The sequence below is a fragment of the Peromyscus maniculatus genome, chromosome 8 (assembly GCF_049852395.1).
Source record: "Peromyscus maniculatus bairdii isolate BWxNUB_F1_BW_parent chromosome 8, HU_Pman_BW_mat_3.1, whole genome shotgun sequence".
Classification (NCBI taxonomy): domain Eukaryota; kingdom Metazoa; phylum Chordata; class Mammalia; order Rodentia; family Cricetidae; genus Peromyscus; species Peromyscus maniculatus.
The window spans coordinates 87,172,437-87,240,368 of record NC_134859.1 but is presented as its reverse complement, the minus strand read 5'-3'; the positions used below and the strand labels follow the sequence as shown (position 1 = coordinate 87,240,368).

Sequence of the window (67,932 nt, the reverse complement as noted above, 5' to 3'; positions counted from 1 at the left end):
CATATGTTCAGGGATGTATACTACGTCATTTTGTGCAAACAAAAAAACCACTGGAGTCCAGGGAAGGAGAGGGAAGAACCCTTCAGAGATCCTGTTCCGTGAGAGACAGGCCTTGAGAGATGGATAGCGTTTCCTCTGGAATTAAGTTAATTAATTCCTGAGGACTTAAAACCCGTAAGGCCTGGGGATGTAGTAGACTGCTTGTCAGCATGGATGAAGCTCTGGGTTTGATTCCCAGCACCATATGAACCAGTGCCCGTAATCCCAGCACTGGGAAGGCAGGAGGGTCACAAGTTCAAGGCTGTCTCTGTACATAGGAAGTTTGAAGCCAGCCTGGGCTCTATGAGAACCTGCCTTTAATAAATGTCCACGCCCATAGACATATCAAGAATAAGAAAAGTCTGGGAACACGGCTAAGTAGGGGAATGCATGCTTAGTATGCACCAGGCTCTGGGTTTGGTTGCCAAGCTTGCAGGTAAGCAGGCAAGCAGGTGTGTGAACAAATGAATGAACAAGCCCAAACACAGCAATGCCTGGATGCAATCTAAGCATCCCTTCCTTGTGGGCTCCTTCTCAGCCTTTGCTCCAGGGACTTCTCACATGCTCTGTGGGCCCAGAGATTCCCCACAGGGATTCCAGGAAGCTCTTCCTGGAAGTAGCCCGTGTCCAAGGGAAGAAGCCTGGGAACACGTCTCGACGTAGGGTCTCCTATACGGTCACGTCTGCGGAGAAAGCGAACCAGAGCTGTCAGCAGATGCTGCCTTGCCTGACCCAGCAGACTGTGGATGCTGGTTCTCAGGCTTGACCCCACCCTTGGCACCACCCCACAACCCCAAGGCAGTGGTTCTCAACCTGTGGGTCTCCACTCCTTTGGGGGTTGCATATCAGGTATCCTGCATATCAGATATTTTCATGGCGATTCATAACAGTAGTAGAATTACAGTTATGAAGGAACAGTGAAATAATTTCATGGTTGGGGGTCACCGCCACATGAGGAGCTGTGTTAGAGGGTCGCACCGTTAGGAAGGTTGAGAACCACTGCTCTAGGGCACCAGGATTCTGGCCCCCATCTGGTGGCTCGGCCTGACTTTTCCCTTCTTGGGCCATCTTCCTGCTCTCTGAAGAGGAGTCCAACCCAAGGGCCTTTGCATCTGGAATGTTCTTCCCTGTGCCTAGCTGGCTTCTTTCCCAGCTCCCCTTAGCTGTGGAAGAGGGCGTCCTCGGCCTTGGAGAACACACCATTCTCTGGTCTGTTGGTCACCCAACCTTTCCACCAGACTGATTGCTCCATTAGGATAGAGAAGCTGTCTTTTACGTCACGACCGTATTCCCAGCATCAGGGACAGCACCCAGTGCCGAGCATGAGCTTAGCCAATAGAAGACAAGCTGTGTCTCCTAATCAGCTCCGTTCCCCAGAACTCTGGTTGCATCATTCTGAGATGCTGATCCAGCTTCCGGCCTTCCGGTATTCCCCCAACACACAGGGCATGTCCCCACCTCTCCCTGGCTCATTGCTTCGGCCCTGGCTTTGAAACCCAGCCTCTCAGTCCCTCCCTCAGAAACTGCTCGGTGCCTCAGAATGAGTGACTGGCTCCTTCCTCATCCTGCCAAGGTGCTTGTCCACACATACCTTTGTCAGGGCACAGAGCTATTGTGCTCCGATGAAATGCGCGTCTGTCTCTCGCTCTCTGCTGGCTCTCGTGAAGGGCAGGGCTGGGCTGACTCAGGATTGCGTTCTGAGCACCCAGCCCACTTGTCTGCCACACAATGAGCGCAGTGAATGGGTGCTGACTGAAGTCTAACTTGGGGCTCTCACTGCCCATATCCATTCAGCTCCCAGGTCAGCACCAGCTGGGCACTTGCCGTGTGCAGCGTGCCGAGTTAGACGGTGGGCCTGGAAGCCATGTTTTGGCTGTAAAGGATTACCGGTGTTGAAGAGGGATAGATCTCCTTAACAAGTCTAGAACCAGTGAGAATGGTTAGAAGGACTAGAATGGGCTTAAGGAGTGTATTAGCTTCTTTTTGCTGCTAAGACAAGCAATCACCTCAGGAGCTTAAAGACACGCTATTGCTCCCTTTTGGGACTAGAAGATAGAAGCCCAAATCGAATTGTCACAATGGCTGTCTTTCTCAGAGGGCCCTGGAAGAATCTGGTCCTTGCCTCTTCTGGCTTCAGTGGGCTGCTGGGGTCCTCCACTCAAGTCCCTGAATCACTGACATCTGCGCTGCCTGGCTCTGCCTCCTAGGACCTCCAGGACCCTAGCGATGACACCAGAGCCCCATCTGCAGGGCCCCCTTTGCTTTATAAGGCATAGATCTCCAGGCTCTGTTTGGGGTTCACAGACAAGGCGGCTTACCTTCCATGGCTCAAGAGTAGTGTGCCTACCCCTTACATGTTCATCATGTCCTCATGGGTAATGAATGGGTCAGACAAGCCTAGGCTTCTTGTCCTGCACCAGAGGGGAACTGAGGCAGAAAGACTTCCCTGAGGCCACACTGAGTCCAGACTGGACATCAGGTTCTCAGAGTTGGGGTTCAGAGCCTATTTCATGCCTCATCCAGTCAGGACTATAGATCAGGCAATGTCTGGTCTTGGGGGTGTGAGGATGATGAGGGAACTGCTCTTCCTCAGAGTTTTGCTAGAGAAAGCACATGCCCGTGGCACACTGATGACGAGACCCAGGGCTTTGAGCTGAAGAACTGGGGGAGGCAGCTGGGTTTCAGGGCTTGAGGGGTAGGAGAGGGAGGCAGTGTGTCACATAAGCCTAGAGTGCCGCTACAAAAGGATGTCTGTTCTCACCAAGCTCTTCAAAGAATGGATAGGGCAGTGGCTTGTGGAGCCAGGGCCAGATGGCTCTGAGTACTAGCTCAGAAAAGTATACCTTTTCCTCTTTTTCTATCTCTCTCTTTTGGATACAGGCCAAAGCCTAAGTGTGTGTGTGTGTGTGTGTGTGTGTGTGTGTGTGTGTGTGTGTGTGTGTGTGTTTTCTGGCACTTTGCACCTTCTCACTGCTTCTCTGAAGTGACTCTGCTTTTGGCATATGGCTGCCTGCTGATCTCCATTCTTGAACACTCCAGCCAAAGCCAACCAGGATGGCTTTCCCCCTTTCTCGTCTCTATACCCCTCATCCCAGCGCTGCCAAGATTTACAACTTGCTGGCCCTATTGTCTTCCAGATTCATCTCCCCTGTCCTCCTCCTCTGTCTCCTGTCCCCAGGTCTTTCCTCAGAGTCCTTCCTAGGTCCTTTGGGTCATTCCAGCCTTCCCTTCCTGCTTTCCCTGTCAGTGAGGCTGGTGAGTCATAGTGAGGTGGGCTGGGGTGTCAGCAGAGGGTCAAGGGCTGCTACCCTGAGCTAGTGTCCACCTGGGCGGAGAAGCACCTGACACACTAGCCCTGTACGAAACCAGATCACGAGGCCCAAGGAGCTAGCAAGAGCAAATAAGCTCATCCATCATCAAGGAAACTTCTCTCTGTACCAGAGGAAGGTCGTTACAGAAACCACAGCCAATTAAAATGCAGAGTTGTGGAGCCTAGTTCCAATGAACACATCTACAACGTAACTCCTGCACCTACAGCTCAGGGAATGTTGTAGAAGAGGGGGCAGAAAAACTGTGGGAGCCAGAGGAACAGGGAGTTTGCTGTGAGATTGTGTCTCCTAGGAATGTCAGAAGCTCCACCCACAAAGTCTCACTAACATCGATGCCTACACAGGAGCTGAAAAAGGATATCAATAGATATGCTCGTGTTGATGGGGACCTGGGGGGTACAGGGAGGGGAGTGTGAAACCTCAGTCCTAGGCGAAGAACTAGTTATATTCAAAGATTAAATTATCAGCTGGTTGTAGATTCTTCCTGGACCCTGGGAGAGGACTATCGAGGGGCAGGACCCCAATAGTCCCCGTCAAGAGTGGGAGAAATAGTCTTCCCCAGGGAAGAGCACATCAGTTGGATATCCAATACCAAGTGATGAGCCCTGAAAACACACATACCAGTAACATTATGCCGACTAAGCAGGTTGTATTTATCTATTTAGGAATATACATAAATACACATATACATATATGCACATAACAGCAATTAATGAAAAGTAGAGGCCGTGAATTTGAAAGAGAGTAAGGGGTAAAGGGAGGATTTGGAGGGAGGGAGGAGGAAATGATGTAATTGTATTATAATCTCAAAAAATAAAAGGACATATGGGTGCCCCTGGTCATCTGTGTCATTTTGGACCACCCAACATAATTCCTGGAAACTGGTTAGAGAGAGATGGTGGTGGGTTGGGGCCATGGGGAAGAGGCAGAGTTGGCTCCCCACTGGAGGGATCCCCCAATGACTTTGGGGTGTTCAGAGGCATCAGGGGACCCTGTTTCTCCAAACTGGGAGGAGACACATGGCACATGGCATGTCAGTGGGCCCTAAGGAGGTGGAGGGTGTGGTTGCCTCTGGAGCAGGAGACAAATCATTAGTGGGTGGATCTGGGTGGGGCTGGGCCTCGTACTGAGCCTGGAAACAGAACGGAGGAAGAAGAGGATTCCACTTGAGGGCGGGGCTGGCAGGTGCGGCTGGCTGGCTGGAAGGATGTATTCTGAGGGGTGCCTGGCCAGGAGTGGGTGAGGGTGGGGAACCTGTGAGTGCCTGGCTGGACCAGCCCATCCAACACCCAGCAAGGTGCCTCCAGGTGAGAGGGTCTCAGTGTCTGGGTTGTGTTGGAAGAAGCAGGTGGACCCTACTGGCAAGGGCCTGTCTGAGTGTGATGACTTCTAGGGTCTTTTTCTCATCTTCCAAGCCAAGGTTCCAGTAAGAAACAAACTAGACGGAGCTTTTCTCACTCCCAACCACCTGATTCTAACCTTTATCCTTGGTCAGGGGAGGTTCCCTCCACCCCAGTCACGTTAACAATTTTCCAAGCACTTACTACATACAAGCCTTGATCTAATATAAGATGGATTATAATGTATAACCCCTCATCCTGGGGACTGACCTTGGGGGCCCACAGGAGCCAAGGTCAGCTGGGCAGTTGTGGCATGACCTCTGCCAACATCGATATGCATTTGCTACATGTCAACTATATCCAGAGCTTGCCATTAACGGCATGGAGGTGAGCTGGCCCAATGTAAGGAGTGAGCCTTCTCTTGACTCCTGCACTCAAGTCTGAGGCTAGCCCTCCGCTGCTCACTCTGGAGCCTGCTGGCTTTTCAGCAATCTTTGGAATGAGCTGGGAGTCTTGGGTGGTAGTCCAGCTTGGAGTTGGCTCACAGGGTTCTGGGGAACATCCAGAGGTCTCCCATTGCCCCCCTGGGACTTCCTCTTGCCTCTGTCTGCACCTGGACTTGGCTCCAGCAACCCCAGTCTGGTGTCAAGGAACCCCTTGGATCTCGTCCTCTTTCCTGCTCAGCTTCAGTGTGGGCCCAGCTGCTGACAGCTGCGGGGGCAGCAGGGCCTCTCCCTGCTGGGGCGGAAGGCAAGCCCAGGCAGGAGATTCATGGGGCCAGAGAACTTCTATGGCCTTCAGATGCCTGGATGGGCCTCCTTCCCTAGCAGGGAGAGTGGGAGCTGCTAATGTTCTCACCAGGCTGACTGGCCACTGCCACTCTGCTGCCTCAGTTCCAGGCCTTCTCACCTCTGGCCAGGGATGGCCATGCATTGCAGAAGATTGTGGAGAACTTCCTGGGACCCAGAGGCATCTTGTGCTGTCCTTATTTTGTCTTATGTGGACTGGACCTTCTACATGCTAGACAAGCGTTCTTCCTGTGAGCCGCATCCCAAGCCCCTTTGGTATTTAGTTTTTCTTTTAAGTTTTAGATTTTTTTTTTTTTAGTTTTATGTGCATGAATGTTTTCCCTGAATTGTCTGTATACTACGTATGTGGCTGATCCTTCAGAGGTCAGAAGAGGGATCGGATCCCCCAGAACTAGAGTTACAGGCAGCTGTGAGCCACTATGTAGGTGCTGGGAATTGAACTCAGGTCCTCTGCAAAAGCAACAAGTTCTCTAAACTGCTGAGCCATCTCTCCAGCCCCTTATTTTATCTCTTAAAACTTACCTTTATGCCACGCATAATGGCGCATTCCTTTAAATCCCAGAACATGGGAGGCAGAGGCAGGGTGAACCTTCGTGAGTTAGAGGCCAGCCTGGTCTACATACTGAGTTACAGGACAGTCAGGGCTACATAGAGAGACACTGTCTCAAAAACAAAACAAACAAGCAAACAATTCAAAATAAAAAACTAAAAACAAACACCACCAAAAATCCAAAAGAAAATAAACAAAATCCATTTACTTTGTGTGTGTGTGTGTGTGTGTGTGTGTGTGTGTGTGTGTGTGAGAGAGAGAGAGAGAGAGAGAGAGAGAGAGAGAGAGAGTGTGTGTGTGTGTGGTTCAAGCCTACCACAGCACCTGGGGGGCAGAGGATGGCCTGCAGGAGTTGGCTCTCTATCATGTGGGTCCTCAGAACTGACCCCAGGCAGGCCATCTTGCTGGGGGATAAATGCTTTTACCCACTAAGCCTCCCTGGTTTTTGTTTTCGATTTTGAGACTGTCTCACTAAGTCACCCAGACTGGCCATGCTCACTCTGTAGCCTAGGGGAGGCCATGCGTTTGCCCGTCTCCTGCCTCTGCTTCTGAAGTAGCTGAAACAACAGGCCGGTATCCGGCTTGTGCTGTCTTGATTTTGCCCATTAGCTGGTTAGGAAAGGCTAGCTAGTCTGTGTGTGAGGCCGCTCTGCATGGTGGAATTAGAACAGAAACCAAGAAACAGACATGGCCCAGAAAAGAGTGGCCTGAAGAAGCCTACTCTCAGGGATAAGGGATACCATGGTGCCAGTTGGCATTGGTGTGGCGGCGGCCGTGGTGGGCTTTGGTTGGGGCTTTTGGAGGGAGATGGAGACCTAGCAGACTGTTTCTCTAACTGGGCCTTTGAAGCTGATGTCTGAGGTCACTGGAGGTAGAAACTGGGGGATCATTCCTTCCTCCCACGGTCTTGGAGGGGATGTGGAGAGATGGTGATCTTAGCCAGGCTCTGAGAAATCTCAAGGCTGGGTGGGCTCGGGCCTGGAGTCCAGGTGGGAGGGATAGGGTGACCTCCTCCTCACTGCCCCACAGCTGAGGGGAGCAGAGGAGCAGGAAGGCTGGGGGGTTGAGGGGAGAGGTCCGACGGGCAAGGTCACCTGTGGCTTGGCAGGCCACTCCCCAGAGCGATCCGGAGAGTGACAGGTACAGGGGAGACAGTCAGTTCCAAGGGAGGAGAGTGGCTCTGGCCAGGATGAGGAAAGGCCTCCACTGTGCGCCTTTCCCCAGCAGGGTGGCTGGAGTAGAATCTGCTTCTAGCCCACTCAGGTGAATGCAGGTTCTGTGGGGTTCCTTTCCAACACCAAGACAGTCTAGATTGCCGGGAAGTCCTTCTTGATGTCTAACCCTGTGGCCACCTGACATTCCTCTCTTAGTTTTGGCTCTGTGCGTCCCCTACCAATAGCTTCACAGGCTAGGCAGAAACAGGATGAAGCCGGGGCCCTACCCTTGTCTCCCAGATGGTTCTTACAGCTCCTCCCCTGGTGCTTCAGGTGAGGGGTATCTTCCCGTGAGAGCCACCCCTTCTAAGCAAGAAGTGCTTGTAGGTCTTGCCTCTTTCCAGGAGTTCTGTGACATATGGGAAACCCAGCTCCCTCCCTGTCCCTGAGTGTGGGCAAGGAGCCCAGGCCACCCGTGTGCCTCCATCTCTGCCGGAGCCTGGGGCCTTGGCCACCCCTGGAGGCTCCACATTCAGACAGTCTTTGCTCAGACGCCAGTGTCCTGGCAGCGCCTAAATCATTAGCGCCGCAGAGATTAGGCCTGTAATCTCCCTGTTGGGTGGAGCTGCTGCCAGGCTGTGGGACCGTACCGCTCCCCTACAGGGGTGGCTGCTGACTCCCAGGACTGGGATGTAGCTCTTCCTTGGGGCATGACTCCCACTCGGGGTCACCCTGGCAACAGTCCTGCTTCTCTGTGGGCTTGCCTGGTACTATCTCTGGGAACTCTCTGGGTTGGCTTTCTTCAGTTGTGGGGCAAATGAGCGGGGGTGACACCCTTACTCTCTGGTCTCAGGCCCTGTCTCCAGCCTCCACACCCCTTTCCATTCTGTTACAGCCTATGTCAAAAGACCTTGGGAGGTAGCAACAATGAAGATGATGATGAAGAATTATTATTGTGTGTGTGTGTGTGCACATGCCATGGTGTGCATGTGGAGGCCAGAGGATAACTTGGTGGAGTTGGTTCTTCTTTAATGTGGCTCCTGGGGATAGAACTCAGCGTCAGGCTTGTACAGCAGCTGCCTTTACCTGCTGAGCTCTCTTGTCGACCTGATTTCCTTTTATAGATGAAGAAACACAGACACCTTTACTGGCTTCCTGAAAATCTGGGGTCGAAAGCTCCCTTTGGCCAGTGGCCATGACTCTTCTTTCTTAGTCAGCGGATCCCTAAGGCTGAGGCTGTATCTTACCTTGAAGGCTTGGAATAGTTTCAAGACAGCTGGGGGCTCCCCCCACTTAGACCGAGGGGCCCTCCCAGGACTATCTGTACCAGATAGTCCAGTCCCAGGAGTGACTATCCACGTCTTTCTCCCTGAGATCCTGGAATGCCAGGTGGGGGGCCAGATCAGCTCCCTGGCTCCCGGGCCTGTGGAGCCTTGTTTGATGCCCTCCCCTGCTCCTGGGCTAGATTCTTTGGACTCCCCACCTCCCCCCAAGGAATGAGCTCAGCTGCCTAATTGAGGTTGAGGATGGAGGATCACCCTGCCTCGGGGCTACAGCTCTAATACCATCATTGTTCTGAAACAGAACAATGGACCACTAAGAGGTCACCGATGCCCAGGCTGGACAGACACAGGAAGGGGCCTCAGGACACGGGGATGTGTTACACAGGTCAAGCCCAAGCCTCAGGCCCTGGGTGGCTGGCTGGAACAGAGGCAAATTACAAGGTTGGGGTTTTGGCTTGGACTTCAAGGACCAGGGGCACAGTCTTCCTTCAGCCTGGCTATAAAGGGTAGCCCACGGTCTCCATCCACTCCAGACCCTGTTACCTGACCTGCAGATACCATGGCTTCCACTACCAGCATCCGCCAATTTTCAACCTCCAGCTCCATGAAGGGCCTTTGTGCTCCTGGCGGCGGCGCGTTCTCCCGGATGTCCTCTGTCCGTGTTGGGGGTGCCTGCCGGGCTCCCAGCCTCTTGGGAGGTGGCAGCTGTGGCAATATGTCGGTCACATCCTCCCGCTTCTCGGCAGGCTTGGGAAGTGGCTATGGTGGCGGCTACTCCTGCAGCCTGGGCGGGGGCTTCGGCTCTAGTTTTGGTGTGTCCGATGCCCTTCTAGGGGGCAATGAGAAGGAGACCATGCAGAACCTCAATGACAGGCTGGCCACCTACCTGGACCGGGTGCATGCCCTGGAGGAGGCCAACACTGACCTGGAGGTGAAGATCCGTGACTGGTACAAGAAGCAGGGCCCTGGACCCGCTCGTGACTACAGCCCTTACTTCAAGACCATAGAGGACCTGCGGAACAAGGTGGGATCCCCTACCTACCTTCTGCTGTCTGCCCAAGGTCCTGATCAGACTCACTCCATCCCCACAGCAGAAGACATCCTCTCCACCATAGACCTCCATCCTTGGGCCATTCATCTCTCCCTTTCTCACACCTCTGGGAATAACCCTGAGCCTGTAGGCTAATCCTGGGCTGTGCATTCTTTGGGAACTCTCCAAGGGGATGGAGGAGAACTCTTCTCTTCCCAGGGAGTTTATCTGGGGTGGGTGATGGAGGAAGGATGGGGCAGCTTCAGGACACTGAAGGCAGCTGCGGGCATTGCAGCTATAGAGAATAGCCCGAGAAGGGGTCTGGGAGGTGGGTGCCGTCTGGTATGGATGCTGAGACACGAGGCTAGGTACCATCTTTCCTCTGGAGCTATTCTTCTGCAGCCTCACCCTTCTCCAGGCAGCCCTCCTTGACGGATGGCTTGTCTTCTGCTCCAGAATCTTGGTGTTCCTTCAACACTTCCCATGTTCAGTCTATGCCCTGTTTCTCATGCTGACTTCAGGGTCTGGGTGTTCTCAAGCTGCCTTAGTTGTGGGTCTCTCTCCCTCTCTGGTGGCTATTTTGGGGTCTGTTTTTCAACTCAGACTGGAAGCTAGCCTGACTGAAGTGGACCTCATCTCTTCTCCTCACAATGACTTTGGCATTCTGTAAATGTGGCTGCTCAGGTCTTAACACAAACATACTCTGGGAGGGTCCTAGTGAAAGGCAGGGATTGAGGGTCGCCGAGAGACAGGCTGGCCCCAGTCTGATCCCAGGCAGCTGTGAGGCCAATCCAGGCTCTGGGGTAGAAAGCCAGCCCTACAGCAGCCCAGTGAGGGCCTTTGTCTGCTCCTGCCCGGGTCCTCCACCTGGCAGGGGATTCATGTAATCTCCCTTGGAAACAGAGCTCCTGGATGTGCCAGATCAGATACCAGGCTTTGTTGGGGCAGCGGGGAACCCAGGGGAGTCCTGGTGAGTCAGTGTTCTGTGTTTTGGGGTTAGCCAGCACCTCATCCTCCGAGCAGAGCCCCCTCCCCCCTCCCTATTTCCAAATCCTACTCTGAATGTTCTGGTTAGGCTTCCTGGGTATACAAGTGGTGGGGCAGAAGAAGGGAATCGACCTGACCCGTAGGCTCAGCCTGGCCAGGGCACTGCATGGGACTTAAGAGTCTGGAGTGGGGTCTTGGAGGGGGCTGAGGTGGCCCTAGACAGGATGGTTCCGATAGGACATCTTCTTCCTGGGTCAGCCTTAAACTATGACAGTCTCCACCTAGCTCCTGTCACCAGGTGAGTTTTTTCTGTACTTTTCTCTTCCCCAACCCCATGACTCTTACTTGGGACCAGCCTTGGGCATTTCCAACAATATCGACAACAGCAGTAATAATAAATGAACTTCCTGTATCTTCTTGGGCTCTGTCCTTGCTTTGAGGAGGGGCCGGTCATAACCTCATCAATCAATTAATTAGTCACATAATTAATTAGACAAATATACCCTGGGGGCTGACTCTGGGTCAGGCACTGTGCCCGGGCCTGGGGAGTCCAAAGAGAACCAGACAGGTATGGCCTTGTTCCCAGGCTGCTCTGAGTGTAGTGGGGGAAAAAAATCTAATAAAAAATGTACAAGGTTGTCTCGGAGATAGAGAAGTGCTGTGAGGGAGATGGGGGAGGGGGGTTGACAGGGTTTTCTGGAGCAGGTAGGGCTGAGCCTGGAAGTGAATTAGTTTGGGATAAGGCCCAGGCATCTTAGACCCCACGATGACAGATGGATGCCTGTTTCTCATGTCCCACCACTCGGTGAGAACTCGGAGGGTTTGGTAGCTCCTGAAACCACAGCTGGGTGTTCAAAGACGGGGACCCTCATTGCCCTTCCTATGCAAGGCGGTGTGCAAGTAGGGTACAGCGGAGCCTCCTGAGGCTCTGTGGTGGGTGCTTGCTCACGGAGCTCCCCATGACCTCCAGATCCTGGCAGCCACAATTGACAACGCCAGCATCGTGCTGCAGATCGACAATGCTCGCCTGGCGGCCGATGACTTCCGTACCAAGTGAGTCTGTGCCTCCCGGCTGTCCCGGGGAGCTGGTGGTGGGTTCCTGCTCTGTGCACAGCACAAACATGGTGTGTGGATCATGCCCCCAACCTTCAACCCTGCAGGTATGAGACAGAGCTGAACCTACGTATGAGCGTGGAGGCCGACATCAATGGCCTGCGCAGGGTGCTGGATGAGCTGACCCTGTCCAGAGCCGACCTGGAGATGCAGATTGAGAGCCTGAAGGAGGAGCTGGCCTACATGAAGAAGAACCATGAGGAGGTGAGGCCAGCTTTGGAGACATTGGAGAAGCTGGCTGTGGAGCTGGGGCCACAGAACTTCTGATGGTCCTTCTCTGTGTACTAGGTCCAGTCCTCATCACCAGTGGGTTCCTAGCCTGGTGCTGACCCTCAACGAGCCATTCCTCCAAAGAGACTTTTTCCGCTTATCCCTGCAGGCGTGGCTGACTGCGGGGACAGTTAACTCACTAATGAGTGAATCAGGCTAACACACAGTGCTAATTATTATAATTAATTATAACAAGGCACGTTTACCCAGCATTAAAACTGATTTACTGCAGTTGTTGACAACATGGCAGGTAGAGAGAGGCTCTTGCTCTCCTCCTTTGGCACCATAGAGATGGAGCCTCAGAGAGGGTTCCAGACAGGTCCAGCACCACAGTGACTTGACCTTGTGCCTGTCTGATTTGTACCCACCCACCTGTAGGTCTGACCCCACAACTCTGCTACTCCCCACACCCTGACTCCTTTTGCTGGAGACTTCTGAGTTATCTGTCCCCAGAGCGCAGTTCAAGGCTGGAAGTCTAAGACCCGACTTGGACTCAAGCAGCCACCTAGTCCTGCCTTGGTGGCTTCCTTCCCACCTCAACACGGCCTGTCCTGGGCTGGGGGAGCCTGATTCCCAAGTGCAGGGCACCTGGAAAGGGCTTCCCTTAACTTTGAGGCCAAGTGCAAAATTGCTTCTTTCCACCAGACCAGCGTTGCTTAACAGGGTCTGGCTTGGACAGATGCCGCCATAGGCTGGCCAACCCCTTGCTCATGCTGTAGGGTTGATGGCTAAGCGACAAGGCCAGGGGTCAGGGAGTAGGGTGAGGTTGCCTTCTCTTCCCTTCCCCTCACCCGAGAACTATCTTTCTCTTATTTCACACAAACTGAAGAGTAGGCTGTAGGCACCCTTGTGCCATCATGTATGGGGGGAGACCGATGGAATCCACAGCCCTCTGAGTACGAGGCGAGTCCTCTGTCTGCAGCTTTCCAGGGGAGTTGCTGGCCTGGCTGTCTCCTTGTTTCCCTGAGGACCAGGATCTCTTCCAAGGGTGGCTTTGGGTGATCTCCTGCTGTCCTTTCTGCCCAGGAAATGAATGCCCTTCGTGGCCAGGTGGGCGGGGACGTCAGCGTGGAGATGGATGCGGCCCCGGGTGTGGACCTGAGCCGCATCCTGAATGAGATGCGAGACCAGTATGAGAAGATGGCGGAGAAGAACCGGAAGGATGCCGAGGACTGGTTCTTCACCAAGGTGGGTGGCCGTGTGGGGCAGGTGTGCTCACGTGTGGCGGCTGCACATGCTACCTGTCAGCATGGCCTGGGTCACTCTCAGACTCTTTGGAAACCACTCGGACCAGTGCTCAGGCTTTAAAGTAAATGTGAGGCCCGGGAGAAGCCCAGACACACGAGGCTCTTCCTGTACGGCTGTGGCCTGGGGAACCGATCCAGACCACCCAACCTGGCTCGGGCTCCACCCACCACAGGTGTTTGCTGCATGTGTGTGCTTGGATATGTAGGTCAAGCCTGGGATAAACACCTACTGAATGAACATCTGTGGGTTGTGAGGACAGTCACTAGCACATCAATCATCTCCAGTGCCTGCTTTGAGGTGTTGTGGTTCAGCAGGGTCCTTTGCAGGGGCTAGATCTACTGCACTCGTTCCTTGGGGGCACAGAGGGGCTCCTCCTCTGAGGCCAGGGAGGGGGAGCTCTGGGAGGATAGGGCTGAGGGACAGCCTCTGTCCTCTGTCCCCTCTGAAAGCCTACTTTAGCCCCCATGCTCACCCTGCCTTCCAGACGGAGGAGCTGAACCGTGAGGTGGCCACTAACACGGAGGCCCTGCAGAGCAGCCGGACGGAGATCACGGAGCTCCGCCGTTCTGTCCAGAGCCTGGAGATTGAGCTGCAGTCCCAGCTCAGCATGGTGGGCCACCATCCCTGTCCTGTCTGGTTCCTGTCACTTCTGCTGAGCCTTGCCACATAGAACCCCCACTGGGAGGACCAGAAACAATCTGTTCGGCCCATCCCATGGGCTCCTCTGGCCCTAGTTACTGCCCAACTGTCTTGGAAACACATATAAGCCACCCAGGTGGGACCGCTCTCTGGGTGTCAGTGGGGGAAGGGCCCAGCTCTTGTCTCACTGTCTATCTGTCCCTTGGGCCACAGAAAGCATCACTGGAGAACAGCCTGGCAGAGACAGAGGCACGCTATGGGGCACAGCTGGCACAGCTGCAGGGTCTCATTAGCAGTGTGGAACAGCAGCTGTGTGAGCTACGCTGTGACATGGAAAGGCAGAACCATGAGTACCAGGTGCTGCTGGACGTGAAGACCCGGCTGGAGCAGGAGATCGCCACTTACCGCCGCCTGCTGGAAGGAGAGGACGCCCAGTGAGTGGGGGGTCTAGGCACCTACCAGGCTGGGCCGGACACTGCTTTGTCCCAGGAATGTCAACAGTTAGATGTGAATGCGGAGGTATGCAGGGGCGAAACAGAAAAGGAGCGGTCCTGACCGTGAGGATTGTCATCAAGTGTCCACAGACAGCATGTGGGCCAGGTCTTGTGGGCCATGGGGAGCCACGGAGTGACGCTGAGCAGAAGAACGGTTGCCCAGATCTTTGGGAATATTTGCGTTGGCTATAGAGGAAGACATGGGCTTGGGTGGAAGAGGGGAGACATCAGGAGGCTAGGACAGGGTGTCTGGCCAGCTGACAAGAGTCTCGAGAGCTAGGGGTGGGGGCTGTGTAGACAGCAGGATAGGATGCCCGAGTGTGTGTGTGTGAGCATGGCTCAGAGTTTTTACTCAATAAATGCTGAGGGGTCAGAAGCAATGACCCCGGGTTTCTGGTTTGGATGACTGGTAGGCTGTGGTTGGTGACATCATTAGCCAGGATGAGGTGAGGTACAGGGCAAGTGACACCTTGATTTGGAGCTGGAAATGTTGATCAAAGTCTCCATGGGAAGCCAAGAGTGTCCTGGGGTCTACAGGCTTAGTCATACACGTTTGTTTCCCAATAATGGTCAACTTTATCTACAGTCTAGTCACTCTCCTGCTTTAAACGGAGTCTTATTGGGCCCTTCAGGATATGGAAAATCCACTTGTGCAGCGTCTCCTTGTAAACCCTGGTTTAGTAGCCACAATATAGCCACAACATGCCCTGGGCGACTTCTTTTCTCCCTCCTGCTTTGAGGAGCCTATGGCATTTGATCCTAGGTTTGTGTTGTTCTCTGTGAACTCCTAGCCGTGATTTCCCAATTTGTGGGATCCCTCTCACGCTTTCGGGGCCTCCCCAGCTGCTGATCCTTCCCAGCAGTGTTCCCAGGGCCCTGCTGGCTTGTGATACCTCTGGGCTGACGGGTCTCCTCTCCCCGCAGCCTGGCTACTCAATACTCCTCATCCTTGGCCTCCCAACCTTCCAGAGAAGGTAAGAGTCTATCCTGTCTTGTGTATGGGACGCTAGGGGAGATTAAGGGTGCTAGAGGCCAGGTGGCAGATTTGGTAGGGGCTTCTGCCTGAGGCTCCCTGTGCCCCCTCAATCCCTGCCATCTCCAGCCATGGTGACCAGCCGCCAGGTGCGCACCATCGTGGAAGAAGTCCAGGATGGCAAGGTGGTCTCCTCCCGAGAGCAGGTGCACCGCTCCACCCACTGAGGACCCTTTCTGCACGTGACAGCCCAGCCTCAGGGGCTGAGGCTGCAGCTCCCTGCATCTACTGCCATGCCTGAGCTCCCGTGAGCTATCCATTATCTTCTGCATCTGCTTTGTGCTGTCCTTTACAGAGGGGCCCCTTGGGTTTACCGCAGGAGTTGCTAATAAAGCCATGAAGAAGCCTGGTCTTGAACTCCTCATTTGTCCCGTCATCAGCTCGAGCAGCGTGGGCTGAGGGGCTGGGGATACTAAGCGTCTGGTATCACTTGTCGCATACCTACTTGCTCTGCCCACTCCATCCAGGCCTGGGGTGCCTTGGAAGTCAAGAGGGGAGGAGGAGGAAGGATTGAGGGTGGAGGTATGGAGCATCCTGTTTCTAAGAATCTGCCTCTGGGGCTGTCTCCGGGGCTGGTCCCTGGGAGGGCCTGCAGACTTTCTGGGTACCACACCTGTTAGAGGACACCTGCATTAAAACAAAGGTTCAGGGGTCTGGCTGGGAAAGGTGACTTTCCCAGAGTGGTCGAGGGCCTTGACGGATGAGGGGGTGGCAGCCTGGCAGTCTCAGAGACAGCCCAAGAAGCCAGACCGGCTCTACCTGGCTCCCTGGGGGTGTGTGTGGGGTGGGGCAGCCTTGCTGTGTGAGTGTGGGGGGCATCCTGTTTGCTTTGGTGGCTTGGCAGCTCCTGGGCCACTGGGGAAATCTCTCCCAGCTGCTGATGGGGGCTGTCTAGACCTGTCTGGGAGGAGGAACCCATCGGCAGTCTGAAACACGACCACATTCCGCCCAGCAGGCCTCCCAGGACCCTAGGACCTAGGGCTGGGCTTAGGATAGTAGGTGGGGCTAGATGGAGCCATGGTGTGGGTCCTGTGGCCCACCCTCGGGAACCATGTTGTGGTTTTCGTCGTGGGGAACCCGGCAGGGGTAGGGTGGGGTAAGAGTATTTCGAAGGAAGATCTTTTAGTTTTTCTCCTGGCTGGGGCCTGAGTTGTCCCATCCTCCTCTGAGATCTCTCAGGATAGAGAAGAGGGTAAGGAATATGGAAGGGGACAAGCTCTTCATGGTTCCACAGATTTCCTTTAATAAGGCATCCTTCCCATACATTGCTCTGCTTCCTCCTGAGCTTTTAGCTGACCTCTATTCCACCCACCTGGTCCTGGAAGTTGTACTGTATGATGAAGGAAGACAGGAAAGGTCTGGAAGAGAAGTCTAAGCTTCCTAGGGGACCCAGGGATGGGAACCGATTCAGAAAACTGGCCGGGGGCGGGGGGGGGGGTGCTCATCCCAGGATGTGTCCCTGGATGTTGGGGTTGCTTAGAGGGGTGTTGGGGGTGCTGGAGTTAAGCGAAGAGCAGGAGGCCAGCCCACTTCTTGAGTGAGCTGGGCCTGTTTGGATGCTGCATTCCTTGCTAAGCTCCGGTTTCCTGCCTGGGTTGGCAACTGGAGTCTTGAGGTAGTTTCTGTGTTGTGTGGTGGGGGCATGGTGGGTTTAAACCCAGATCTCAAGTCAGGATGGGTAACCAGTCTTCCTGACCCATCCCCAGTTCCCAGCTCCAGGCTTTTCACATGTGTGGGGTGGCATGTGGAGAAGGGAATCCACCTTAGGTGTGTGTGGGGCTGCCTAACTCCCCACTTCATTTTTCCCATCAAGCTGGGGTGGCAGCTGCCTGGGAGGGCTGAGTGGAGGTGACGTCGCCAGCTCCTCTTGTCCGTATTAGGTCATGGGAAAGCGTAGCTGGAGGGCCTGCCTGAATCACAGGTGACAGGCCTGAGACCAGAGACAGACACACACACTCGATCATGACACCCAGCACAGGGCTTGGTGAAATGAGGCAGAGCCCCGGCGGTGGGAGGGGAGGGGGCCCGTAGCCGCCACCTGGGAGCTGGCGGGTGGCCAGTGGTGATGAAAACCCAGGGGAATGGAAACAGCAGAGAAGCTGTTGTAATCGCTACGCCCACTGGCTGCCCTATAAAGGAAGCGGGCGAGCCCCAGCGCAGCACGCACCTTGGCGCCTCTCTTCCTCCCAAGCCCTCCAGCTCCACATCCGCTGCCCGCTGCCACCATGACCACCACCATCCGCCAGTTCACTTCCTCCAGCTCCATCAAGGGCTCCTCCGGCCTCGGGGGCGGTTCATCCCGCACCTCCTGCCGACTGTCTGGCAGCCTGGGTGCCGGCTCCTGCAGGCTGGGGTCAGCTAGTGGCCTGGCCAGTGCCCTCGGGAGCAATAGCTACTCCAGCTGCTACAGCTTTGGTACTGGCAGCGGCTATGGAGGCAGCTTCGGGGGTGTTGATGGGCTTCTGGCCGGAGGCGAGAAGGCCACCATGCAGAACCTCAACGACCGCCTGGCCTCCTACCTGGACAAGGTGCGTGCCCTGGAGGAGGCCAACACGGAGCTGGAGGTGAAGATCCGAGACTGGTACCAGAAGCAGGCCCCAGGGCCGGCCCGTGACTACAGCTCCTACTACCACACCATCGAGGATCTGAAGAACAAGGTAGGGATGCGGGCAGGAGGGTCCTAAACCACCCACCTCCTGCCCTCATCAAGGCCTGGGGTCCATGGGGGCTGCCACAGGGCAGCCAGGCTCTGGTTTGGCTTCTAGGAGCTTGTGTGACCCACAACCTCCCTTTGTGGGGGCAACTGGCTGGGCTGGGAACAAGCTGGCATCACGGGGCCCCTTTGGAGTGTCTCTTTCCTCCCTGGGCAGTCCTGAGGCCTCGTGTCAATGATGTCTAGGCCACGAGGGCACAGGTGGAGGATTGGTTCCACAGAGTGGAGCTGGATTTGTGAGTGTCCCAGGGAGGAGGGTTTTCGATGGTGGGGTCTGAGAGCATGCTCCGTAGCAATCCCAAGAGAGGAAGCAGGAGGGGGGTGGGGCGCGAGACTCTCATGGGAGATGTTTTAGGGGATTTTTCTTTCCTGGCTTCCTTGGCTTTCCTGTGTTCTCTTTGTCCCTCAAGTGGTGGCTCACCAATCTCCAAGGTAGGGCTGAGGACCAGAGCCCAGATTTACCAGGGCTAGTGATTTCCGGTGTAGAATTACCACGGGCTAGGGCTCCTCTAGGCACCTTTTTAGGGAGACTCACAGTGATGCCTTCTGGGGTATAGGAAAATAGGGGGTTCCTCACAGCCTCTCCATGCTTTCTGGGGTTCAGGGGCAGCTTTTGTCCTGAGGCTATCCTGACATTCTCTCGCTCTGTCCCCCTCCCAGCCCGAGGCCTCTTCAGGTCTCAGGCTGAGACTGGCATGTGAGGAGGGTCTGCGTGAGCAGGCAAGCACTAGGGTCAGGTTTCAGCTCATTGGACTCCCATTTGCCCACCTCTGCCAACAAGGGCAACACTGCGTAGGCAGTGTCTGGCAGGAAGAAGGGTTTTCTCTGAAGGCAGTGAATCTGGGCCTCCAGTCAGGAAGCCTGGCTCAGAACATGGGCCTGGGTTGAGCTCCCCTAAACTCAATGACCCAATGGTTCGCCATCTTTCCAGATCCTTGTGGCCACTGTGGATAATGCCAGCATCCTGCTTCAGATTGACAATGCCCGTCTGGCAGCTGATGACTTCCGCACCAAGTGAGTCCCAATTTGAGGGTTAGAAGCTGAGGGGGGGAATCTGGGGTGCCTTTCCTCATCTTGACTTCCCAGAAGACAGAAGTGAGAGGTCCTGGGAGCTGGGAGCTGACCTTTTAGTTGGATGAGCAAAGACAGCAACTTCTGAAGAGGGTTGGGAGAGGAGCAGTCAGGAAGCCCATGGGCATGGGGGTCTGGCCTTGTGGTGGTCCCTCAGGGTTGCAACTGACTTCCATTTCACTCTCTGATTCTCCCTCATATGTCCTTCCAGCTCTGGGCACAGGGGAGGCAGGGATAACGCAAGGACCAGTGTGTTAGAGTAGCCTGGCTGGAAGTCTCTGGTTCTCTCTCACTGCAGGTTTGAGACGGAGCAGGCCCTGCGCATGAGCGTGGAGGCTGACATCAATGGCCTGCGCCGTGTGCTGGATGAGCTGACCCTGGCCAGAGCAGACTTGGAGATGCAGATCGAGAATCTCAAGGAGGAGCTGGCCTACCTGAAGAAGAACCACGAGGAGGTGAGGGGGCAGGGTCAGCAGGTCAGAGCAGACGAGGAGTGGGTGGCAGAGCCCTGGGGCTGGGTTGCAGTTGAGGGCGTGGGAGAGAGGTCTTGTTGGGTGTAGTCATCCTGTAGGGTTGCCGTTTCTGTTGAGCCCTGGTTCCTGTGGTCCAGGGCTTCTGTGCATCCCAGCACCTTAGGGACCTCCCAGGCCTCGTAGAGGCCTTCTCTCCTGTCCTTGCCTTGCTCACAATGACAGTAGAGGAGGGAGATGCTCAAATGCTTGTGTTAGTTCCAACTTTTGAACCTGGGCTCCACACAGGCATTTGGAGACTGGAAGGAAAGTTTTGGGGGGCAAAGATCTAGAATCAGAGGTCCCTGGAGAGCTCTTAGTCTAATGGGGGAGGCACAGTCTGATGGTAGGGGTAGAGTCCATGCAGAATGAATACACACACACACACACACACACACACACACACACACACACACACACACACACACATACACACACACATCCATAGGAGGGTCAGAGGGAAGAGGCTGGGCAGATCAAAAGGTCCTGGAGAAGGGGGTCAGATCTAGATGTGGGCTAGGAAGGCTTGGGAATATGGGACCAACACTGGCCCAGCGGACCACACCTTCATCCCCTCCTTTCATAGGAGATGAACTCTCTGAGAGGCCAGGTTGGCGGTGAAATCAATGTGGAGATGGATGCAGCTCCTGGTGTGGATCTGAGCCGCATCCTGTCAGAGATGCGTGATCAGTACGAGAAGATGGCGGAGAAGAACCGGAAGGATGCGGAAGACTGGTTCTTCAGCAAGGTGAGAGCTGTTGCCGTCCAGACAGGCAGCAGGGGCCTGAGCCCCAACAGCAGCATGCCATCTTAGGGATGCCCTACCCTGGTCCGACTCTGCAGACTCTACAGAGTCAGGAGTGCGTTGCATCAACAGAGCTGGTGTAATCTAATCGTCAGTCATCTGGGGGATGAGTGGGAGGTGCCTCGTGGAATCAAGGGAGAAGGGTAAAGACCTTGGGAATTTCCACCTTCACTTAAGAAGCCAGAGATCAGTACCAGGAGCTGGGCTACATGTCCTGGCTGGCTCTTAAATGTCTTGTTCTGTTGCCTCCTACTTGTAGAGATTAACCACAATGTTTCAGTGAGCATGTTTCAGGGGTTGGGAAGTGGGGAGCTTGGGGACAAGACTGATACAGGCCTGGGGTGGGGTCAGGAAGGTAGTCACAGCCACTGAGGGGTGGCTTGTGAATAGATCCAAGTGCCTGTCTGGCCTCTGGGCTGAGCATGTGGGGGGACATGAAGCATCTGATTTGGGGAATGGTCCAGGCTTATACACTGATTCCTGTGTCCTGTCTGTAGACGGAGGAGCTGAACCGCGAGGTGGCCACCAACAGCGAGCTGGTGCAGAGCGGCAAGAGCGAGATCTCTGAGCTCCGACGCACCATGCAGGCCCTGGAGATTGAGCTGCAGTCCCAGCTCAGCATGGTAAGGATGCTGCTGCTATGCGCCGGGATGGGTCCAGCCCCTGGGAGGCAGCTCTGCCAATCTCACTGACCATCTCCTGCTTTCTTGCAGAAAGCATCCCTGGAGGGCAGCCTGGCCGAGACAGAGAACCGCTACTGCGTGCAGCTGTCTCAGATCCAGGGGCTGATCGGCAGCGTGGAGGAGCAGCTGGCTCAGCTGCGCTGTGAGATGGAGCAGCAGAACCAGGAGTACAAGATCCTGCTGGACGTGAAGACCCGGCTGGAGCAGGAGATTGCCACCTACCGTCGCCTGCTGGAGGGAGAGGACGCCCAGTGAGTAGAGGCCGAGGGGTTAGGGCCTTAGGGATGAGGAAGGGACTCTCAGACTTCATCTAATCTCTCCATTTTTTTTTTCAGCCTGTCGTACAAGCCAAAAGAACGTAAGGATCTTGGTGACTGAAGGCTGGGGTAGGGGGATGCATGGGGGCAGGAAAGCCACTAACGCATTGCTGAGCCAGGGTCCCTAAGGAGTTTCAGGGAATGATGGCGAATCCTCAGTAGGTCTAAGAGGAACGAACCTGCTAGGGCTCAGAACTGATGCTCAGAGGAAAGATCAAAGGAGAAAGACTGGTCTGAGGAGGGCATGGAGAGAGGATTGGTTACCCTGGAGACAGTGTAACCAATGTGTGATGAGTAGATGTCATCTGGTGGGGAGAACTTCTTTGTTTCTGATACCCTATAGGTGGGCCAGAGCAGTTTTGTCTCTGGGGACTTGAGCCTGGTGGGAGGTAGAGCTATTGTCCCTGGCCTCCAGATCTCAGTCTCCAGGGGGTGTGAGGAGGGGGGAGGGATATCATCTTCAGTCTGAGGCTTCTAGTGGAACAGAGATGATGAGCACCTGGGTTTTGTCTTGGGCATCTCCATTTGTGGTGGAGGAGATGGGATCATAGTTCAAGCCCTGGCGACTACAAAGGGGTGGATGTAGGACTCATTTTATGCAGCACTCAGCGTACTGAGTACATAGCCACTCTCTTGAAGGACAAAGTGGGTCAGAATCAAATAGCCTGTCTGAGTGACCACGGCTCACCCGGAGATCCCAGCAGAGTGTGGGGTGGAAAGGAGGCAAATGAAGCCAGAAGGGGTGTATGCACAGTGTGTAGTTGAGAAGGGAACAGAGACCCTGCAGTATCTGGGGTAGGCCATTGGCTTCCACGCAGGGGACTGAGGGCTGAAAGTAGCCTCTTCACTTGCCCACGGCCCGAGTGTCTGCTTCTTTTGTAGCCGTGACCACCCGCCAGGTGCGCACCATTGTGGAAGAGGTCCAGGATGGCAAGGTCATCTCATCCCGGGAGCAGGTCCACCAGACCACCCGCTAAGGACTCTCAGCTCCTTCTGGCCAGCTCCTTTGAGGCTAGCCAGAGAGAGGCAGCATCCCTCTCTGCTTGGTAGCCTGTAGCCTTCTCCAGCATCAGTCTCCTGCTTCAGCCTCTTCTTGGCATTCCCTTGCTTGGTGCCATTAAAGCCTGTTGATCTGGTGTGAACTGTGTCCTTTGTTCTGAACACTGAAATGACCATGGTGACACTGGGTGGACTGGTGTGTGTGTGTGTGTGTGTGTGTGTGTGTGTGTGTGTGTGTGTGTGTGTGTGTAGGGTACAGAAGCAATCTGTGGATACCCATCATTATTCTTGCAGATAAAGGTCATTGGTCAGCTTAGACTAGGTAAAGAGAGCTGAGCCTACTTTGCATCTCCTGAAGTCATCTCCCCTTGGTGGGATGGATGGTTCAGACCAAGCCAGCCTTGGAATAGAGTTCGTGCATCATGCGAGGCCCCAGGTAGCCTTCTCTTGTCCCGTATGCAGTCCATGACCTCGGGCAGTCACATAGTCCCTCCCTTCTGAGCAGTCTCGTGTCTCACCCACAAATGGACCGGAAGATATCAGGTGCGGGAGCCCGATTCCCCAGGGATGACTCATCCAATCCCCGGCTCCTTCCCTGAGAGAGGAGGTGGGCCAGGATGGGGAGAGGCACACCTACCCATGTGAGTAGAGTAGGTGGGTTAAGGGTTCAGGTTCCTGCAGGAGTCTCATGAACCCACAAGAGGAGCTTTCATGGCCTTATTTTGGTGATGTGTGGGAGGCCTCTGCTTCTTGGAAAAGGCAGGTTCCTAGCAGGCACAGGAGGAAGAATGAACTCTTTGTTTTTTTTTTTTTTTTGGTTTTTTCGAGACAGGGTTTCTCTGTGTAGCTTTGCGCCTTTCCTGGAGCTCACTTGGTAGCCCAGGCTGGCCTCGAACTCACAAAGATCCGCCTGGCTCTGCCTCCCGAGTGCTGGGATTAAAGGCGTGCGCCACCACGCCCGGCAAATCTTTTTTTTTTTTGGTTTTTCGAGACTGGATTTCTCTGTGTAGCTTTGCGCCTTTCCTGGAACTCACTTGGTAGCCCAGGCTGGCCTCGAACTCACAGAGATCCGCCTGCCTCTGCCTCCCAAGTGCTGGGATTAAAGGCGTGCGCCACCACCGCCCGGCGAACTCTTTGTTTTAATGTCTCCTCATGGGTTGAGCAGTCAGCTAAGGATAGGGGTGAGCTGGGGCCCCATGGAGGGCCATGGCAGGGAGCATTGACCCTCTCCCTGGTGGTCGGTAGGCTTGATCCCACTCCTGGAGTGAAGGTGATGGAGGAAGGCGGAATCCTGGGGAAACAGAGGTGGGGCAGTTCCTGCCACACCTGTACCTAGGGCCCCCTGAGTGCCAGACCAGATTCATTCTGGTGGCAGCTGTGAGCAGCAGAGTCAGGGACATCCTTGGTACCTAGTCATCTTCTTTTGAGTAAAGCCTGGAAGCCACTGAACAAGGCAGCTGCTTTCCTGATTTTCTTCAAGGACTCGGGAGGGGGGAGCAGAACACATTAAAATAGGGTTCCTTGCCTAAATTCACTACAGGGATTTGGGAGGGGGGAATCTGGGACCAGCACCCAGAGATACCTTCTCTCTCCCGGTGCCAGGCGGAGAGAGTAGAAGCTAAGGACAAAGGCACTGGAGGGGTCAGAGTCCCTGATGTGGTGGGAGCTTGGGGTCAGAGGAGGCTGGCATGGACAGCTGTGGACAGTGGCAAGAGCCCCAGCTGCTGGAGGGTGAGGACTTTGGAGGTCACAGACCCTTCCTAGACCTTGGAGGGCACAGCATGACACAGAGATCAGAAAGTGGTGCTGAGGCAGGCGTGGGAGCCCGAGTTTCCTCTTCGGGCTGCAGCAGCATCCAGGAGACTCAAAGCTGCCCAGGCTCTGTGCCATCAAGCTGGCGCTTCTCAGCTGCCTGGCAGTAGGTATAGCTTGGATGGGGGCAGTAGAGAAGCACATTCCCCCAGCCCCTGATGCACATCCAGCCCTAACCAGAAGAACCAGCCTGGGCCAGGATGGTTTACTCTGGAGAGTGAGCTCATTTACCTGAGTCACCGTCCCAGGAAGCAGGGAGAATGTGGGGAGAGGTGCCCCATTGTGTGGATAGAGACACTGAGGCTCTGACAAGCCGTGACTCAGCTGGTCTCCCGAAGCCTGACATATCAGGAAAGGACAAGGTGAGGGCGGGAGTGGACCCTACTCTGTTCTGGGAAGAGGGCATGGCTCCACCTCCTACCTTCCCTCAGCTATGAAGCAGGAAGGGCTTTTCCCCTTCTGGGGATTCGCTCTTACTGGTATGAGGAGGAGTCAGTGTGGGGAGGACAGGAGACAGTCCTGGACCGTGGTCCTCCCCTGAGTGAGCAGGTGGTGTGTTCCATGGGGGACTCCCATGGAACAGCTGTGCCTACATCATGAGGTCAGACGGCCACACTGAGTGGCTCACTAGGGGGCTGTGTAAAGGACTTTCATGGCTTTGTCCCTGGGCATCTCAGACAAGTCCAGGCTGCTGGGGGTGAGTGCTGGAGCCTGGACCGGGGACTGAGTGGCGAGACGCTGTGGAGGGTTCACTGTTTATCCAGACCCAGTCTGCCCACATCTCCAAATCCCATCATTCTGGTGGAAGCTACAGGCATGTGACTGCCCCAGCTCTCCCTTCCTGTGATAGACACAGTCCCATGTCATCGGTAGGCAGCCCCCCCCCCCCCCCCCCCCCCCGTACTCTTCTTCCACCACGCCAACTCCTGCTAGGTTTCTGCAGAGAGATGGATGTGGTGAGCAGTACTGGTCACACAACAGCCTGTGCCTGGTTCTGCACTCAGTCAAGGGGAAGAAGGGACAGTGTCTGGTCTGCAGGGACTCAAGAGACTTCAAAGGAGCTTTTCCCTGAACGCTGCTGAACGGGGCACAGGGGCGGGCATGACAAGACACTCGACCCTCATGCAGTGTGGGTCTCATGAGGAGTTGAGAGAACCAAGAACCAAGGTGGTTCTGCCCCTCGCCCACATCCCATCTAGACAGAGCCTTAGGCTCCCTCAAGGACTCCTTGTTCGTGACTGGTGTGAGAGCCTTTGGCAGCAGCAGACGTCATCCATGCAGGAGGGAGAGGGAGTAGGAAGGGCCTGACCCATGTAGATTCCTTCGGACCCAGGACTGGTCACAGAAGCAGGAATGGACATTGGTTCATCCCTGAGGACCTTGCTCTGTCTCCTTCCATGATTGTGTAACACCAAGATCCAAACACACAGCACTAGAGCTGTCCTTACCAAGTTTTCCCACCAGCCTGTACATTTGGAGGGCCTCTCTTCTGGTTCATCGAGTCAGTGCCTGGCACACAGTGGGTGCTTTGTAGACCTTATTGAATAACTGCAGCGGTGCTTAGTAGTCTACCAGGTGCTTGCTTTATTTCATCTCTGCTCTAACATGCCTGGGAGACAGCAGTGTTATCCTCACATCCCAGAGCAGGAAACTGAGGCTCCCGGAGATTGAGCAGCTTGCCCTGACTCCAGGCTGCTCTGTTGTGGCTCACCATGTGTCCACCAGGGGCTGGGGGCTCTGCAACTGCCCCTCTGTCATATCAGGCTCCCCAGACCCCCTCACCTCCCAGCTCCCAGAGCTGTCTCCTCTTTCTCCAGCCTGGGAATCCCTTGGGGAGCTTGTAAAAGAGCCCCAAGACCAGGCTTGTCCTGGGCAATGTTGAAGCAGGGGTTGGCGCAGGCAAGGAGTCTGTGTAGAGAGTCTGATGATCTGTTGGGTTTGGGAACCGCTTGTGAGTTGAGGTGTGGCATTGGCCAGTGATATTTCCTGGCTAATTCAAGTGTGATATGACTTCATACCTGAGAAGGGGTGGGGGAAAAGGCAGAACTGGAGGAGGAGTTCATTGCCTGGAGGGGTGCCAGCTTTACTGGACTCGGCGACTATTACCTGTAGCTTAATGGTCCAGGTACTGGCAACTTTGGGATTAATATGCATCACTAGCACAGAGGAAGTATCCCTCACTCCTCTGCTATCTCTGACCGCCTGAGGCCCAGTCACAACCTTGCCCTGCCAAGACCCTTCAGAGGGTCAGGAGCAACAGGACAACCTCTTCCTTTATAGTTGGATCCCAGGGAGTCTCACTTCTCCAAATATCTCCTGTGGTCAGTATGGCCTGAGAGTCAAGCATCACAGGACTTTATACCACAAGAGTGCTGTGTGTGTGTGTGTGTGTGTGTGTGTGTGTGTGTGTGTGTGTGTGTGTGAGAGAGAGAGAGAGAGAGAGAGACAGACAGACAGACAGACAGACAGACAGATAGAGACACACAGAGAGAGAGGATAGAGAGAAAGAGAGAGAGAGAGTTGGTATGAACCTTAGCTTGGGTTCAAGTCTCTGTTTCCTTTCATGCTGTTAAACCTTGGGCAAACATTTCACCTTCTGTAGTTGGGGTTTGGTGGCCTTTGCTGATCATGATGCCCATTTCCCATCTTAAGGGAGATGGGTCTGTGGTTGGACCTGAATTCCAGGCCCATCCAGACATCAACAGACTGGTTCCCCCAAGATGTTGAGATCCTTTTGCCAAAATTTGGGCTTGGGTGAGCAGTCTGGGGTTCCCTCTTCCAGGTCTGTCCCTCCAAACATGAACTTCAGCTTTGTTCTCATTGGGTAGGAAGTTCACTCCGGGAGGGTCTGACTAAGCAGGCTTCCCAAAGAGAGAAGAGAAGGAACATGGGTGGGCCAGCCCCAGGCCTTAAAAGAGGGTGTAAAGGTAATGGTGGCTGTTGAATCCAGATGGGCCAGCTCAGGCCCCCCCCCAAAACAGATGTAATGGGTGACAGTGGGCCCTGCCAGTCAGATTATATTAAGGCAACTCCAAGAGTTAGCTTCCAGGAGATCACATGATGTAGTCTGCTCCTCTTCACCCCAGTCAACTTTAGGGGTGCTTAAACCCTTTAAGTGTATTCTTATATATTATACGTAGATTGAATTCTAGAAAAGTGGGCTTCTAAGAAAAGCACACCCCCTTTCTAGAAATGTGCACCCTGGGAGAGAGAGGCACACGGCAAGTGACAGGGTGGAGGAGAAAATATAAGCCCCATGCCTGCCAGTGTGGAGGCCGCTGCCGCTCGGCTCAGCCTCCTCTTGTCTGAAGAGCGTGTTCTTTCTTCCTTGCTTGCTCTAATTAAAATCGTTACTGCTTGATCTACTGATGCATCCCATTTGAATTCTTCCCATCCTGAAGCCCAAGACTGGAGACTACTACAGACCAGAGACGATGGGAGACCTCCACTGAGTATTTTAGCCTCTGGTTGGGTGGCCAACAGTCTACAATGAGTTGTAGTGAAAACCCAAATTCCCTGCCCTCGCTGAACTCAGCCTCAGGCAAGACTCTTCGGGCTCCTGTCACTCCGAGAGAAGGATGACAGGGCAAGAGCAGAGTCCAGTGCCATGGGCATTGCCCGTGGTATCCGGAAGACTGTCTTTGGGTCCAGACTCCATCCTTCCTTTCAGGCTAAGGCTATGCCCACCATGGCCAGAACTCCTACTAAGCGTTGTGGGGAGGCAGGTGAGAATTGGACTTACTTGCCCCCTGCCTGAACGGCTCATGGGAGCCTGTCTGACTTGGTGGCTATAGCCGAGTGGCAATGGTTGACTCCCACCTCTTTCTTCTTCTTCCCTAGTCCTCCTCACCTACAAGGTTCATTCAAGGATCGAGAAAAAGATGTGAACCGAGAGGTGCTGAGAGAGAGAGAGAGAGAGAGAGAGAGAGAGAGAGAGAGAGAGAGAGACCCTCGATGGTGGAGAGTCTGCAGGGGCTGACGCTCTGGGAGCCCCCTGAGTTTCCCTGTGTTCTCACACCTTCATCTGCAGATTAGTGGTGGGAATGACAGCCACCTCTGGCCTGCCTCTGGGAACTGTGTAACAAGTGTGACAGTACCCCTGAGCAGTACAAGGAACGAGACAACCCTGTGCACACTGGATGAACAAAGCCACCAAGCCCAGCCTGGAACTGTGGCCACCAGAAAGCTGCTGGGTAGCTCCTGGGCAAGATGGTTTCCACATGGGGACTCTGAGGTCCATGGTAGGGTGCAGTGGAGGAGGCAGAGGCAGGGGCAGACAAACAGAATTGGGAGCAGGATGGAATTCCCCCCTACTGCAGTCCACTACAGACCACAGGAGAGGCCCTGAGCAGGTGAGGGCAGGAGGTGGCATGGAAGAGCTGTGAGCTGGGAGTGAATGCTCTCTAGGTGCAGTGTCTTACGTTAGGGGCCAGGATCTGGAGGTGGATTCCAAAGGCAGCTAGGCTGCAAAGAAGGTTGAAGAGGCTGGCCACCGGGGTAGGGTCCTCCAGGCATGCTTCTTCGTGACGGTCGTGTTCTGCAGGTTCAGAGGGGTGACAAGATCCTCCTGTACTGGGCAGTGAGTGAGAGGCAGGGTGAATGTGTGGCTGTATAGGGTATGGTTGCCATGGTGTACGCCACTGTGGACATCTTGGTGTCTCACAGGCAGCCTCCAGATCCAAATTAGGTGCCACGGGAGAGGAATCCTTTGATTTTTAGAACTAGAAAGGACTGCAGCTACCCAGGCCAGACTTGTCCTTGTGGAGGGAAAGCTGGCACAGAGAGGGGAGGTGAAGGACTTCAGGGTCCACAGCGAGCAACCCGGCTCTCCCAGCATGGCACGTGGAATCCCACGACAGCATCCCAAGACAGTCTGGGAGTGTATCAATGGGGCTCCTGACACCTGAGGTTCTCACTGTAGGGCAGGGAAGCTTGAGAGGTTGACTCACTGCCTGAGGACGCAGCTGCCTCAAAACAGCCTGCATGGAGGCCTCACTGTTGCCGTCCCCTCAGGCTCCAGGAACAGAAGCCCGATTCCTGGCCACACAGCCTGAGTCAGTACTAGCTCTGATTTGTGTGTTTTTCTCTCGGCCCCACACCCCCAGAACTGGGTGGGAACTCTGAGCCAGCACACGGAGGGGAGAGTCCACCCTGGGCTGAATAATCCAGAGTGAGGAGTTGGACGGGACCGAGTGACGAAATCCAGAGGGGAACCTGGAGTCAGCAGTCGGAGGGCCCCGCCTTCTCCGGGTGCATATAAAGGAAGCTGGTGTCTGAGGCACCCACAGCATCCACATCTCCCTGAGCTGTTCTCTCTGCCTTCTGCTGCTGACTTGCTCACGTTCTCACCTTCCTCAACAACATGACCACCTGCAGCCGCCAGTTCACCTCCTCCAGCTCCATGAAGGGCTCCTGTGGCCTTGGTGGTGGCTCTAGCCGCTTTTCCACTGTCCTGACTGGAGGATCCTGCCGGGCTCCCAGCACCTATGGGGGCCTGTCAGTCAGCTCCTCTCGCTTCTCCTCTGGGGGAGCCTGTGGGATTGGGGGTGGCTATGGTGGGGGCTTCAGCAGCAGCAGCTTTGGGGGCGGCCTGGGTAGTGGCTTTGGTGGTGGCTTTGGTGGCGGTCTTGGTGGCGGCTTCGGTGGTGGTGATGGGCTCCTGGTGGGCAGTGAGAAAGTAACCATGCAGAACCTCAATGACCGGCTGGCCAGCTACCTGGACAAGGTGCGAGCCCTGGAGGAGGCCAACACTGACCTGGAGGTGAAGATCCGCGACTGGTACCAGAGGCAGCGGCCCACTGAGATCAAAGACTACAGCCCTTACTTCAAGACCATCGAGGACCTGAAGAGCAAGGTGGGTCAACTGGGGATGACGTGTTGAGCGGCCAGAACTACAGTGGACTTTAGGAAAAACCACTTCCACAGAGTCTGATACACAGGCAAGAAGACTAAAGACTTTTGGGGGCCAATGGTCAGAGTTACCTAGAGAAGTGGCAGAGGGTCTCTTTCGAACATCCCTGCCTCAGCTGGAACTAAGACCTTGCTTGACTCTTAATGCTTTCGAGGCTACTTCGTGCTGAATGTTCAGCTCCTTAACTCTGGGCCCAGGATAGGGGTGGTGGTAGCTGGAACTGCACCCTGCATATTGGGTAGAGATGTAACCAGTTGTCTGTGGAGGCTGTAGGAGCTGACCTGCCAGCCAGGTGATCACTGGATTTGGGGGACTCCTTTGCCCGCCTCTGTCCTTCTCCCTTGAGCAGAGGGGTCCCTGGCTGGCTGATCAGACCTTCTATCTTTTTGTTCCCATTTTAGATCATCGCAGCCACTCTGGAGAATGCACAGCCCATTTTGCAAATTGACAATGCCAGGCTGGCAGCTGATGACTTCAGGACCAAGTGAGCAGCCATCATGCTAGGCAGAGGGCAAAGGGCAGAGGGCAGAGGGCAGAGGGCAAGGACAAAAAAGTAGGGCTGTCCATCTGCAGCTCTGATCTCTGTCCTCTCAGGTATGAGCATGAGCTGGCCCTGCGCCAGACCGTGGAGGCCGACATCAACGGCCTGCGCCGTGTGCTGGATGAGCTGACCCTGGCCAGGACCGACCTGGAGATGCAGATTGAGAGCCTGAAGGAGGAGCTGGCTTACCTGAAGAAGAACCATGAGGAGGTGAGGCTGCTGCTAGGTTTGGGGATGAAAGGCTGGTTTGGTGAGGTTCCCAGGAGAGGTAACCACCCTCGTGTGATCTTTCCCAGGAGATGCTTGCCTTGAGGGGTCAGACTGGTGGGGACGTCAATGTGGAGATGGACGCAGCCCCTGGTGTGGACCTGAGCCGCATCCTGAATGAGATGAGAGACCAGTATGAGCAGATGGCGGAGAAGAACCGCAGAGATGCGGAGGCCTGGTTCCTGAGCAAGGTGGGACTTACCTCACGTGTGCTCACTCCCCCAGGCTGCCTGGTCAGGGAGGCTTTAGAGAGTCTCACACCTCCTCCTCTCTCCTGTCTCAGACTGAAGAGCTGAACAAAGAAGTGGCCTCTAACAGTGAGCTGATACAGAGCGGCCGCAGTGAGGTGTCCGAGCTCCGCAGAGTGTTCCAGAGCTTGGAGATCGAACTGCAGTCCCAGCTCAGCATGGTATGAAGGACCCCGCCCCAGTGCGGTCCCCAGTCACCATCCCTCCAGAGGATCACCATCCCGTTCCACTTTTCTTTTCATGGGGGATGAGACTGGAAGCATCGTGGTACCCATTACAGGGATGGAGACATTGAAGCCAGAATGTTGGGGAAACACTTCTCCAATTTGTCTCTTCCGATTACCCCCAGCTGGGGTCAAGATCCATGCGTCTATCCAAAATTGTGCCCAGACAGAAGTGCAGAGACAGAGCGACCATCACCACCAACCTTTCTCCCTTTCCTTCCCTCACAGAAAGCATCCTTGGAGAACAGCCTAGAAGAGACCAAGGGCAGGTACTGCATGCAGCTGGCCCAGATCCAGGGCTTGATCAGCAGCGTGGAGGAGCAGCTGGCTCAGCTGCGCTGTGAGATGGAGCAGCAGAGCCAGGAGTACAACATCTTGTTGGACGTGAAGACCCGGCTGGAGCAGGAGATCGCCACCTACCGCCGTCTGCTGGATGGCGAGGATGTCCAGTGAGTTGGCCCGTAGACCCTGTTCATAGCACCTCTGCCCCCTGCTACTCCCAGCACATCTAACACTCCCATTTCTTCCCCACCCCACCCCAGCAGCTCCTCCTCACAGTACTCATCTAGCCAGTCCTATTCTTCCCGAGAAGGTAAGGCACTTGGGGTCCACAGCCTGACTCTGTGGTGTGAGGGCCAAACCCCTCCTCCCAGAGCCCTGGGCATCCCTTCCCCTGCCTGGCAGCTTACTTAGCTCCCAGAGCCCACCACACATTCCCCCTTCTCTTTTGCAGCCTTCTCCTCATCCTCTCGCCAGCCTCGGTCCATTCTGAAGGAGCAAGGCTCATCCAGCTTCAGCCAGAGCCAAAGCCAGAGTTCCAGGAACTAATCTGCTCCACTCAGAGCCTCCTGGCCTGTACCAGCCTCACATCCTGGAGGCCTGAGCCGGGACCCTGTTTCCTTAGCGCGGCCCCCAGCTGTCTCCCCTCCCCTCTGCTGGTGGTGGGCTAATAAAGCTGACTTTCTGGTTGATGCAAAACTTGTGTGTGATCTCCATGTTTAAACTGATGGGAGAGGAGTTGAAGGGGCCTCCCAGGCACTCCTCTGGGGTTCCCACACTTAAAGAGATGCGGAGAACTAACTGTGTTTCAGAAGATCTTCCAGAAGGTCTCCATGTCATCAGGGGGTGGATGGTGGGGGAGTGGGCCACCCAAGGTGGGAGGATATTCATGAGTGTTGACAGCCGCTGTGTGAGGCCTTCTACAGAGAGCCTACAACTCTCCTCCTTTAGGGCCCCTGCAAGGCAGGTGTAGTTAGGGACATTTTGGGTTTAAAAACTGGGATTCCCTGGGATTCAGGGAAGTTTGCATATTTGCATTAAAGATACAGGATGTGGCATTTGAAGTTCCACTCTAGGTCTTTTTGTCTGGCCACAGTTCATGCCTTTCCGTTAACACCACTCCACCTGTTCAGGTATTTCTCCCCAAAGACTCCTAACTTTGTTGATCTCTGAACTTCAGAGTTGGGCTTGGGAACAGATCTTCTACACACAAGCAAGCATTATGTATGTGCTTGTGAGTGCACATGTGTGTGAGTGTACACACAAACACACACACAGAGTGATTTTGGTATCGAAGGGAAGGCAGAGCCTTGGGATGGGGTCATGGTCATGATCAAAATCTCTCTTCTCCTAGCCTGTCCTTTCTCCTCACCTTAACTGTTCCTTCATTTGAATGCTGTTGAATCCCTGGGAAACACCTACTTCCCATCTTCACTCATCTCCGGCGCTAACACCATTTCTACAGCCTTTCCCCTCTCTCCCAGGAACTGGGTGTAGGTCTCTTTCTATCTGTCTCTCCCATTCCAGTTTCTACCAGACATCTCTTCTCTCAGGAGTTTGGTCAAAGTCAGGAAAACAGAGATCAGCACCCCCTTACTCAAGAGCGGGTGACGGTTCCTCCTCGCACTCACTCGGCCCTTCCCTATGCTGCTCTTATGAGTCAACTCTTCCTAATTGCACGGTCCACACCTCTCAGGAACTGTTCCTTTCCCCTGGCTGTCTGACAGAGTTTAAGAGGAAAAGAGTTATGTATGTATAATAGCATAATGTGCGTGTGTGTACACGCATGTGTGTGTGTGTGTACGAGTGTGTGTGTTCCACTTGTGCAAAGAAGAACCATTCCCCAGCTGGCTCCTATCTCCTTTCCTACCTCCCATTGTTATGGGAATTCTGTCACTGGCTCACTGGCCAATTGAGAGGAGCATTTTGGTCCATGGTGGGGGTTTCATGGGGGATGGAGGTGACCAAGAGAAAAGGCAGAGTGGAGAGGAAATGAGCGACGGTGGGGTTGGTCGTGGCTTGTGATTCGGCTCAGGTTCCCCTTTTGTTCTTTTATTATCTGTGTGTGGGATTTTGCATTTTAATAAACCATGAAGAAATTTCTAACATCCCACTTTCAACCTCAGCTCTTTCTTTTTGGTATTGTCTCCTTTATTTTTAAATGCCAATCTTCTATTTCCATTTCTTGATTACTTAGCTTCACTTTTTAATCAAATGCTTCCTCCTCTATCTGAAGGATGATAATGTAGTTCTTATAAGATATTGACTTCTCCATTTTCTGAACAGATACATAATTTTGGTTAAATACGTACATGATTGTGACTATATACTATTCATAGTCAAAACATTTTCTTTTTTTGGAGCTGAGGATTGAACCCAGGTCCTTGCGCTTCGCGCTCTACCACTGAGCTAAATCCCCAACCCTCATAGTCAAAATATGTTTTATAGTGCAGTAAATTTCCTTGGAATAAACATTTTTTAACCCAATTTGTTTAAGTTTTCTATGTATATGCCATTCACTTATTCCCTGGTTTACTGTTGAATATACATATCCTCTTAATGTGTTAACATCCTGGGATTTCTATCAATTTCATATTGAAGATATCTTCTGGGGTCTTCTGTCTTCCTGTTCCAGTCTACTATGTGAGCATGCTCTCTCTCCCTCAACTATTTTAGGGAATCACATATTCCAGCTGTTTTTCAAGAAGGGATTCATATGGGTTAGCTTTTTTGTTGTTGTTATTGTTGTTGAACTTCTCATGTGTGGAAAGATCTTTTGTTTACTCTCACTTGTGACAGTTTGGTTGGGTATAGGAGTCTAGATAGTTTGGTTGGGTATAGGAGTCTAGATCAGGCACTGTTTTTCCTCTGCATCTGAGGGTTTTCAATGTCGTCATTGGCTCTTGGTGTTGCTATTAAAAAGTCTCAAACCACTTTGGTTGTAGATCCTTTGTCCTGTTCTGTTCCTGCTCTCTTTACTGGAAACATCGTAGTGCTTTTTCTCCCTAATGGAATGGACTATCACATGTAATGCCTTGATACAGCTGTGTCTTCTCCCATTGGATTGGGCATGAATTCTTACTTCTAGCATGGGAACTTAAGTTCTAAAGTTCTGGAAAATTCCCATATTTTTATAGCTTCCTTTCCCTACTTCCTCTCTTTCTGGAACCCCTTTCTTTTCATGAGTATCTCATCCTATTTTCAATTTAATTTGTTTTTTTTTTTTTTGTTACTTTTTGAAAAAAATTCTTAGTTTTGTCAACAAAATGTATTACTTAAAGTTAAAAAACCTGCAATGTTTTTGATATTCCATAGCTCTGGATATTTTGTCAGTAGGCTTTTTTTTTTTTGATTTTTCAAGACAGGGCTTCTCTGTATAGCCCTGGAGGTCCTGGAACTTGCTCTGTACACCAGGCCTGCCTCTGCCCTGTGCTGAGATTAAAGGCTTGTGCCACCGCCACCCACTGTTAGTAGCCTTTAGTTCTTGACTTAAGATGTTTTGTCCCTTTGGGCCTGTTAGTTATGGCTTAGACAACCCTAGATTTTTTATTTTCTAGCTTTCTTCTAAGTGCCTCAGTATATATATATTTGTTTTTGTTTCGTCTCCATCCTTCACACAGGAAACTCTTCTCAAATTCCTTTTGGTCCTTGGTAGCCAATCATATTTAAGGGAAAGATTACAAGGAGCTGATTGGAGTGTGTACAGCAGAGGGCTTGTCTTCTAGACCATCTTACTGTGGATTGATCTGACTGGGATACGCTGTTTCACTGAAGTGCCCGGATGTTGAATCTAGAGTCAATTTCCCTTGAGATGGAACTTCTTTGGAAAAGATGTTTATAATTTTCTGTGTAGATTGTAAAAGCTACCTACCAGCTTTCTGGGAGACACTCAGGAGCAGGGGGATGGGAAGGTCCCAGTCTGTTAATCTGTAATGTTTTAACTGATCATTTCAGTGTGTTACTCCGGTTCTTGGCCCCGGTTGTTGCTTTTGGTTCCCACCTACTGGGGAGTGTTTTTTTTTTTTTTTTTTTTTTTTTTTTTTTTTTTTTTTTTTTTAGTTGACTTCCAGATTCTTCTGGTCCAAAGCTAGAGTAGTCGGTAGCTATCAGATGTGAGGAGGGAAAGAGGAACTATGGAGACTTCCCTACTGCTTCTAACCCAGGGCTGGAGAGATGGCTTAGTGGTTAAAAGCATTGGCTGATTTCCCAGAGGACCTGGGTTCAATCACCAACATCCACATGGCAGCTCACAACTGTTGGTAACTCCAGCTCCAGGGGATCTGACACCTTCACACCAATGCACATAAGATAAGTTTAAATTAAAAAAAATAAAAGACCTCTCACCCCTCCTGCTGTTTTCTTGAGATAGGGTCTCACCATGCAACCTAGGCTGGTTTGAACTTGGCATCCTCCTGCCTCAGCCTCCTGGATACTAGGATTGCATGAATGCACCACCGCAGCTGCCTGCCAGCCTCCTGTTTCCAGCTCACTCTTACCTCATTTTCAGAGATGTCTCGGATCTTCGCTGGCAGTGGCCTTCTGGTGTTCTGATGTGTGATCTGCTTTGTTCTTGCTCTCTGCCCGGGTGAACACTTCATTTTCCTTGTCCAGATTCTGACACTTCACTGCTGTAAGTTCCTTTGTCCTTTGGATTTTTCTCTTACTTTTTGTCCTCATGGATTTTATCCAATTACAGTCATCCTAGAGGTGCTTAGAAGGCGAAACTAAACCATGTATTCAGTTTGTCATTTTAATCTGAAATCCCTGCTTTGCGTGGTGAAACCATATTCACCTTTCAAGGTTGCTGAGCCTGACTCATTATTTTACAAAAAATAATTTTTGTTAATTGTTCAGCAAACACATCTCTCTCTTTATGGTCACCAACCCTGTCTTCCAGATTATAGGGTGAACCTTATGAGTCATACTGAACCCTAAACCCCAATACCCCAAAGCAACTACCAGTAACAAGTTTCTTATTTTTACATGCATATGAAAACACTTATGTGTGTTATAATTACAGCTACAGTCTACTGAATCCATTTTGCATTCAACTTTATTTTCCCATGGTGCTGTGTATCTACTTTGAGAGCCTAAGAATGCTAAGCAAGCAGCCTAAGACACAGTGGCATCCCTGGGTCAATTTTATTAATATTATAAATGAAACACGCTTCTGTATTACTAAAAGCTTTTGTCCATTTTTGGTGTTCTTTCCACCAATTGTGGCTGCTGTTGTCACAGGAAGAGCACTGCAGTGAACATCCTTCTACATAACACTTTCATAACTAAATACTTTTGGATCATTCCCTTAGGCTAGTTCTCAGAAATGTAATTACTAAATGAGCAGATAGAAATGTTTCGAGGTTCTTGATTTGTATTGCCAAATTGATTTCAAGAGGCATTGTGCCAATCTGCCTATTTGCCAGCAGGGAACGGGAGTGTCATTTTCAAGACAAGTCCGCGCCAACTTTGAGCATTGTCTTCCGAGCACTTCCTTAATCAAGGGATTCATCTGTCTCTTTCAGAGCTGATGTCATGCAGGGACCCTTACACAGAGACACAGACGTGGGCTGTTGAACAGCTCCTGGCCTGGCACACATGCACAGGAATTGTTCGGAACGAGATGTCAGAACACAGGCTGTGGATCACACCTTACCTGGGCGCGGGAGCTGTTGTTAAGAGTGGCCAGTACCACTGTTCTCAGACAGTTTGCCTCTGATCACTGGACCCTCGGGAAGTTCGTGAGAAGGGCTCCCTCTACACAGACAGGGAAACCGAGGTTCGTATTAGCTAGTTTTGCTTTATTATAATGAACTATGTGATGCCTGGTAACTTCATAAAGGTTATTATTTTGGCTTATGTTTTTAGGGTTCTGTTGGTTCTGAGTCCTGTTGGCTCAACCTCTGGTGATGACCTTCTTGTAGGTAGAATCCCCAAGTGGCACAGGACTTCTCTTGGTAGGACACTCAGGAGTGCCCCTATTTATATCTGTGTATCTTGTCTCTCTTCTTTTCCTTCTACAGCTACCAAAATTCAATAATGACCTTATTTAAGCCTGGTCATTTTGCAAAGATGCTCGCCCACCTACAAATACTGTAGTTGAGTTTAAGTGTCTGCCTTGTAATACCATTGCTGTATAACTGCAGGAGTTGAGCTCCTGCCCGAGTTCCTCGGGGAGAGAGGTGGCATGGACAGTATTCAAATCACAACAAGGCCTAAAATAAGAGAGGGGATGGGGGAACGAAGTATTTTTGGGGCTTGGCAGTTAATAAAACCCCTTGAAGAGCTGGAATGGCATTTCCCCCGTCCATTGCTGCGTTTTGCAGACATAAGACAGTTGTCTTTTAATGGACAGTAAAGGCTGGGGATATAGCCTACTTGGTAGAGTGCTTGCTTAGCATACACAGAACCCTGGGTTCAGTCCCCCAGTAACGCATAAATCAGGGCTCACCCCTGTAATCCCAGCACTGAAGCAGTAGAGGCAAGAGGGTCAGAAATTCAAGGTTATGTTTGGCTATGTGATTTGAGGCCAGCCTGTCTCAAAGAACAAACCACACACAGTGCACAAATGATACCCAGCAATTTTAAGCAGGAATGGAGCCTTGATTCTAGGAACTTCCTTTAGACAGGGAACCTGCTTTTCCACCTGGAAATGCCTGCTGATCCAAGTCCTAAATCAGCCCCAGCTGCTTTTTGAGCTCCTGGGCCTGGATGAGGAGACTGAATACTCACGACGTACGTTGTCACTTGTCTGTTTGAACACACCCTCGGATTCCTTACGCCTGAGTTAGTGTCAACGTTTGTGAAACACTGTTTTAGATAATTGCTAAGACAAAGACTAGCGTAAGAGTTAATGATAGCTCGCAACTCTCCTCTGCTGGCGCAAATTAATGAGTGGTGAGTGTGTGAGGGTTACTTTCTTTGGGTCTTTTGTTTCCAAGAGCTATAAAAAGTTCAGTGTTTCTTCCCAGTGTCTGAGAGAAGCAATTTCTTACGCTAGACCGCCCACTGCTGTGGCTTAAGACCTCTGACGCTCTCTAAAGACAAACAGAGGCCAAGCTTGGTGTTTTGCTAGTCAACAGCCGCCTTAGCCTGTATCTCGCAAGTAAGGATGGCTCCGTGACAATGGGTGGGGTGAAGCCATGGGGCTGTGGTTTAGAAGTCTGTTCTCTCAGGCTTTCACAGAACCTTCTCAGAGGAGTTTCTGGAGGGCACACTCATCACACGGGCACAGGGCAGCCTCCATGAGGAGACACTGGTGTTGTAGAGGACAGGCGCTCTTTGAGTCCTGGGGGGATGGAGTTCTCGACCTGGCCCTTCCTCTAATGTGTTATCTGGGTTGCTATGGAGACAGCTGTAGCAGCTCTGCGTCCCTTCCCCCAGTAGTCGAAGGTTCCTCATGGGGATCTTGTGCAGATGCAGGGATGACAGGCAAAGACAGCAGCAGCGGCTCTGGAGACTTCCCTTCTGCTTCTGCTTCTTGTTAACACACCTGGCCTCAAGGGTCCTTCTTCTTCCTCCAACTATAATATTTTACACATAAAGTGGAATCACCTTTCCTCTCCCGCTTTTCTCTATGACAAAATAGAAAATATAAAAAAGAAAATCACTTATCTGTCGCTTGATGTCCAGAGTTTTAAATTCCCCCAGACTATTTTCCATTATCTATGAATATGTACGGAAGATGATTTTCAAGTTGCTCAGGGGCTTCATTGAATGTCACATTAATAGAAAAAAAAAATCAGTGCAAAAGGACTGAGGAGCCTGGAGCCGTGGCACAGCTGTTATCCCCGCTACCCAGGAGGCTGAGGCAGGAGGATCACTTGAGCCCAAAGTTGTTTGGCTGGTTCATTGGTTTAGTTTGGTGTGTTTGTTTTATTTTTGTTTGGAGGTACTGGGTGTTGAACTGAGAGCCCCATGCACACTAAGCAAGCATTATACCCAGTCTTTGGGTGTTTTTTCTCCCATTGGTGTTTTGCCTTCAGATATGTCTATTTGAGGATGTCAGATCTTGGAGTTATAGACAGTTGTGAGCTGCCATGTGGGTGCTGGGAAATGAACCCGGGTCCCCTGGAAGAGCAGTCAGTGCTCTTAACCTCTGAGTGATCTCTCCAGCCCCGTCTTTGGGTTTTTTTGAACTGGCCATAAACTCAAGATTCTCCTACTTCTGCCTCTCAAATGATGGAATTATAGGCCTGAGCCATCACGTCCATCCTCGCAGTCTTGTTTAAATTAGGAAACTGATGTGGTCTTCAAGCAATTGTTGCTTTTTTTTTCTTTCTACTTTTAGTATTTTTGGAGACAGGGTGTCATGGAGCTGAGGCTAGCCACTCTGCTCAGCTGAGGATGACCTTGCACTGATCTTCCGGCTTCTACCGCTTAAGTTTTAAGATTATGGAATGCATCATTCTGCTTCATTAGCTAATTCTTTAGTTTTCAATTTTTTTGTTTAATTTCTTTTTCTTTTTTATGGCGTGCGTGCGTGCGTGTGCGTGTGCGTGTGCGTGTGCGTGTGCGTGTGCGTGTGTGTGTGTGTGTGTGTGTGTGTGTGTGTGATGGAACCTAGCTAGAGTTTTGAACACTCTGGATTCTACACCAAGCTCCATTCCAGGCTCTGTTAAATTTCTGTACTCTATATTCACATACAAGACTTTATGCATATGTAGAAAACGTGTTTACTTTCCCCTCTTCCTGTCTCCCTTGGACCACATCTTCCTCTCCACCGGCCCCTCCATTCACATCAGCCTCCTATCCCATTTCTGTGTTAATCTGCACTAATAGCCTTGTGTGTGTCCTTCTGTTCTTTAGTCGTTCATACAATCACATACAATATGCAGCTACGTAAGTGAGGGATCAGTTGTTGTTTATTTCACACAGGTAAAGTTAAAACACTACAGGGGCTTTTCACAGAGTGTATCCCTCTCCAGAGTGTATCCCTCTCCAGAGTGTATCCCTCTCCAGAGTGTATCCCTCTCCACAGCGCTTTGAGGAATCTCTCCTTGCCATCTGACATCTGTCCAGGGTTATTGCTTAATACTCCATACTAAATCAGTCTCTCTCTCTGTCTGTCTCTCTCTATCTGTCTCTCTGTCTGTCTGTCTGTCTGTCTGTCTCTGCATGTGTGTATTAGTGAGGCCTATTAGCCAGTTTGGGCTACACAATGAGACTTTGGTTCCCAAAACCAATAAAACACTGGTTGTAATGCTTGCTTAGGATACAGAAGGCTCTTGGTTCAGTCTCTAGTACCTCAGAACAAAAACAAAACAAAAGCACCAAACCAAACCAATTATTCAACCAAACAAAACCCCAACCAAAACCCAAACCAAAAAGTTTGCCTGAACTGAGATTCTGGCTTGCCTATTTATCTATCTATCTATCTATCTATCTATCTATCTATCTATCTATCTATCTATCTATCTATTTAAAATTTATGCATATGCATGTGTGTGCACCTGAGTACATGTATGTGCCAGCAGAGGACAGAAGAGGCTGTCGAATCTCTTGGAACTCTAGATACAGGCAGTTGTGAGCTGTCGAGCGGGTGCTGGGAACTGAACTTGGGTCTTCACAAGAGCAACAAGGATTCTTAACTGCTGAGCCACCTCTCTGGCTCCTGCCTTGTTAATAGAGTAGATTTTTAAATTTGTGTTGTGCTCAGTATAACTCTACAACCCAAAAATGATGGCCCAAGGAAGAGAATAAAGCTGAACCAGGAATGCAGACCTCGCAGGAGCTAGTGTGGAGCAGTGGGGGAGACTGAGGCAATCGAGGATGTGGTGGACCCAGCACCTCTCCAAGTCTGTCTTCTCACCGGTACATGTCAGGTATTATAACCTAAAGGGGCCCACATGAGGATTCAAGGCTGCAACAGGTGGGCAAAACCCACCAGCTTATTCACTGCTTCCCGCTCCTTTTTGACGGTTTCTCGATGGCCCAACCCGTTATTGCCTCATTTGATTCTTGCAGCAAGGCTGCAGATACATATCTGTGTCCTGCTTCCTAACGATGAGCCAGAGCAAGCACCTCCTCCCTGTTACCACTATCAAGCCTCCCTGCCAACTCACCAGCCTGATTCATCCCTTTTTTACAGGTGGGGAAACTGAGGCTCAAAGAGGTTGAGCAACTTACCCTAGAGTTCATGGCTGGTAGGCGAACTGACCCCTGGCCTGGCTTGATTTGATTAGGCTTGCAGAGAAGTTAGGTTTGTAGGAGCAGACTGGTGACTTCGGCCCGCCCTAGTCCACTTCAGGTTGCTCCCGGCAGGGGGTGTACTGGGCTAGGACTGGTGCAGAGTGCGGCTACAGTGATAGATCAGGTGCCACCCTGGCCTTAAGGAAAGAGCCTTACAGCATCCTCACACAGGTGAGGTGCTCTTTGTCCTCCTGCTTCAGGTGCCTCCATGTGTGGGGGTGGGCAGTGCCCGGGGTGGTTGAACTCTTTCTCAACAGTCTCGCCGTGGTTGATTGTCTCTTTCCCACTCCTCCTCCAGGCACAGTGGTGGGGGCTGGGCGCTGGAACTCACCAAGGACTGAACGATGGCTACTGTTTGCCTTGTGTGCTCCAATGGTCACAAGAATGCTTGCAGGCTTGGTTGGGTTCCAGGCGATGGGAATAAAAACCTCCTATAAGCTGATCTGCCTGGGCTGGGTTCCTCCTCCCTGCCTACTGCTGTGACTCGAGGATGAGAAGGGGCGAGGAATGAGACATAGTACAATAAAGCCTTGTGAGTGCTAGCTTTTTGGAGAGAGACCCTAAGAGAGTAGTTTTACCTCTAAGCCAGCCCGAAGGAGAACCGCTCAAGTTGGGTTCATTTTGTCCATTAAAAAAAAATTAATGAATAGTTGTCAGTTTTATATTTCCCTTTTCCATCACCTCTACAATCCCCACCATCCCCATCAATAGAACCTGTCTAACCTAGTGCCATTGTCTTATCACCACTATCACCACTACCCCCACCATCCTTTCCGTCATCACCATTCCCACCCCTACCATCATCACCACCACTACCATCACTATCACCATCACCACCATTACCACCACCACCACCATCACTATCACCACTACCATCACTATCACCATTACCAACCCCACCATTACCACCACCACCATCACCACCACCACCACCACCACCATCACCACCACCACCACCACCCTCTCACAACCACCTCTAGTACCATCAATATGATCAGTGCCACTGTCTCTAGCTCTTTCAAATGCCTTCTTTGTGGGTTAAGTAAAAATGCAAATAAAGTTTTGGGATATCAAGACATCACCCACACTAGGATTGCTGAAGAATCCTTTGAAAAAGACCAGCTAATATCAAAGCATAAAGGAGGAACCCCACCAGCTCCCATGGGACTCCCTGGGGACAGACAGTGCTTGGTGTATCTGGTGAAGGCTGGGTGACTTCTGCTTCCTTTCACCTAGGTTATCCTATCTTATCACTAAGGCCACCAACTCTTCTCGCTCTCTTCACTTGTATCTTCTCATCCTTCACTTTATTTGAGTCAGGGGCAGAGTTGTTTTGTTTGTGATTTGTTCCCCTCTTGGTCTGTTTATGGCCTGAGCACAAGGCTCCTTGGCATGCTGGAGCCTGCTTATAACTGACTCTTCAGAGCCAGCGTTAAATCCTCAGGAATTTTGTGAACCGATGTGTTGAACATGGTCAGTACTAACAATTAAATTCATGTAAATGTAATTTAAGTAAAATATACTAAAACAAAGGCAGTAAATTCTTGGAACATGTCACTTCTAATTTATTTTACTAGTATCTATGCCACCAAGGTTACTTAACAACCATTTTATCTGTATAGCAGACGTGATATACAATGGCATGCTACTGTACATCTCTTCCCAACTTTACCTTGACTCCTTCAAATTATCCACGGCGGATGTTAACCACAGTGAAAACAACAAACAGTACACGTTGGGGCTTGAGCTACTGGTTTATTTTTTTAGACTTAGAAGTTGGAAGGAAAAGTGTTAATAATGAAAATTATTCTTTTTGTTCTGTTTCCCTGTTTTTAAGACAGGGTCTCATGTAGCCCAGGCTGGACTCACTATGTAGCTGAGGATAACCTTGAATTCCTAATCCCCCCTGCCTCCACCTCCCAAGTGCCATGAGCCATCATATCTGGCTTATTGAAAACTGATCTTAGGAATGTGTCATGTCTGTTGCCATTAAATTGGAAACAATAAAAATTACCAGAACCATTTTTTTTCAGCATTCAAGCTTTTCTGATTACATATAGAAGCCCTTTAGGTTTTTGTCTTTTTCTTTGTATGTGTATGTGTGTTTTCCTGCATATAGATCTGTGCACCACATGTGTGGATGCTGCCTGCAGCGGCCAGGGAAGGCATCAGATCCCCTGGGACCACAGTTACATCTGCTTGTGATCTGCCACATGAATGCTGGGAATCGAACCTGTGTCTTCTGGAAGAGCAGCCAGTGCTCTCAAGCCCTGAGCCATCTCTGCAGCCCCATCACTCAGGTTCTTGACTGATGATACATGTCCACTGGCATTCAGGCCAGAACTGCGTTTGGTAACCACAATCACAAGTTGCAGGAGTTTGGGAAGGTGTGGCAACATGAGCTGGTAGAAAACAGCAACAGCATCCACCCACTTCTTGTAGTAATGCAATTTACCATGAATGTATGATCAAAGTGTAGTTTCCTTTCTTCCCTGGTTGTTAAATGTTTTTCTGACATACAACTGACTTTATTAAAATTCAAAGATTCAGGTACCTTGGTTTGGGCTTCCCCCAAACTGATCTTTAGTACCCAGCCTTGAACCTCAGCCTTTCTGACTGTGGGAACTCTACTCCCCCCACCCCCACAGTCCTAAGCAACTTCCCTCAGTCTTGGGGAGCAGATGGACCGCAAGACTTTGGATCTGCTCTCACATTCCTGCTTGGTGGAAAAGACTCCTTTACCTTTTACCCTTGAGGTAAAACTACTGAGCTTCTGTCTCTCTGTCCCCATCCTCCAGTCCTGGTGGCTCAGGATTCCTGACACAGCTATTCTGACCCTAGTGCTGACTCTCTAGCAACTCACTCTGTGGTGGTGAAGTTCCCACAGCCCCACCCCTGGCTGAAAATGCCCTCCCTGCTCCACCCTCCAGAGCTTTTCCTGCTTTCTGACCCTGAGTCAATGCTCTCTTTTCCAGAAGCCTTCCGTGTGCCACCTACCCCACCTGGCAGCCTCCCGGCTCTGGCCTCCATTCAGCCTGCAGAATAAAGCTTATTCATTCTCTGCCATCAGTCTGCCTCAATGGCAAAGAATAGGGCTCCCCCATCAGACCAGAGCAACCACAGTGAATTAATATGCTAAGTACCTACCAGGTGAAGCACTTTTGCAGCCTCTAAGGCATTGAAGTGAGCTGTAGGAGGACTCAGGCCAGAGACAGTAGCAAGGCTGAGCCTGGGGAAAAGCCAGGAGGCCTGAACTGATAGGGTGAGCCCTCTTGGGAGAGGAGAGGTCTGAGCCAACACCATTCCTTGTCTGGACAGTGGTAAGTCCTCTACGTTTTCCTTTCTACCTGTCCCTCCAGGTATGTTCCATGAGGACACCATGGCGGTCTCGGTCAACAGCCCAATGGCACCACTTCCTAGAGCCCCGAGGGAGTCCCAGTGTTGTTAGGATGGAGACTGAGAGTCTCACCACCTTCTTCATCCCCAGTCTCTGCTCGCAGTTTCATCAGGCAGACCCAGCTCTGAGCTGAGAGCTGCAGCCAGGCTTAGCTGCTTGTAGTTTCCATCGGGCAGGTTTCTTGTCTCCTTTGCTCAGCTTAGGTGCTTCCCTGAGCAAATGAGATGTCATTCTTCATGTCCTCTGCTGGTTTGGTACCCCACCGATCCTCAAACATCAGCAAAAGACCCTCACTCTCTCTGCCCTTGGCTGGTCAGACTGCCTTCCTTCACACATCTGCTCACCCACGGCTCTTGTCTCTTCTGCCTGTTCATCTGTCCATTTATCCATCCATCCATCCACTCATCCTACTTTCACTCGTTTATTTATTCTTGTGCTCCCTGCCCGCATTTGATCAAACCCAGAGCCTTAAGCATACTATGCAAGCATTGTAACACCGAGCTAATCACCTGGATCCCCCATCTCATCCTTCCATTTCTGTTTCGTTGCATTTATGCATCCATCTGCCCACCCTCCATCCATCTACCCATCTGACCACCCCTTCATTCATTTGACCACTTATTTATCATCCATCTTATCTATCCACTTTTTCTACACTCCCTTTTCTTCTCTTCCTCCTTGATATCCCACCCTCCATCCCTCTGTCCATCTGTCTATTATTATTATTATTATTATTATTATTATTATTATTATTATTGGTTTTTCGAGACAAGGCTTCTCTGTGTGGCTTTGTGCCTTTTCTGGAACTTGCTTTGTAGACCAGGCTGGCCTCTAACTCACAGAGATCCACCTGCCTCTGCCTTCCATCTGTCCTTTATTGAGCATTTGCTCAATGCGAGTAGAAATCATATCTTAAAGTCAGATGGAGCAGAGGTTGGGTCCAAAGGAGAGTGAGGGAGTTGGAAAGGGATACAGGACAGGTGTAGAAATTAAGACAGAGGCTGGGAGGTGGATAGGGATGTAGGTGCCTGCAATGAGCCTGGCCTGTTGAAGGCTTGGTTCACAGTGGAGCATCATGGGTAATGGTTGGAGAATGAAAGCTGTATGTTCCCTGTGGTAGAAACCAGTGGGTGGTTAGTAACCAGATCTATTGTTGGATCTTAGTCATCTGACCACTTGTGTTCTTAACCTTGATATGATCCTGGGGTGCAGACTGAGCACTCTGTATATATTCTTACTCTACCTCTCCCAGACCCTGGTGGCATTGTTAAATGTTTTTTTTTTTTTTATAACATTTTTAACATTTTAAAAAGTGGGATCTTCTGTGTGTCTTTTACACATCCCTTTAGCCCTCTGAGCCTTATATTCCCATTTGTAAACTTAAGACGTTAGTCTAGAGTCTAGGTTGAGGTCTCTTGGGGAGGCACCTTTTAGTAGAAGAAAACCTGCCCTTGACAAATGGGGTTTGAATCCAGGCTAAGCAGGAGCTGGACCATATGAGGCAGCTCCTTTGCTGCAGAAGTTGAGATGTCCTCACACCCCCAATCTTCATCTTTAGTGTGGGGCACAGTCTCTGTCTCATAGGCTTTGTAGCACAGTTAGGCAGCCTGGACAGGCTTCCCGTGCCAACGTGCTTGACCCAGCATATTTGCTGAGTCAGGCCAAGTTCTTATAAGGACACATGACTCAGATGGCCAGGCTGACCTGGGATACCAGCAACCAGCCAATGGCAGAGCTCGCTGGAGGAAAGTGGACTCTCGGCTTTGGGGGAGTTACTCTCGGCTTCTGATTGGCTCCCTGCCTACATCCCTGCCTGCTGGTCTGTTCTGGACAAAATGTTTTAGCCATCCCTGTCCTCTGCAGTAGAGGCTGGTTGGGTCCCAGCTTCCCTGCAAATGAGAGCCCTGAGTGCTAGGAGACCTCTCTCTGAGGCTTGGCAGGGAGGGGGTGGTGGGGCTTAGGGGCCTGGAAGAGAAGGAAGGAAGGTCCTTTTATCAGGAAAAATAGGGAAGGCCAGCCTTGGGACTGGGGACCATATTTCACACCTGTGTCTGGGAGGACTTTACTGTCTATTTCTTTCCCACGGGGCTGGACGGGGCCAAGAGAAAACAGAATGAGGAAAATGCTTGGACCAGACATGGTGGTTGTCTATAATCCCAGAACCAAGAAGCTGAGGCTGGAGGATGACTGTGACTTCAAAGCCAGCCTGGCTACATAGTTAGAGCCTGTCACAAGCAAACAGGCAGTCAAATAAAAACCCCAATACCAACAGCTCTACACCTCCCCCCCCCCCCCCCCCCCCCGCAAATCTACTCCTCTACTCCTGCCTTCCACATAACAAAAGAGAAATACTTTAGAGAATTTCTCTAAAGGAAGCCGGCATGGAAATGTTCTAGACTGGGCAGTGAGATGGTTCCAGGACACTCAGTCTGACTTGGGGTAGAGGAGGGAGCCAAAGAGTATTTTCTCTAGGTGTGGACTCCTGCCTCCCCCAGGCCTGTTCTGGAACCACAGCTCTTTAGGGAGTCCAGAACAAGTCAGATTCTTGAGCCCAAGGGGTGATAAGAGTTCTTTTCCCCCATTGACAGAACCATACGCTGGAGGTCAAAGATGAAGGGGAAATCAGACTCATGTACAGCCTCTAGGTCTCTCCTTCACAATGTTCATTAGGATAAAATAGGAATTTTCCTGGCCTGTGTACACCATCAACTTAGCGGCAACAAGACACAGCAAGGTATCTATCTGTCCTCTGACCTAATACGATGCTTGGAAGGATGCCGCAACATCTGTGTGGGTTTCTTGGCAAATGCACCCGTCTGGTCATGAGAAAGCAGGGAAACAGGAACAGAGAGATTCTACTGGAGAGCCAGTCAGTACTGTTCAAAAGGTGTCCAGGTCATGGAAGTCAGGGAAGGTGGAGGAGCTGCCCTAGACCCGAGGATGCTCAGGGGACCAGATGAGTGAATGTGTCATGAGATCCACAATATATAGTCTGTAGCAGAGAGGGAACACTGTTGGAAAAACCAGCAAAATTCCAGGAATGCCTGTGCTTGACTAGTGACATTGTAACTTACTGCTTTGAAAACTGTACAGTGATTACGTGAGGGGTTCACATCGAGGGAAACTGGCTGAAGGGTACGAATGTATTCTCTGAACTCTGTTCTGCAATTTTAAAATGTATTATTATTACTGTTAAAGAGATGGAGTCTTATGTAGCCTAGGCTAGCCTCAAACTTGCTGTATGGCTGACAGTGGCCTTGAGGGTAATTCCCCTGCCTCTACCTCCCAAGAACTAGAATTACAGGCATGCACTACCAAGCCTGATCAAGTTTTATATCTTTTTGAAAACTTCTGAGAATCTAAAATTATTTTTAAAAATAAAAATAGCCAGGCATGGTGGGTGATAAGGGATTATAATCCCAGCACTGGGATGTAAGAAATAGAAGCAGAAATTACAAATTTGGGGTCAACTTGGGCTACATGGGGAGACCTTATCTCAAATGAAACAAAACCAGAAGAAAACAAACGAACAAACAAAAACAACCCAAAACCAAAATAAAAATAAAAACAAAAGAAACAAAAATAAAACTGCTCTATCTCAGAGCAGCTGTGTGTTTGTGAAGGAGCTAAAGGAGGGGCAGTGGGAAGCCTGGGGCAGCACTGAGAAGCCCCCATCTCCCTGCCGCCCTGCACCCAGCACCCTAACATGTACAGCTCAAAGCTCCTCTCCCCAGAAACCTCCAGACTGGCCCTGCCCACCTCTTACCGTAATTATCTCTGCCAAGTTTTCCCTGCCTCCTCCACAGCTGGCTACCGGCACCCAGTCTGCTAACACAGGGTGTGAGTGGTGTCCTCCCAAAGTCAAGGCTACGTGCAAGTAGGGTCTCTGCAGGGACAGATGAGGACTGAGATGACGTCACACTGGATTGGGGGGGGCACTAGATCCAATGAGTGCAACTGTGAGAGACAGAACAAGAGGGATGGACGCACGGTAAGGCTGTGGGGAGAAAAAGGGAGAGCTTGGAGTTTTGTTGCCATGAACCCAGGGACTCCAGGAGACGCCTGGTGGAGGTCAGGAGGGAGCCTTCCCGAGATCTTCAGAGGGAGTGTGGTCCCTCCATCTTCTCTGGGGGCATGTGGTTTCCAGAACGGGGGAAATAGGCATTCACTGTGGAATCTGCCGAGGCTGTGATGACTTGGGACACACACAGCCCTGAGACATGGGCGGGCGGTATTTAGTTTTCGCAGGCTTGCTCTTGTATTATGCAACTTTGAAGGCCTTTTCTCTTTCTTCCAGGCCAAAGACTTCCAAAGGTAGGGACAGTCTCTTCCAGTATCTCTCTATCTCTAGACTGTGGGCTTCTAGGGCAAGGCTTGTGCCTCTTTTCTTAGCCCTGGCTCCTCCTCCATGAAGATGTAATCCCTTAGCTCCACCCAGGCCTCAGCACACAATGAGGCAGTGTGGGGGCTGCTTGGCCCAGTCCCTTCACCTGTTTGGATTGGCATGGGTCTCCCCACCGCAGGGAGGTGTAGGAGACTCACTAACCACAGAGTGCTGGCTGCCTAAGCCCCTCCTTTCTTCCCTGTCCCGGGGCAGGCTAGAGGGAGGGGCAGATATGGTGCTCACACAGAACATGCTCACAGGAGGTAGGGGTACACCAGGTCCCAGCAGACAGAGGTGCCTATCTGATACCCATTCCAACTCATTAACCTTTGCTGCCTCGGAGACTGCATGTCCTGAAAATGTCATCATCATCATCATTACCATGGGGACAGGAGAGGACTGTCTGGTGCCCCTTCCCCAAATCCTTTGGCAGCCCTTTGGCCATGGAGCCTGTGTCTGTTGACCTTGACGTATCTACCTGGGGGAACCAGAGCCTAGGGTGGGGAGGGCTGGCAAGCGTCTCCTCTTAGACTGTGTGTGTTTATCCGACATTCATTCCTTGCTATCTCTGTTTGGATAAGATGGAGGAGCAGGGTGGGAGAGGAAGAGGAGCAGGGTATAGATGAGGACCAGAGGAGGAGGAGGAAGAGCAGAGAGAGGAGAAACTGGAGGAGTAGAGGGGTAGGGGAAGAAGAGGAGGGGGAGAGGTAGGGGGTGGGAGAAAGCACTGGCAGGGAGGATTCTGTCTTTTTCTCCAGGAAGGAGATCCCTACCTCTTACTGCACCCAACAGCAACACAGTTTCCAACAGAAAGTATCCATCTCTCAGTCCAAATCCCCTCCACCTCATGCTGGGGAGAGTGAAGGGCTGGGTCACGGTTGTGGAGAATCTTCTCTGCAAAGAGATTAGAAGTGTCTGTCAGGGGTGGGTGGAGCCGGGTGGAGCTCCAGGTTACTCATATCCTTGCTAGTCCTTAGAGAGTCAGATTTGGGGGAGCCCTCAGCCTCAATAGTCTGCCTTAGCATTGTCTTCTGAGCTCTTAAGCCCTGTGGTGGGGAGGGTGTTGACTTCTCTTTGGTAGCAGGCAGGGTCAGGTGGGGTTGGCTGTCTGAGGCGCTGCTTCCCTTCTGGGAGCAGGTGATACTAAGAAGAGTGTAGGAGCCTCAGCGGGGGCTGTTGGGGCCTGTCTGGGAAGATAGGACATGCCAGGCAGTCCCAGACAGGACCACATTCCTCCCAACATGCCTGCTGGGGTCCGTGGGGCTGAGGGGCTGGCAGGAGGGTGTGGGGGGCAGGAAGTGGGTGTTCTGGGAGTTTGTCAAGCATGTTAGATACGGGATAGCTGAAACTTGGTATACAAACCTCTGAAGCAGAACTAACTGGGCTCTTGGAGATGTCCCCTGCCCCTCAGGGACTCAGGAGTCAGGGACCCCATGTCCACTTGGGCCATATCCTTGACTCAGTCCCACCCCACTCCCCGGGGCCAGCATTTCTCCCTGACACATGTCTGGGGTGAGCTCCACAGGGGATCAAGTGAGGGTGTCTGAGCCAGCTCTCTGTCTCTCTGCCTCAGCTCTCCTGACATCTGAGGCTAGAAACAAAAAAGTTTGCTTTGTCCCAGCCATGTGTCCTCATATGCTTTGAGACCAAAATAAGCACTAACCTTCCGGCCAGACTCCATGCCACACAAAGTTGACAAAAACCTTCAACGTCATTGTCTCGTTGGACACCCCCCCCCCCCAGCTGTCTGCCATAGAAACAGTGGGTGGGTGCTCTTTGCTCCCACTTTTCAGAAGAGCAAACTGAGGCTCTGAGAAATGTCATGTCCTGGGTTGCACCTGACTCTAGGCTCTTCCTCAGTGTCTCTGGCTGTGTCCGTGAGACCTTTGGTGACTTAATAGCTAATGTCACTGGTCTGTGTGCATGTGCGTGGTGGATATTAGGATCTGTACCAAGGGCTGAGGGGAACTGCCTGGAGTCTGAGCCACCTGGATGGCTGAAGCTGTGACAGACCCTTTATCATGGCCAGTCCCTAGGTAGTGCTGAGGGTGGCCATTCTGGTATTTCTCCAGCTAGATGCCTGCTTTTTGCTATGGTGAGCTTTCTCTATGTGTAATAAAGACCTCCCCCCGCCCCACCGCCATTTAATGGGGATTAACAGGTAAGCAGGTTTACAGTGTGGTAAGGTCCTATTCTGTCATTCTGGTTGAGCCCAGAGCGCGGGTTCCTAAGGGCTGCGGCTCCCAGGGCCTCATGGGAAAGTGTAGCCTCCAGGCCCACCCCTCCCCTGATGAATCATGCCTGGCGGGACGAGAAAGCCCCAAACACTTCAAACAATGAGTTTCCAGTAAAATATGACAGACATGATGAGGCAGAGGAGAGGAGGGAGCTGCTGGGGAGTTGGCGCTGGCCTGTGAGTGATGAAAGCCAAGGGGAATGGAAACCATCAGGCCCGCCCCCTACTCCTGACTATAAAGCACTACCATCCTTTTCTGACTTACCTGAGTAGCACTCTCTTCTCTCTGCCGGCTCACTTGCTCACTTGCTCACCTCTCGCAAAACGATGACCACCTGCAGCCGCCAGTTCACCTCCTCCAGCTCCATGAAGGGCTCCTGTGGCATTGGTGGTGGCTCTAGCCGCATCTCCTCCGTCCTGACTGGAGGATCCTGCCGGGCTCCCAGCACCTATGGGGGCCTGTCAGTCAGCTCCTCTCGCTTCTCCTCTGGGGGAGCCTGTGGGATTGGGGGTGGCTATGGTGGGGGCTTCAGCAGCAGCAGCTTTGGGGGCGGCCTGGGTAGTGGCTTTGGTGGTGGCTTCGGTGGCGGTATTGGTGGTGGCTTTGGTGGTGGCTTTGGTGGCGGTCTTGGCGGCTTCGGTGGTGGTGATGGGCTCCTGGTGGGCAGTGAGAAAGTGACCATGCAGAACCTCAATGACCGGCTGGCCAGCTACCTGGACAAGGTGCGAGCCCTGGAGGAGGCCAACACTGACCTGGAGGTGAAGATCCGCGACTGGTACCAGAGGCAGCGGCCCACTGAGATCAAAGACTACAGCCCTTACTTCAAGACCATCGAGGACCTGAAGAGCAAGGTGGGTCAACTGGGCAGCAGGACCTGCCATTCAGATTTCCTCCAATGCTTCAGGTCATCTTTAGACTCCTAGGCAGGACAGCGTCCAGTCCCAGATCCCTCTCTCTGCGGCCCTGAACATCCCCACTAAGGCTGGCCAGTGAGAAGATGGTGTCCCTTCCTGGCTTTTCCCCATGCTTTTCTCAGCTTCAATTCTTAGCCCACACGAGACCAACGGTTCCGGCCCTTAACATTTTGCAGGGGAAGAAGCCCAAGCTTTAAGAGGTGCTGTGACTTGCTAAAGATCACACCGCAGAGAAGGGGCAGGGCTGAGACCAGAGTGCTGGCGGCCCACCTTCTGCTGCAGGAGGCAGTTATCTTCTCCAGCAGAAGGGAGGAGTGAGTCTCTAACGGGACCGCGAGCTAGACACCCAAACCACTCATTAGCTTGTTAGTCTGGGCTGGGGCTGCCGCCGCCGCCACCGCCCATGCGCTTTGGCTCCAGCTGGCCTTTCCCTATAGCCAGACAGACATAGAAAACCCACAGCCGCAACTCATCGAGGCCCATCTATTTACCCTGAACCAGAGATTCTGGTGGGGCTATGCTTTCAGAACCCTTCTTCCTGCTCCAGTTTAACCTGCTTGGCTCTAGTGCCTCGCATAAATTATGGAAATTAGACAAGTCCCTGGCAGGGACTGCAGCCAGGCTCAGGGATCCATCTGTCTGCTTTTCTTCTCCAGTTTCCTTTTTTTCTAATCCCCTGGGCAAGTTGGGTTTTGTCTCTTGGGAAAGTCCCACCTGAGGTCCATGCCCCATGGGCTTAGAAAGGAATATGTATGTGTGCAGAGGGCTGATAGGGCTGTCCTGTGTGGAGAGGAGGATCCGGAAGATGGAAGGTATGTAGGGAGCCTTAGGGAGACTTTGAAACACCAGGACCCATCTTAGGTTTTACAGGTGAGTGATAGTAATAAGACCTGAATTCTAGGGCTTTTGAGTCTGGGGCCTGACCTATGCACAGCTCCTCTGTTGACCAGGAGTCAAAGTCTTGCGTTGAAAATGACTATGTGAGGTTGTCTCTCAGGCTGCTGTGGTGAACATGGGATGAGGAGAATAAGAGTCAAGCAAGAGCTAGGGAGAAAGGCCGGTCAGTGCAGGCTGCAGTGAAATCTGCCTGCAGATATCTGTTTAACAAACAACCCGTGGCTTTTCCATTCTACAGATCCTTGCAGCCACTGTGGACAATGCCAATGTCCTCCTGCAGATCGACAATGCCCGGCTGGCCGCTGATGACTTCCGCACCAAGTACGTTTTCAGTGTGGTGGCTCAGAGCTTCCAGCGTCTGCAGGGTGGGGCATTTTGGATCAGTGCTTCCTAACCAGAGTGGGATGGTGCCAGGAGAACCCCTTGGGGTGCTTGTAAAAATGCAAGACTGTTGGACTCCACCCTGGGAGTTCAGTTCAGTTATTTGTAACCTAGGTGATTCTGATCCACAGCCAGATGTGAGAGCCATCAGTTTAGGGAGAGGTGCTCGGCACTCCTCCCACCTGTCCCTAAAATGCAGTAGGTGTCATATTTGGAGGCCTTGAGCCTTATTGGCTGTAGCTGGAGGTGCCTTTTTCAGGTGAATGCCTAATGATGATCCTTATTCCCTGGACTGTAGGAATGTTCAGACCTAAGCACTCAATGGGTACTGTGTCTAATACTGACTCCCCACAACACCCCTGGGTGCCAACTGTGGGAATAATACACATAGGAAGAGAACAAAGCTTTCAGTGTGGCTGGGATGGATAGCTCATTCCTTTTCTCTTGCCTCATTCCAGGTATGAGACAGAGCTGACCCTTCGCATGAGTGTGGAAGCTGATATCAATGGCCTGCGCCGGGTGCTGGATGAGCTGACCCTGGCCAGAGCTGACCTAGAGATGCAGATTGAGAGCCTGAAGGAAGAGCTGGCCTACCTGAAGAAGAACCACGAGGAGGTGAGAGCTAAACACCCAGCTTAAAAGGGTGAATGTAGAGAAGCAATAGAATGGCAGATGGGGAGGCAGTGTTCAGGCCAGGATCACCTCTTGCTAGAAAGTCCTGTCAGCCATGAGGCTTCTAACTATGGGACTTTTCTGCCTCTGCAGGAGATGGCCTCCATGAAAGGCCAGGTGGGTGGAGATGTCAATGTGGAGATGGATGCAGCACCTGGTGTGGACCTGAGCCGCATCCTGAATGAGATGCGAGACCAGTATGAGAAGATGGCGGAGAAGAACCGGAAGGATGCCGAGGAGTGGTTCTTCACCAAGGTGGGTGTCATTTGGAGAGGAAGGGATGCAGATTGCCTGCCTTCCAGGTGTTTTTTTTTTTTTTTTTTGGTGCGAATGGTGTTCTCTTTTTCACAGACCGAGGAGCTGAACCGAGAGGTGGCCACCAACAGCGAGCTGGTGCAGAGCGGCAAGAGTGAGATCTCTGAGCTCCGACGCACCATGCAGAACCTGGAGATTGAGCTGCAGTCCCAGCTCAGCATGGTAAGGATGCTGTTGCACACAGAGGTTGGACTCATTGAAGGGGCATGGCCATTCCCAGTGATTCACCACCGCATTTCTCTCCTTCACAGAAAGCATCTCTGGAGAATAATCTGGAGGAGACCAAAGGCCGCTACTGCATGCAGCTGTCTCAGATCCAGGAGATGATCAGCAGCGTGGAGGAGCAGCTGGCTCAGCTGCGCTGTGAGATGGAGCAGCAGAACCAGGAGTACAAGATCCTGCTGGATGTGAAGACCCGGCTGGAGCAGGAGATTGCCACCTACCGTCGCCTGCTGGAGGGCGAGGATGCCCAGTAAGTGCCTGACCCACCTCTAGTCCACACCCCTTCTCTTTATAAATGTCCCCCAAACGTCTAACATTCTACACTATTCTGTCTTTACAGCCTCTCATCCACCCAGTTCTCCTCATCCTCCCAGTTCTCCTCTGGCTCTCAGTCATCAAGAGACGGTAAGACTCTCCTTCCATTGTGCCTGGGCTCCGGAGAACCTTCAGATCTTCCAGCAGATCTAGGGCCTAGATTAGGACTTTCTTGGGGGTTAAGCTAAATGTTCTTACTCAGTATCCCCTATGAGTCTCCTCAGATAGAAAAAGCCATTTCCTAACTCTCCTTAGGGCTAGGACTGGCGACCTTCACCTTGTTTCTCCAATGGGTGTCTGGGTAGACGCCACGATAATGGAAATCAGCACCACGGACAGCACCCTAGATGGGCCATCTGATGTATTTGGGTTTAGTTGGATCTTCTAATGCATCTGGGTTTAGTTGGGCAGCACCAGCTGAATGCTCCAGTCTGAGGACACAGACTGTATGACTACAGGATGCCCTGGCAGCAGTGTGTGAGGTGGAAATCGGGACAGAGGGCATCAGGAGACAGTTCACTCCTCAGCTTCTTGGCTTCTTGCCACTTCAGAACACTTCATCTGTCCACCTCCGCTAACGCCTTCTCTCTCCCATTCCCCAGTGACCTCCACCAATCGCCAGATCCGCACCAAGGTCATGGATGTGCATGACGGCAAGGTGGTCTCCACCCATGAGCAGGTCCTGCGCACCAAGAACTGAGGCTACTAGGCACTGCTCAGACCTAGAGGCCCATGTGTGGACACAGACACTGCTGAAAGAACCCCTCTACTGTCCCCACACACTTCACCCTTTACGTGACCCTCCTCCCTCCTGGCAATCAATAAAGCTTCTTTTCTGAGTTGCACAATCACTCTCTCCCTGGTCATTGTCAGGAGTGGGGGTGGGAGGAATGTGGGTAGTGTTCCTTTGGAGCTTAGGCAAGCACCTGGCTCTGGCCTCTGGGACTGGGAGAAAGGGCCCGGGGGTGGGCTTGGCTCAGATCCCAGGTTGGCTCTCACCACCTCAGAAGATATAGGTGGCTGTGTGTACCAGGTCATGAGATCTCTTAGGGCAGAGGTGTGTTTCCTCATTCATTCATTGGTCCACACATTCACCAGATATGGAGTGCCTTTAGGTGCCAGGCAGTGTACTAGGTGTATTCTTTAAAATAAAGTTGTAAACATTATTATTATTATCATTGTGTGTGCACAATATGTGTGTGTGAGTGCAGATGCACCTGTGTCAGAGTGTGTATGTGGAGGTTGGAGGGCAATTTTGGGGAGTTGCTTCTCTTCTTCTGAGGTGGGTTCTGGGGATCGAACTCAGGTTGTCAGGTTTGAGTAGTGCTTCTTCTACCTGCTAAGCCATCCCACTGGCCTTTGGTTAAGGATTCTTAATGATTTTGTGATCCTTTAAGATGACTCTGTATTGGAACTTACAAATTTTCTTTGTATATCCTGTTTCCAAATAAGTAGTCATCTTTGTGTGCATTGTTATGGGGTTCACTAGTCCCCCCAAACTTTGTGAAGTTAAGGTAAAAACTCATGCTCTGTTGGTGGTCTTATCTCCCTGGTATGAGCCAGTCTAGAACTGAGTCTAAGTCAGTTCAGAGAGGTGATTCTCAACCTTCCTAACACTGTGACTCTTTAAGACAGTTCCTCATGTTGTGGTGACCCCCAACCATAAAATTATTTTCATAACTATAATTTTACTACTTTTATGAATTGTAATGTAAATATCTGATATGCAGGATATCTGATATGTGACCCCTGTGAAAGGATCATTCAACCTCCACAGTGGTCTTGACTCATAGTTTGAGAACCTGATTTAGAGGAAGTAGATGACCCCTTTCTAAGCCTCAGTTTCCACATCTGTAAAATGGGAATGATGATAGCCTGTCTCCTGGTCTTGGGGATGTTGGCTGGAAACACAACCTGTAAGAACATTGTCCAGCATGGCGTCTGGAGTCCATGGGCTCAAGGCACAGCTGTGTTAGCAATGCTGGGTACCATTCATGACAAGCACATTTCCAGAGGCTTCCAGAATAGGCCAAGTGGTTTTTAACCTCGGCCCTGCTCTGAATTAGTGACCTCGGAGAGCCTGGCTCTCAGTTTCCTCATTGTGCAGGAAGAATGATGGACCCTGTGTCTTGTTGCTGATATACAAATCTAACAAGTAAATACACCTTAAGATCCAGGCTGACCTCCGAGCCTGATGGGTCACCCACATAACCTAGCACTAGGGAGGTGGATCAGGAGGACTATTGTGAGTTTAAAGCCAGACTGGGCTCCGTAGTGAGGGCATAAAGAGCCACCCCTTGGTGGAGGAGTGACTTTTGCTTTCTTTTGTGGATGACTAAGAAGTAGAAAGGGGAGGAGCATCATCTGGGTGAGTGGCAGAGATGCCAGGGGTGGGGAGGGCTCACTGCCCCCCGGCTAGGAAAAAAGTTGTCTGGCTCTGTATCCATTTCAATAGCCTGTTCATTTGGCTGAGTAGAGTTGAATGTAGGGGTGGGAATGAAGAAAGACAGTTTGGACAAAGGGGCTAAAACCCTGGACCTGAGAATCCTATCTTCACTAGCCTTGGAGAATTGGGTCAGGATACCGAATCCACATTCCTCTTTCACAAGATGGAGGATAAATACCTTCACTACACAATACTGATGAATTAAACGATTTCATGGAGCCAATGAGCTTAGCGTGGAGCCTGGTGTATAGTGTTCTGTCTGTGGTGGTTCAAGACGAGGCATTATTAATAAAAGGAAGTATTGTTGGTGTCCCTTGTCCCTACCTACGATGCCAGCAAAGTCAGGACTGGCCTGTGACATTGAAACTTTTGATAACATTTGATCTGAGTCTTGGCATCCTTCAAGGCTGAGCTGGGATGAACCTTATCTGAAGGTGTACATCCTGGAGCTGAAGGACTGGGACCTTAGAGGGGAGGAAAGGTGAGAGAGCTACTTTAGAGATGGGGAAAGGATGGTTCCCAGGCCTTTGAGTGGTGGGAACCGTGTGAAAAGGGGTTTCATGAGACTTATATGGATGTCTGTCAGAGCCTGTCAGGATGTCTGTCAGAGCAATGAACTTTCCGTCAAGTATGACATAGACTATAGGGGATAGCTCACACTTGAAGGGTGATCTGGGTTGGGCAGAGAGCAAAACACATCCACACTCACTAGTGGAGATGGAAGCCCAGAATGCTGCGGATTGCTTATGGATCTTTAGTCATTACTCTTCCTGTGATATTTGAGTTTGTCCTCTAAAGGAACCAGCTTTACAGGAATAGGGACGTATGAGTTTCGTAGGCTCTAGTGTGCTGGGGGACACCCCCTGTCCTTGCTTGGATCGCTGCCACTGCTGTTTGGAAGGAACACAGGGAAAAGACAGACTTGCTTGAGGCCACTTGGCTATAAGCAAGCTCAGAATTCGGGAGTGGGGAAAAGTTAAGCGGTGGGCTTGGATTCCAAGGGCCCCAGGAACAAAGGGCAGGCATCACAGCAGTTCCGGGGTCTCACACAGACACCCTTCTCTCCTGATTTTTGCCACCATGTTCAGTGGGAAAGGGTAGAGGCAACAACTGATTTCTACTGATGACTAGCTCTCTTATTCACAAGGCTTAAAAGGCTACAGCATCCACTGGAGACCTGGGCTCTGCCCCCACCAGTGGAACAGACAAGAAAAGTGACTCGATAGCACCGCCTAGTGGAAGCAAGTAGGTTGCTTCTTAGAGTCCTGGGGCTAGCCCGATGAGGACAGTGGTGCCACACCCCTTTAATGTAATTTGGGAGGAGCTACTTTCTCCACCTACTCTGAATGCAGAATGGGGCTGTACTAGGTGGATGGAGATCATCTGTCCTATCTCCTCTTCTAAGAGAGACCAACCTGCTCCAAGTCATACGGTTTGAACCCGGCTACATCCAGCCCTCAGGTTCCTTGAGGGAGGGACTATGTGTCCTCAACAATACCTACGATACCTACTTGACACAGGCTCTTGATCTTAAGTGGGGACCCTGTAGACTAGAAGGATGACTTGGTAATCAGGAAGATAATCGACACCCACATCATCCAGATGGTCCAAGTGGAAGGGCAGAGGCGTGCCCACCGTCCCTGAGAGTCAGGGTAATGTCTTACAGTGTGCTGGGACTCAGCCCAGCAGTTATTCAGGAGCTCATCTATGCCTCACATGAAGTTGTAAGCATTTTTATCTTCCCAAATCCTTTCCTTGATGAAGCGTGCTGCCCTTCAGCCATGCTGGATTTCTGATTTGTGACCACTTTGCTTGTTCCACACCAGGGCATTTGACCCCTCTCTCAGGCTGAGTTTCATCTGTTCTTGCTTGATCACTGTTGCTCACCCCTCACTCTGGTGGATCTCAGGTGACTGCCCCTGATCCCTCAGACCACACAGCAGGTTTTACTATAAGATTCCCATTTGGCCATCAATAGCATTTACTTCACTTTTGAGCTTTGTATTGACTGGAGGAGTCTGCTTTGTTCTACGGCTGCTCTAGGAGATAAGGCTTGCTTATCATTGTGTGTATGTGTGTGTGTGTGTGTGTGTGTGTGTGTGTGTGTGTGTGTGTGTGTGATATGTGTCCACATGTACGTGCACATGTGTGTGAGGGTGCACTTGTGTGTGTATACACGTGTAGTCCAGGAGTCAAGGTTGGGTTTCTTCCTCAGTTGTTCCCCACTTACTTTTTAAAACAACGTCTCTCACGTCTCACTCATTTGGCTAGACTGGCTAGGAATCCCCTTGCTTGTCTCTGCTTCCCCAACACTGGAGACACAGACACACACAGACACACACTGCCAAACCCCAAACCTAGCTTTTTTTTTTTTTTTTTTTTTCCCTGCATGGGATCCGAACTCAGGTTCTTGTGCTTGTGGGGCAGGTGCCTGCCTGCCTGGGGCTTGTTCATCGTTTTAGCCTCAGCTCTTCGTGCAATGTATAGAACACAGTAGGTGCTCAAGGACGGATGCATCCAAAACTTTACCATGGGGAAGCTGGTTCGGGGGGAGCGGAAGCAATATTCCTTACATAGATGGAAGACGCTGGTTTTAGACTCGGGGTGCCTTAGTCTGGTGGGGTCTAGCTAGGTGGGGTGGTGGCAGGTGACTGGGTGACTGTTCAACATGAAAGAGTCACTGTTGACAGATATATGCAGCCACCTCCAGCTGTGCATCAACCCGACGTGCCCACGTGCATTGGTGGTTCACGGAGGGGTGAGCCCACGAGCCAGGAGAGGAGCCGTGAGTCATGCTTGTGTTCCTCCGGCCAGCATCCAGCCTCATGATGACTCAGGACCTTCTGGCCCCACCTGAGCTCAAGGACACACAGTGGTGGGGAGCAAATGGGGCCAGAGGGGTTGGGTGACTGGATTCAGACAAGCAGGAGGCTTCTCTAGCTGGAGCCGGGCTGGCTTGGCCTCCTCTTAAGTGCCCATACCTCTAGTAGGGGTCCTGTTCCCTGAGACCTTGCGGGCAGAACCCATTCAGGGTTCCCCTTTCTGTCTCTTTGGTTCTCACAGTCCTTCTGTTCAGCTCCATCTATGCTCTGAGGGCAGGGACTGTATTTGGGAGACTGGTGTGGGGGCCCAATTAACTAAAGGGATGGACAAACAGTAAGCAAGAGGGTTGAATCCAGGTCATCCAGATGGTCCAAGAGCAAGGCAAAAAACCTACTTAGTGCCACTCACAGTCAGGATAATATTCCAAGATGTGTTGAAATTTTCCAGTATTAGCTGCAGACTAGACATGGGATATAGAGACAGAATTTGTTTTTATGGGGACCCAGGGTAGGGTATCCTGAGCTACATGAGATCTATTCTGTATTCATTGTCAGGAGGTGTGGGAATGGGGATCAGAGGGCAGACCCCGAGCCCCAAGAGGGTAAAAAAATGGGCCGTGTCTCACAACCAGGGAGAAGTCTCTCCCTCAGTCTAGGATGGTCAGCTTCCTCATCCCTGGCACTACCTTTCCTGTGCCAGGCAGAGCTGGAAGAAGGGAGAAGATAGTGTAAAACTGTAACACCAACGTATGTCTGGCTCACAGGAGTTATCCAGCATGGTTGGCTCCTCTTTGGGTTGGAAGTAGATCCAGATGTGGAGAGGAGAAGGAGAACAGGGAGGAGAAAGGATGGGAAGGAAGGTGGATATGAGGAGGAGGGTAGATGCGGGGGTGGGGTGGGGGGAGGCAGTGGGAGAAGGAAGAATAGGAAGAAGAGTAGATGAGGAGAGGAGGGGGAGAGGGAGGGAATGCATACACACAGACAGCTGGGCTTTCATACTGGGATCCCTCCATCTTGCAATGTGTTTACATCCTGGCAACTCAGCATACAAGGACTTCCCATGGGGAAACAGGTCGAGGCCACAAAGGTGGGGAGAGTGAGGTTGATGGGGGCCCAGCCTTGCCTCGTTGGCAAGCCACTGATGCCTCCACTTCGCTGTCCTGGGATGCTCAGTGGGGAGGACTCCATCTCAGGAGTAGAGGCATTGGAGCCACATACAGAGATGGCCCAGATGCAGGGGAAGGCTTGTGCCTGCTTTGAACTCAGATGGGAGGGGCTGCTTAGGGATTCCTGGGTCCAGGCAGAGCATGGTCCAGATAGGTGTAACCTTCAGGGAAAAGCAAGAAGGAGCCAGTAATCCCAGAACTTTGGAGTCTGAAGCAGGAGAATCATGAACTCAAGGTCAGCTATACTAGTTAGACCCTACGACAAAACCAAACCAAGCCAAGCCAAGCTGTACCAAGCCAAATCAAACCTAACCGAACGCATCTGCTAAGAACAGGGTCACAGAGGGCTGCTCTCTCTGGAGCTGCCCACCCCAACTTGGCCCAACCTGTCCTTCACCAGCTCAAGCCCTGGGACTTGGAGTTTCTGTCCATCTGAGACTGGTGATGTTTGTGTGCCTGTGGCAAAGTTGGGAGAAAGGACACCAGAGTGGGTCTGGGCCTCGGATCACATTGAGGACAGGCCTTGGGTGTTTCCAGTGGAGCCTGTCAGGAATGCGGGCAGAGGTTTAGAACCATCATGAGGACAGAGATCAGACTCCCCACTAGCCTTGGTCTAAGAGTTTCTCAAGTGTTAGGCTTGCAAAAAAATGCTATTAACAATTAGTTCTACCTACTTCATTGTCTATTTTAATTAACAGTTCTGTACCATCTATTTAAATATTTACTTCACTCATTTTGGTAAACTAGCTCATCTTCCATTTCAACAAGCATATTTGTAGCAGAAATCCTGTATTACTACAAAAAAAGAGGAAAGTGGGAATCAATTGTCATTCACAGAAGGCAATGAGGCAGACAGGTCTAACTAGACGCTGTTGCTTCCTGCAGGTTCTGAGCCAGGGTGGGCTTGATTTGCTTGGCTAGAATGACTGACAGGTGTGGAAGCTGCTAAGGGGACTGTGGTGCTGATTGAGATTTCTTTTCTCAAGAATCAGGACACTGGAAAATAGAAAGGGGAATGCTTTCCTTACCACACGATCAGTGTTTTTGTTGTTGTCTTGACAGGATCTTGCTATGAATCCTAGGCTGGTCTCCAACTTGCAATTCTAGTGCCCCAGCTCCTGGACTGCTCCACCTTGTTATTGGACATAGTCCCCATGCATCACCCAGAAGCATCTCTCATATGCTACTCTTTATATACCTACCATCCAGAGACCCTCTTCCAGACCCTTGCTAGGAAGAGCCTTGTTACCCCTCAGCCACACCTCCAGGGCTTCAGGCCCTGGTCGACCTTCGTGAACTTTCTTCCTATCTTCAGTTCTCTTCCAACCCTGGGCATCTGTCTGAAATAACTGGCTCTTTCTCTTTCATTCTGTTTTATTGGGATCTTACTTGGAGCAGGCATGGGTTTGGGGGGGCACTGGGGCATGTGCAAGATGAGCAGGTACAGGCTTAGAGAAGCCCCTGCTGAGGTCCGGGAGGAGAGGAATCCTTGCTGCAGTGGGGTGGTGCTGCTGGTGGTAGAGGATCTAAGATGCAAGGTGGGGACTCAGAACTGGACAAAGGACTAAGTGGGAGTTCAGAGGGGGAGTGCTCAGGAAGAGGAGGCACACAGGTTTGCTCAGGGAGGCTTCCTGGAAGAGGAGGCACACAGGTTTGACAGTGGCCTGAACAGAGAAGATATGAAAGAATATTTCAGAGGGAAAGGAACTGCAGGAGTTTGAGGGTTGTTTAGGGGGCATTTTATGACTTGATAGGTGGTTTGGAGAACAGGGAGAAACAGGACAAGGATACCAGGACTGGAGACTGACCATGAATATCAGGAGCATGGATCCTGTCTTAAGAGTACAGAGATGTCAGAGGAGACATATTAGAAGGGTCATCTCAGGGGCAGCTCAAAAGTCAAGGAGGCTGACAAGATGGCTCAGTGGGCTGAGGGCACTTGCTACACAAACCTGGAGATCTGAGCTTGAACCTCAGAACCAGAGTGAATGTGGAAGAAGAGAACCCCCTCTATAAGGTTCTCTTGACTTGTGTACCAAGGCAGGTGCATCTCCCCCATCATAACACACACATTGATTAATTAATGGTTCAAAGATTTAAAAAAGGTCAAGGGGCATGATAGGAGCAAGGAGAGCTGTTAGAAAGTGATAACTCAAAAAAAAGAAAAAAGAAAAAGAAACTGATGTCTCAGAGCCAAGGGAGGGGTTGAATGGTCAGAAGCAGACTAGTATTTTCTGAGCTGTTCTCATGCCTCCTTTCCTGGGATGGGCAAACCACATTTTGGAGGAGAGAACAGGGGCCCAGCATAGGAAAGCAAGTTATCAGATAGCCAGGGAGCAGAGTCCGGGCTGTGCCCGGGTGATCTGACAGCAGAGCCCAAAGCTTCTTTTCTAATCTCTTTTGGCACTGGTGATCAGAATAAACTGGGGGTTCTACCAGGAGCAAGGGAAAGCCACATCCTGGTATCCCGCCATCCCCAGGGATGAGCATATGACAGACACTCGACAACTCTGGACCTTCACATGTGTATATACACATGTGTATACACACGCATCACACACACACACACACACACACACACACACACACACACGTTCCTACTGTAAAGCCATCCAACAGTGACGGGGCTGTGTTTATTGGGTTTGCTATCTTCTCATAGTCTTCAGTGCAAATGCTACACGCTCTTCCGGAACCCTGGAGGATGCACAGCTCTGCACCTATCCCCATCTTCCGGCCACAGCACCCTCTCCACAAGCTGGCATGTCCTAAGAGCAGAGCTCTGTTTCTCCTGTCAGCCTAAAGGATGCTGACAACTGGCTTTCCCATCTGATAGGGGCTTCACCAGGGCGGGTGCTGGCTTTCTGCTCATCCTGGCAGCTCCCTGTGGGCAGGGTCTGCACCTTCCCTAGCCTTCACGGTAACTTCTGTACCAGGGTCGCAGCTCAACCCACAGCGATGACCACCAGGTGTGGGCAGAGCGAGTTTAGAGAGTGAGTTTTGATCTTAGATACTGAGAAGCCTGTCTTAGACCTGTTGTCAAGGTCAGTCAGACACCAGACTGTAGGATATAGGTCACCCCCTCAGCAACAGGGCTGATTTATGGTGCCCTTGACAGCCTAATATCATCAAATTACCCCACACAATGGAGAGAGGCTGGGCTGCTGACGGGCAGTCACCGAGGGACGCAGAGCCTGGGGCTTCCCTGCTGCTCCCATACCCTAGACCTTCTCTGAGTCCATGGGGGGGGGGAAGCTGGCACAGAGTGAGGGCACACCCAGGCGTGCCACCTTTAGCAGGGGGTATAAGTAGGCAGCTCCAGGGATGGCTCAGTACCCAGCAACCCTGAGACCGCTTCCTGCCTATAGATTCCAGCAGGCAGCATCATGAGTTGCAGACAGATGGCCTCATCTTTCTGGAGTAGCAGCAGCAGCTGCGGAGGAGGCAGAGGGGGCAGCGGAGGCAGCATGCGATCTTCTTTCAGTCGCTCCTCCAGGGCTGGTGGAGGAGGGGGCCGCTTTAGCTCTTCCAGTGGCTTTGGTGGGGGTGGCTTTTCGGCCTGTGGCAGTGGAGGTGGTGGCAGCTATGGTGGAGGATCCAGAGGGGGCTTTAGTGCAGGGAGTTCTGGCGGTATGTTTGGGGGAGGAGGTTCTATGGGCTTCGGTGGTGGCTCTGGAGGTGGCTTCCGTGGTAGCTCTGGAGGTGGCTTTGGTGGTGGCTCTGGAGGTGGCTTTGGTGGTGGCTCTGGAGGTGGCTTCGGTGGTGGCTTTGGTGGTAGCTCTGGAGGTGGCTTTGGTGGTAGCTCTGGAGGTGGTTTTGGTGGTGGCTCTGGAGGTGGAGAAGGTGGTATTCTGAATACCAATGAGAAGGTCGTCATGCAGAATCTCAATTCCCGTCTGGCCTCCTACATGGATAAAGTACAGGAACTGGAGCAGGACAACACCTCCCTGGAGAAACAGATCCAGGAATGGTATTCAAAGAAGGGGTCCAGAATCTTCCAGAAGGATTACTCTCATTTCTACAACACGATTGAAGACCTGAAGGACAGGGTATGCACAAGGATCAAATCTCGTCTCTGTCTCTCTCTCCTTCCTTCTCTCCCTTTCTCAACCTCTCTCACAAAAGGTAAGAGGCTAGAATCCAAACAAAGCCATACCAGGGAATCACCCTTTAAAAACTACACTTTCATCACAAACAAATTTGTGCTTGGTTTCTAAGATCTTAGGGGCTTGTGCTTGGACTTGAGCTCTGGTATTTCATTTTGAGTTTGGACAGATCAGGGAGGAAGCTTGGATTAATACTAGCGGGGCTGGGACCTGACTGGAGGTTCCTTTCGACCTGGTTTTAAGTCAGCCTTATCATTCCTTTTCCATTCATCTTGGGCTCTGAGGGGCCCTTCTTAATCTTTTCAGGTCCTCAGGACTCAGATATGCAGGCTGATTGATCAAAGATGGAGAGAATCTCTAATTATGAGGATGATAACCATCTATCCAGCTGTTCATTCATCCATCCACACATCCATCCATCTACCCATCCATCCATCCATCCATCCATCCATCCACCCATCCATCCATCCATCCATCCATCCATCCATCCATCCATCCATCCATCCATCTGCACATCCACTTATCCATCCACTGACTTAAGTGGGTGACTACCCTGTGTTGCGCTGAGTAGCCACAGAGGTAGCCCACACTCAGCCTCCACCTAAAGGAGTCCACAGTTGGGGTCCTTGCTGTTCTCACTCACTCCTCCTGCTCTTGCATCTTTGTGTTTCGGAATGTGCTCTTTCTTCAGCTGCAGATCTCTTTCATCCATCTACTCACATGCAATCTTAGCTGTCCTTAAGAACCTGGTTCAGATGTCATCTCCTTTTCCAGGTCTTTCCTGCCTTCACAGGAGGGCCAAAGCCATCTTAACTTTTCATGACTTTTTGGGATAATTTGGACTCTGTGGGCAATGGTGGGCTCCTTGGGATTTGTCCTAGACCCTACACCGCCTTTGCAGAAGATCTTCAAATATTTGCTGAATGAGTGAAGACCACACTGGGCACATCCGGTGTGGGGGCCATGCAACATACACATTGATGGCAAAGTCCTCTTGCTACCTCACGCCGTGGATGGGATTATCCCCTCTGCTGGCTATGTCTGGCCTCTTCTTCTCTCTGAAGTTGGTCATATCAAGGAAGCATGGCCCATTCATGCAATCTTCTCTTTCAGATTGTAGACCTCACAACGAGGAACAACAAAACACTCCTGGACATGGACAACACTCGCATGACTATGGATGACTTCAGAATTAAGTGAGTCTTGCCCTCCTTCTCCTCCCTCTACTGTTGTTCCCACTTCCTTGGCCCCAGGTTGCGGAAGCTCTGGCAGTCCCAGTAGAATTGGTACCCTCTTGATCACTCTCTACCTGTGGCTGGCCTGCAGGTTTGAGATGGAGCAGACCTTGCGGCAAGGGGTGGAGGCTGATATCAACGGCCTGCAGAAGGTGTTGGAAGGTCTGAAGATGGAGAAATCTGATCTGGAGATACAGCTTGATACTCTGGAGGATGAGCTGAACGCTGTTAAGAAGAATCACCAGGAGGTAGTTTAATGCTCCATTGGCTTGGTGGGTGCAGGGGGTGGGTTGGGGCCGGAAGGCTGGAGGTAGCAGGGGGTGCTGTGGAGCACTGACTGCGAGATCTCTCTTCTTCACTCTCCCAGCTCCTCACAGCATGGCCTTCAGTGGCAGCTGTGCTTTGATTTCACAATGGTGTTCTTTTGCACTCTGAGAGGACCTGTGGGAGAGGGTTGAAAGATGGCAGGAAGGATCCCACTCCATCCTCATGTGCTCTTCTTCCCTGGCAGGAAATGAAGATGCTGACGGGTAAGAATGAT

At 51.6% G+C, this 67,932-nt stretch overlaps 5 protein-coding genes across 7 annotated transcripts in view; all 5 read left to right on the top strand.

Moving 5' to 3' along the window:
* The first annotated feature begins 9,063 nt into the window (after positions 1 to 9,063).
* Positions 9,064 to 15,667, top strand: LOC121820819 (keratin, type I cytoskeletal 42). Its single transcript, XM_006992871.3, has 8 exons — positions 9,064 to 9,528; positions 11,492 to 11,574; positions 11,682 to 11,838; positions 12,931 to 13,092; positions 13,637 to 13,762; positions 14,005 to 14,225; positions 15,210 to 15,259; positions 15,388 to 15,667. Exons 1-8 carry the CDS (start codon positions 9,064 to 9,066, stop codon positions 15,483 to 15,485), a joined length of 1,362 nt encoding a protein of 453 aa, XP_006992933.2. The 3' UTR covers positions 15,486 to 15,667.
* Positions 15,668 to 17,469: 1,802 nt separating this feature from the next.
* LOC121820818 (keratin, type I cytoskeletal 17) lies at positions 17,470 to 22,552 on the top strand. Of its 2 annotated transcripts, XM_076543376.1 has the most exons (9): positions 17,605 to 17,823; positions 17,865 to 17,975; positions 18,963 to 19,045; positions 19,401 to 19,557; positions 20,198 to 20,359; positions 20,914 to 21,039; positions 21,130 to 21,350; positions 21,435 to 21,457; positions 22,299 to 22,552. In XM_076543376.1, exons 1-9 carry the CDS (start codon positions 17,749 to 17,751, stop codon positions 22,391 to 22,393), a joined length of 1,053 nt encoding a protein of 350 aa, XP_076399491.1. In that variant the 5' UTR covers positions 17,605 to 17,748; the 3' UTR covers positions 22,394 to 22,552. The 2 variants fall into 2 exon arrangements, with proteins under 2 accessions (XP_006992932.1, XP_076399491.1); XM_006992870.4 differs by having other exon boundaries at positions 17,470 to 17,975.
* A 6,975-nt stretch (positions 22,553 to 29,527) lies between these two features.
* LOC102917907 (keratin, type I cytoskeletal 16) lies at positions 29,528 to 32,386 on the top strand. 2 transcript variants are annotated; one of them, XM_006992869.3, is made up of 8 exons: positions 29,528 to 30,081; positions 30,540 to 30,622; positions 30,733 to 30,889; positions 30,976 to 31,137; positions 31,230 to 31,355; positions 31,647 to 31,867; positions 31,964 to 32,010; positions 32,152 to 32,386. In XM_006992869.3, the coding sequence occupies exons 1-8, from the start codon at positions 29,590 to 29,592 to the stop codon at positions 32,244 to 32,246; spliced, it is 1,383 nt and encodes a 460-aa protein (XP_006992931.2). In that variant the 5' UTR covers positions 29,528 to 29,589; the 3' UTR covers positions 32,247 to 32,386. The 2 variants fall into 2 exon arrangements, with proteins under 2 accessions (XP_006992931.2, XP_006992930.2); XM_006992868.4 differs by having other exon boundaries at positions 31,961 to 32,010.
* A 19,757-nt stretch (positions 32,387 to 52,143) lies between these two features.
* LOC121820816 (keratin, type I cytoskeletal 14) lies at positions 52,144 to 56,467 on the top strand. Its single transcript, XM_006992867.3, has 8 exons — positions 52,144 to 52,754; positions 53,953 to 54,035; positions 54,554 to 54,710; positions 54,861 to 55,022; positions 55,119 to 55,244; positions 55,334 to 55,554; positions 55,645 to 55,709; positions 56,222 to 56,467. Exons 1-8 carry the CDS (start codon positions 52,230 to 52,232, stop codon positions 56,317 to 56,319), a joined length of 1,437 nt encoding a protein of 478 aa, XP_006992929.2. The 5' UTR covers positions 52,144 to 52,229; the 3' UTR covers positions 56,320 to 56,467.
* Positions 56,468 to 65,436: 8,969 nt separating this feature from the next.
* Positions 65,437 to 67,932, top strand: part of Krt9 (keratin 9) — a 5,911-nt gene continuing 3,415 nt past the window's right edge. Inside the window, exons 1-6 of the mRNA XM_076544008.1 lie at positions 65,437 to 65,638; positions 65,699 to 65,800; positions 65,837 to 66,099; positions 67,270 to 67,352; positions 67,483 to 67,639; positions 67,903 to 67,932. The exon at positions 67,903 to 67,932 is cut by the window's right edge and continues 132 nt beyond it. Coding sequence (XP_076400123.1) covers positions 65,437 to 65,638; positions 65,699 to 65,800; positions 65,837 to 66,099; positions 67,270 to 67,352; positions 67,483 to 67,639; positions 67,903 to 67,932 — 837 coding nt within the window. The remainder of the gene's footprint in view (positions 65,639 to 65,698; positions 65,801 to 65,836; positions 66,100 to 67,269; positions 67,353 to 67,482; positions 67,640 to 67,902) is intronic.

Coding starts and splice junctions, on each gene's coding strand:
- LOC121820819 (XM_006992871.3), top strand. CDS start 9,064: ATGGCTTCCACTACCAGCATCCGCCAATTTTCAACCTCCAGCTCCATG. Junction 9,529..11,491: donor TAGAGGACCTGCGGAACAAG/GTGGGATCCCCT, acceptor CATGACCTCCAG/ATCCTGGCAGCCACAATTGA. Junction 11,575..11,681: donor GCCGATGACTTCCGTACCAA/GTGAGTCTGTGC, acceptor TCAACCCTGCAG/GTATGAGACAGAGCTGAACC.
- LOC121820818 (XM_006992870.4), top strand. CDS start 17,544: ATGACCACCACCATCCGCCAGTTCACTTCCTCCAGCTCCATCAAGGGC. Junction 19,558..20,197: donor TGAAGAAGAACCACGAGGAG/GTGAGGGGGCAG, acceptor CTCCTTTCATAG/GAGATGAACTCTCTGAGAGG. Junction 20,360..20,913: donor AAGACTGGTTCTTCAGCAAG/GTGAGAGCTGTT, acceptor TCCTGTCTGTAG/ACGGAGGAGCTGAACCGCGA.
- LOC121820816 (XM_006992867.3), top strand. CDS start 52,230: ATGACCACCTGCAGCCGCCAGTTCACCTCCTCCAGCTCCATGAAGGGC. Junction 52,755..53,952: donor TCGAGGACCTGAAGAGCAAG/GTGGGTCAACTG, acceptor TCCATTCTACAG/ATCCTTGCAGCCACTGTGGA. Junction 55,245..55,333: donor TGCAGTCCCAGCTCAGCATG/GTAAGGATGCTG, acceptor TCTCCTTCACAG/AAAGCATCTCTGGAGAATAA.
- LOC102917907 (XM_006992868.4), top strand. CDS start 29,590: ATGACCACCTGCAGCCGCCAGTTCACCTCCTCCAGCTCCATGAAGGGC. Junction 31,868..31,960: donor CTGGATGGCGAGGATGTCCA/GTGAGTTGGCCC, acceptor ACCCCACCCCAG/CAGCTCCTCCTCACAGTACT. Junction 32,011..32,151: donor GTCCTATTCTTCCCGAGAAG/GTAAGGCACTTG, acceptor TCTCTTTTGCAG/CCTTCTCCTCATCCTCTCGC.